Genomic DNA, 67,089 nt, shown 5'->3' on the forward strand with positions numbered 1-67,089 from the left:
TTTTTAGTGGTACGCGGGCCTCTAACTCTTGTGGCCTCTCCCGTTGCGGAGCACAGGCTCCGGATGCTCAGGCTCAGTGGCCATGGCTCACGGGCCCAGCCGCTCTGCGGCATGTGGGATCTTCCCAAACCGGGGCACGAACCCGTGTCCCCTGCATCGGCAGGTGGACTCTCAACCACTGCGCCACCAGGGAAGCCCTATATGCATTTTTAAATGAAAACTGCTGTTACTCATAAAATTTGCTTCATATCAAATATATGCCCAGAGCTTGCTACCTAAAAAATCTGAAGAATCTCTAACAAGATGCTGAATTAAAGTCAGAATCAGTGCATGAAGTGAAAGAAAAAGGAATGAGATACTTTATGGATAAGAGTGAGAACGTTTATCCTCAAGTAATCATTAAGATGATTTAAAGTAATTAAAAGATAATTTTAGGTTTTTCTCAAAGAGTACTGCTTCATAGATTCTGCATACTCTTCAGGGCACTAGCATAAGGTAAAATAAGCCATGGAATTAAAATGATTTAACAACCATCCATGGTACTAGAGCGGGAAAATAAGGTGGTAGATAGATGGGGATCAGCAAAGACAGCTCTGAGTTGGCCAACCATGGCTCGTTGGGTAGAGAGAGAAACAAACCACTGTAGTGTGGGGAGACGCGGCCGGATTCTGCTTTTTTCAGGAAATGCTCTTTATAGTGATTAGTCAACTCCCCAAAGAGCTGATGAATAATGGTATGGCCCAGTATACTACTGCCAGAAGTAGCTAGTGCAGTATGTAAGCATTTTATGATTTCATATTACGAGATGAGGGCTTTATATAAATTTGAAATGTTTTCAAAAGTTCGTTTTCCACGTTAATTATTAAGCTGATTGCTTCCTCCAAAAAGAGAAGTTAGAGATCACCAGTCATTTTCAGATGCCGTAGACCTTCATCTAAAGCAGTTTTGAGAAGGTTGAACATCAGATCTTTAGCTTAAGAAGAGAGACAGATGAAACCCAGCGAGGGCAGTGACTCGCCTGGGGTCACAGTGGATCCCAAACCTCTGGTACTTTGCTTCCTACAGCAGCCCCTGTTCTGTGACACCGTGAGGCCTCTGCTCATCCTGTGGCGGGTGATGTTGATACACTTTCTAGAAGCCAGGTGGAAAGAAAGGGGAAGAAGTCACATACTACTCACTACATTGCTGTTGAACGTAATGTAATTTTAATAATGGAGCCTTACTGAAAGCCCTTCCGTTATTTTTGCTTTTTTTTTTCAGTGAACGTCATGCCGTAAGTCAAATATTTGCCATCCCTTACGTAAAACTTTTTTAAGTTAAGGACGTTAAGAAGCAAATGCCTGTTTTCAAAGCAATTAGCTTATTGTGACTGTGGTTTTATTCTGTTATGGTGGGGTTTTTTCCCCTTTAATGGGTATGGGAAAATAATACTCATTAAGCTGCATTCTACCCCTTAGAGTCTCCCTCTCACCCTTCCTGTCCTTCCTAGTGTCCTGAAGCTTTGTCTTAACAAGCGCAACATTAAATTTTCTTTGTTAAAGCCTTTTTGAAACTGTATTCAGTGATTCTTCCAACAAGTTTATCTGCTCTGCACTATTTCACTAATAAACCCTGGCTACCACGTAGCCCCTGACCTCCAAGTAGTTTACCTATGCAAGACCTGTGACATCCTGAATTCACTTTTCTTTATTTCAGAAAGCACCCCTAAATGGAACTTAATCAAAGATAAACCTTGTCTCCACCCAGTTTTATTTTGGCCATTTCCTATTCAAAATGTCAGCTATTTTCCCCCAAGATTTTTCACCAAAACAGTGATCATAAGTGCTGGAATATATACTATTTTGCAGGAATAAAATAACCCAGAAATGCTCTTATATTTCTTTGGTGGATTTTGGTTGGTAACTGTTACCAGCAGGAGGTGTAATGTATAATGAGGAGTTGATTCCTTGCCTAGAATCATTTCTTCCCTCTAAGATTCATAGGATTCACCTTTTATTTTTACAAAGCATACATGTAACTTCCACGTATAGTCAGGGACCTGAGGTGTAACTTGCTAAGTGAACCCCAAGGTTATTTTATCTTGCAAAAGAAACCTAAACCAAACTAAGGGCCTTACATTTATGGTTTAGACTGAATCAAAAGCTGTAACCTCAGTTTTTCCGAAAACAGCTTCTGACTGCAAAGCAAGTCATGCAGTTGTTAGGTGTGAAATAGCACTGATCAGGAAATGCACATGCGTCTGGGCAGACTGCATTTCCTTCCGAAAAGACTTTTCTACTTTTAATATAAATTAAGCCATAACAGTTTCATGCTGTGGAAAGAGGGTGAAAAGGTTCATTTTAATGAGATTATATGATATGAACTTTCACATTTACTGTGAAATGTCGAACTTTGCCAGTGCTTCAGCAGGTTGGTTTGATTTTGGGGGGGTGGGGGGAGGGTAAAGGGTGGTGACAGGGAGGGGTAGTATTGGTTTTAGGGGGTTTAAATCTGTGAAATTTGAAAAGGGACAGTTGTTGGCTATGGTATTTACTAGTTTTGTAGTAATGTTTTGCTAGCCTGACTGACTTTCCTGAGCTGATTTTCATGCCCATGGTCCCAGGTGACTGTTAGCCTTTCTCGTTCGGGGTGTCTGCAGAGTAGTGTCTTGTTGTGTGGATAGGCGGTCAGTGTGTGTGCACATGTGTGTCCTTTGAATAGAGAAGCACACTGTGTGACGACAGAGTGAAGTGTGGCTGGGAAGTGGGATGCTGAAGCTTTAAGAGCATTTTTTTTCGATTCATAACAGTATTTCCCATCTTTTGCCTGCAGGCAGGGAAAGTGTACAGTATTTATTTTGTTTCTGTTTTAAATTTGTAAGTTTTTAAGTAGCTTACATTGGTTATTATAGGGGAGGACAAGTGACTTGTTTAAAGTTGTATTTGATATTCCTACTTTCCAATTTCTGTACTTTAAAATATTGAAATTAAAATTGGTATTAATTCTGTTCTGATTTTTTTTTAGCACTCGGTGTATTTTTTGCTTATTTTGTTTGAAAGCATAAATGTTGAAAGTTATATAAAATGTGTCTTTGAAAGAAAAAAATCTGAATTCTATATCCATCTCTGACTTTCTGTTCCCTTTTTCTGCTTATTGAGTCTTGGGAGAATTATTTAAGAATGTGAAAAACTGTGTCAAACTTATGCTCCTTACGAGTTCTGAAGCTTTCAACGTAAAAAGTAATGTGTCTTATTGCTTTATGGGATGCGCTGCTGGGGAAGCAGTTGCTGAAACAGAGGAACACAGAGGGGTGACTGGGGAGAAAAGGCTGCTCTGTGGCCACGGGTGCGGGTGCTTCCCGACGGTCACTTAAGAGCCCTCGTTGTCCCCAGCCTGGGCCCCCTCCCCCGCAGACGTTTCCTGAGCACCTGCAGAGTCCCAGGCCCAGCTCTAGTGCCAGAGCTACAGGGTGAACAAACAGCCCCAGTTCTCAGGGAGCTTCTGTGGCTGTGAAAGACGAGGGAGAGCGAGGCGCCCTGGGCCTGGCTGCCTCGTGCAGGTGAGGGCGGAAGTGCAAGTTTACCGAGGAGGACCAGGGGCCTTCTGGACACGGTGCTCTGGGGGCTCCCAGCTCCAGGCCTGGGGGGATCTGAGTGTGCCGGTACAGAAGACCCAGGAAGCAGGACCAGTGGGGGCGGTGCTTCAGGGTGGAAGAGGGGCCTGGGAAGGGAGCGGGGAGGAGCAGCTCGAGCGGCGCTGGTTTCTGGAAGGCAAGGCAACCTGAGGCCTCAGCTCTTTCACTGCCCAATACCTGCAAGAGCGTAGGAGGTGCAGAGGGCACACACCTCAACAGCCTCACAGGAGTGCTACCCAGGGCACGTTTACACCTCCCCTTTCTACTTCCTGGCCTGCTTTCGTCCAGCTGATGGAAACCCGGATCTGAACACATCTGTTCTTTGGTAAAAATCCGCATATTGTCTGTAAGCCTTTGGGGGTGTTGACCCTTCATTAAGCTCGTCTGTTAGAATTGACGATCAGGACGTGCTGTCCTTAGACTTTAGCCGGATTTCCGTGTTTCTGCCAAGCAGTGAGACGGTGCGATACACCAGTAGGGATGCGGGGCGTCGGAGAGTGCGGGAGGGGTGGCGTCTTAAGTCCTATGCAGGCAGGCAGGGTTTGGAAGAGGAGCCCTCGGTATCTTTGCTTGAGTACTCACCGTGGACCACGCATATTTTCCTTTCTTCCTCACAGCAGCCCAACGAGCCAGGTGCTGTCCTTCCCATCCTGCAGATGGAACCGAGGCCAGAGGGTAAATGACGTGTCCGGGTTCACACTGCTAATGGGTAGGACTGAGACTGTAATCAAAGCCCAGCTCTAAAGGCCATGTTATTTCTCTGATTATTTTAAATTATTGTATACTTTCAATTATTGAAAAGGAATAGATGGTCTTTAGGAATGGTTTTGTTCAAAAGTTGTCTTTGTAGGCACCCATTCTGAATCAAAAATGTATTTTCCTACAGACGTTTCCTGTCACTCAACTAAAGTTTTGAGTCTGTACTTCCCCAGGAGCTGGGCACACATGAAAGAGTGCGGTTTCTCTTCTAGGACCTCACCTTCTAATGACGTTCGGGCTGTACACAAGGGACACGTGACACATGAACCGAGCATGAATTCCCACGGTTGCGGTCCCCAGGGTCTGCACACAGGCCGTGCCTGTGCACCCTCCGCGGGCCTGCGCAGCCCCTGCGGGATGCGGGGATGTGCTGATGCCTCCCGCGCTGCCCCTCGGCCCTGGTGAGTGGCTCGGCCCAGGTGAGGAAGGAGAAAGAGAAAAACGGTTCTGGATTCTGCTGGCGCGAACGCCTTCGGGACCCTGGCTCCTCTCTCACCCCCACTCCCATCCACGTCTGTCTCTTCATCTTCATTCGCTTTCGGGCTCCCCCACCTCCCCTTCCTTGCCGGGCTCTTCCCACCCTCGGTCCCAGAAATACTCTTTAGGCTTTTTGAAGGGCTAGTTCTGAAGTTTCGTAGATTCCCATTCCTTCCATGACAGAGCTGGAGAACAATAAAGGGCCTAAAAATAGACAGTAATACGTGTAAATTTCCTAAGTTTTTCTAAGGCAAATATAACCTGGGACAAAAGATTCACAAGAATAGTAAGAAATAGTATTTGACCTTCCCCTACGCATTTATTTTAGAAGCTTCCATACCTAGGGAACTTCAGATACATTTCAGGTTCTGGAATAACGCACAGCAAGTTAGTGGTGGCTGGTGACCTCTGGGGACTGGGAATAGGGGTGGGGAGATCACTGAGGCTGGGAACTTGCACACACTTTGGTTTAATGATTTTTGTTTTCTAATTCAAATAAAGTATCAAATCTGTAATTTAAAAAGACAAATGTGTTCTACCACAGGGTATGGATTAGCTGCCCTAAGGAGGCTAATTGTACCATGGTACACATTCACACCATCAGAAGTCAGGCCCTGCTGCTCCCTGGGGTTCTGCACTGGTGACCTAGCAGGGCTGGGCTGGGTCAGGATGCTGCACGGGACCCAGCAGGTCACCAGGGGGGAAACCCTCCCTCCTCCCCAGCTCTCAGCCTTGTCCGTGCTCCCATCGCTGTGCTTCTCACTCAGCAGTGTCCCTTGTCTTGTCTGAACAACCAGCCTGCGTTTAGGCCTAGGACTACATGTATTACTCTCCTGTCATCAGCACCTCCCCAGAGTTTGGCACAAATCTCACTAAAAATACACTGAATAAACACATGAACAAACACAGATAGTCCTCATTTTCATGATTCCCTCCCCCAATCCCTCCCTCCCTTAGAACCTGAAACAAAACTTTATGGTAATGCTTTGCAAACTTTACTGTATATAGGTGTGACTTGATTTGAAAATACAGATTATACTAACGGTTATTGTGTAAAACTACAAAACAGATTAATTAGGTTAAGAAAGGATTTTTTTTTTTTTTTTCCCTACCAAAAGGAAAGGAAAACGTGCTTCCTGAAGGAGTCACTGGATTCCACGGAGCAGTATTTTCAGAGCTTTGAGGCAGGACCCTTCATGGGTGCTGCTTGCTCTGCTTTAACTCCTGGGCAGGGTGATGATCAGGGAAGGGATTGCTGTGTACTCCCCTCCTACCCAGAGACCGGCTCTGTGTAAGGCAGGGTATTGGGAGGGCAGTGTTGTCAAGCCACACAACAACAAAGTCCTGTTATACGGTTGCTCAATGAGACTCCCACTTCCCCATGATACACACTAAAGAGGGGTCACGCAGTGACTGTTCCCAGAACAACTGAGGTTTGCCCACAGTGACTGCTACTTCCCACAAACAGTAGAAGGACCTTTCAAAACAGGCTCAGTCCCTATAAAAGGATTTAATTGCCTCATAAGCAAGTCTCTACTATGTTTCAAGTCACCACTCACCATCTTCTATCCTCCCAACTCTTTTACCTTCTGTGTCTTCACTGTCATTTGTATAATTTGTATTATTGTCTTTATTTATTTATTGTCTTTATCACGTGTCATGTATTCCCCCAGGTTTTCATTCCTGCAATGGTTTTTTTGGTCTAACTTGGATGTCCAACCCCTGATCTTTCCCACTATCTCTTACACTCCCTTCACCTTCGCTCTCCTTCCAACCCAGATTGGTTTCCATGATCTATTAAGACAATTTCCCCTTTGCAAAGGCCCTCTACAACTTGTCCTGATCTCCCTCCAAGTTGTTCTCAAAAGGTAAAACCCCAATCCAAGTTGAACCCAACTTCCCTGCAACTCAGAAGCAACTAATCTCTGCTGGAAAAAAAACCAATCGCATAACCAGGTTGACTGGTTTAAGTTTAAATTTATGATCCTCAGACTTACACGGGACTTAATATTGTCTAGCACGCCTGTGTTTTTGTGGGAAACTTGCTCTTCCATTCTCTGAAACAAGCTACGATCCCGGAGTTACATCTTCTCCCTCCCTGGTCTCCACTCTAGCCCCACTTGCAGCTGATAATCCTTCTTCACATCTCACTGGGAAAATAGAAGCCTGAATTAGTTTCCCGGGCTGCAATAATGAATTACCACAAACTGGGCTTAACACAACAGAAATCTATTCTCTCACAGTTCTGGAGGCTAGAATCCGAAATCAAGATGTCGGCTGGGCTGTGCTTCCTCTGAAGGCTCCAAAGAATCCTTCCTTGCCTCTTCCTAGCTTCTAGTGACTGATGGCAGTCCTTAGCCTTCCTGGCTTTGTAGGCATCATTACAGTCTATGCCTCCATTGCTATATTGTAAGCAGATAAGGTCGGGGATCCCTGGAGAAAGAAAACCAGGCATGGCTTTCTTTTTTTTTTTTTTGGCCACACCGTGTGGCATACGGGATCTTAGTTCCCCGAACAGGGATTGAACCCATGCCTGCTGCACTGGGACTGTGGAGTCTTAACCACTGGACTGCAAGGGAAGTCCCATGGCATGGCTTTCTTGACACGAGAGAAACCATTTTAGGCCTAAGCCATTTTGAGATCTAGGCCTGGACACAATGCTTGCCCTTGAACAGGTCTCAGTAATTATGGTCAAAAGAACAAACTGTCATTAGGCAAGAGAAGTAACAACAGCAAAGATAACAAATCAGTTGTAAAGACTCCCAGTTCTGTTTCAATGGTAAAGACTAGTCTGAAGCACTTACTTGAGCTGTTTTGCAGAATTTAAACCCCCCTCAGGTGCTCAACCACCAGATAAACTGGAACCTAAGGGATGATACTGTTGACTTTTCTGAACCTCATGACTTCAATTTACTAAAGCTTGGGCTCTGTCAACTTTGCCCCAATTCTATGCTGACTTCTGCTCAAGCCCTTTCATGAATATGCACTTACCCTTAGCTTAAAACTTCCCCAATTTTGCTGTTTGGGGAGACAGTGCTTTGTGAAAGCTCTCCCGTGTTCTCCTTACTTGCTGCAGGTAATAAATCCTTCCTTCTCCCAGTCGATCATTGGCTTGGTTGTATCTTTTGGCTCAACACCCAACCAAGAAACGAGCCCAGTTTTCGGATAATAGCATCATCCTTCCTTTCTTTTTTAAAACATGTTATTTTTATTACAAAACAATACTAAAACCACAATTAAAATTTAAAAGTTAAGGGAATTCCCTGGCGGTCCAATGGTTAGGACTCAGTGCTTTCATGGAGGGTGGGGCCCAGGTTCAATCCCTGTTCCAGGAACTAAGATCCCACAGGCCTCGTGGTGTGGCCAAAAATAAATAAATAAAATTTAAAAGTTAAATTAAAAATAAAATTTTATTAATAATTTTTTACACAATTAAAATTTACCCAGCAATCCCACCACTGGGTATATACCCAGAGATAAACATAATTCAAAAAGACACATGCACCCCAGTGTTCATTGCAGCACTATTTACAATAGCCAGGACATGGAAGCAACCTAAGTGTCCATCAACAGATGAATGGATAAAGAAGATGTGGCACATATATACAGTGGAATATTACTCAGCCATAAAAAGGAACGAAAGTGGGTCATTTATAGAGACGTGGATGAACCTAGAGACTGTCATACAGAGTGAAGTAAGTCAGAAAGAGAAAAATATTGTATATTAACGTATATATGTGGAATCTAGAAAAATGGTACAGATGAACCGGTTTGCAAGGCAGAAACAGAGACAGATGGAGAGAACAAACGTACTGACACCAAGGCGGGGGGAGGGGGGGAATGAACTGAACTGGGAGATAGGGATTGACATGTACACACTAATACGTATAAAATAGATAACTAATAAAAACCTGCTGTATAAAAATAATATTTTTTAAAGAATTAAAAAAACAATTAAAATGCAAGAGAAAAATTGTCCCTCATCCCATCCCCTAATTAATTCATTTTTATTTGTCTGTGTTACTATCTACTCTTGATCCATACACTTAATAGATTTTTGCACTTTCTGAGTAATACTATAAATAGAATTTTATGTTCATTTTAAGTTAATGTAATACTATATCTTTCCCCCACAATTCTTCCGCCCCTCAACTTTCCTTTCCCACTTTCCCTGTACCTCCTACTGCGTACTCTCTACAACCAGTGTCAGTGCCAACAACACTGGGTCCTTCCTCAGCTGTCTCGATGCCCATTCAAAAATATCCCGCCACATTCACACACAAATGGGATTCTCTTCTTGCTATCGATTTAAACTTTTTTTTTTTTTTTGCGGTACGCAGGCCTCTCACCGCCGTGGCCTCCCCCGCCGCTAAGCACAGGCTCCGGACGCGCAGGCCCAGCGGCCATGGCTCACGGGCCCAGCCGCTCCGCGGCACGTGGGATCCTCCCAGAGCGAGGCACGAACCCGCGTCCCCCCGATCAGCAGGCGGACTCCCCAACTCATTGCGCCACCAGGGAAGCCCGCCACCGCCAGGAAAGCCCTAAACATTTTTATACAGCTTTCTTTTTTCACTTAACAACACATCGTGTATGTCTCTCTAGATCAATAGGCAGAGATTCAATGAACGCTGGTTCGAGCTGTGTTAACAGTCTGGACAACGATCAACCGCGTTGCTCCCAGAACCCTTCCCCCTCCACACAAACGCTTTTATACATAACTTCTTTACCGTTCCTTTGACTTCTAGAAGATTCTCAGAAGAAAGATTGCTGGGTCAAAAGTGACGCACATTAAACATGTTATTTAATTAATTAATTAATTTATTTTTGCGGTACGCGGGCCTCTCACTGCTGTGGCCTCTCCCATTGCGGAGCACAGGCTCCGAACGCGCAGGCTCAGCGGCCATGGCTCACGGGCCCAGCCGCTCCGCGCGCGGCATGTGGGATTTTCCCGGGCCGGGGCACGAACCCGTGTCCCCTGCATTGGCAGGCGGACTCTCAACCACTGCGCCACCAGGGAAGCCCCATTAAACATTTTAATAACTATTCCGGGATTACTTTCCCAAAGGGCTCTAACACTTCACATTTCCATCAGCGACGCTTGTGAGGGTCCCCGTGCCCCCAATGGCCTTTAATATTCCATCTTCACTCAGCAGGGGGGGGAGAAACGGCTTTTATTTTTAAAAGGATATACTCTTTCATGTTTAAAATAAGGGATTCACTGCCTGCACTGAAAAGAAGGCTAACACTTAAGGCCGTTTTCCAATTCAGCGTGATTGCTTTCCCCTGGCGAAGCCCCTGTTCCTCTTCCCAGTTTCCCTGAGCGTCGTCTTGAGTTCAGCTTCCGCGACGCCGCCCGGCCGTTGGCAGGTGGGCGTTCCCTGTTGCTCCGCCTAGCGCCGGGGGCAAAGGTGCGGGGTCAGCTAGCCGCGCTACTTCCCGAGGCCCGGACTCTGAGGGGGCGGCGCGCGCTCCCGGGCGGCCCCACCCCCCTCGTCCAGGCGAAGGCGCTTCGAGAACGCCGAGCGCGGCCCCCAAGGCTGTGGTGACTCTTATTCTTTCACCACTTTGAGGGACCCGGCGACGAATCCCCGGGACGCCAAAGAAGCGGCTGCGGACTTCCGACGGGGAGGGCGTGAGGCCTAGAGCCGCTGGGGGCGCTGGGGCCGGAAGGCGCCGAGCCCCGCTCAGCTGCGGGCCGGGGGCGTGGCGAGGCCGGATTCTGTTTCCCCCCAGGCCCTGAGGAGCTTTCGGTTTCATTTCCGGCCGGCGTCTCCACCTCGCGGGAACCGCCCACGCCCCTCCAGTCCCTGGCTCGACGGCCATGGCTCCGGACTCCCTCCTCCGTGAGGTGACCCAGGCGCTGTGCGCGGCCGGGGGCGCTTTGGAGCTGGAGGAGCTGCGGCGCCGCTTGCGGGCGAGCGTCGGCGGGGACGTGCTGGAACGGCTGTTGCGGGAGCGCGGGCGCTTGGCGGTGGCGCGGCGGGCGGCCGGGGACGGCGCGGCGGCCGTCGAGCGTCTGGTGCTGGCCGTATCGCCGCTGCGCGTGTGCAGCGCGTACCAGGGCTCGAAGCCGAGCTGCGTGGGGCTCTGCGCTCAGCTGCACCTCTGCAAGTTCGTGTTCTACGGCAAGTGCAAGATCCTGAGGGACAGGTAAGGCGCCGCGCCCCGGAGCCCGACGAGGGGAGAGGGCCTCTTCGCTCCCAGCCCGGTCTTGGCCCTTCGTAAATTCGGGGGCGACAGTGAGGTGGCTGTTCCCTGGCCTCTCCCCGGAATCCCCTTCAGCGAACATTTATCGAGCATTTACTGAATACCCGGAACTGTGCGCCGGACTCCGCGTCGAGCGGTGTCCTCTGGGCCCCTGCGCTCTCGGAGAGCGACTTAGAGCCCAGCAGGGGGTGGGACACCCTGGGAGGGGCAGTACCGGGGTGGGGCTGGAGAGCGTTGGCCGAGGGAAGAGGGAGGGCGCTCCAGAAGGAAAGGGGCTGCGGCTGACTTCTGCTCGGAGCTCCAGAGCGCCCCGGGCTCCAGAGCTGGCCGTGAGGGCCCACGCAGAGGCGGGCTCTGTGCCCAGCAGCCGAAGGACTCTTCTGAAACCTTTCTCACTTGCTTACAAGCCGGCAGTGGCTTCTGCTGCATTTAGAATAAAATGCAAGCTCCTTACCGTCGCCCCCCGTGTCCCTCAGGGAACTGGTCCCTGCCGGCCCTCCATCCTGGTCCCCTCCGTTGAAGCCCTTCTGGTCCGGGAACACTCCCAGTCTATCTCGTGACCTCTGCTCTCCTGGACCGCCTTTCCTGGTTTGCCTGCTGTATCGTTCAGGACTCAGGCATCAGTTTTCTTCCTCTCCATCACATTGTTCTGTTTACTTTTCTCGTAGCGCCCGTCATGGCCGCGCATTCCTTCAGTAGAACTGAAAACTCGGAGAGCAGAGGCCCCTCTGTCTTGGCCCTGGCTGGCCTTTTCCGGCCCTCAGCTCTGTGCTCTGCGCCTGGCAGGTGCTCAGTGAGATTTGTGGAGTGGATTAATGAGGTTAATGCTAAAGAATTTGGACCTCACCCTGAAGGTGATGGGGCCCGTCAAATGGCAGGCGAGTAGCCATCAGCTGTGCGTTTGAGGAAGAGATCTTAGTGGTGCGGGTGCTTATTTAGAGGAGGATGTGATGCAGACCTGTTTGGAAGCTAGCCCCGTTATTTAGAAGAATTAGTTTCTTTTCTTTTTTCTGCCGTAACATGGTGGGCATTATTTGTTGCTCACATCAGGTCTAAGAGTAAGGTTTAATCGTCAGCATGGGTTAGGGACCTGGATGCACGCAGTCATTTAGGGACCCAGGCTGGCGGACCTAGACTCTCCCCTCCTCAACCCATGGCTCCTAAGGCCATCTGGGTATCAGGTTCCAAGGAGCAGGTGGAGGAGATGGGAAGTAGAGAGCTGGTGAGAGGTTTTTGTGGGCCAGGTCTGGAATGGTAGCTATCTGTCTGTCCATGGCACCTGCACCACAGGATGTCTCATGACTCTGCCTGGGTGCAGGGGGAGCTGGGAGATGTGATCCCTGGGAAGCAGCTGCCCAGAAATACCCTGAAGAGGAAGGGACGTATGTGTGAGGAATTTGGGAGAGTTGGTGAGAGGGTGGTGACAGGATCCAAGAGGCGATGACTCATTTTTCTTTATTAGTGTTGACACAGAGCTGACTTCCCTTTCTTACTGTTGACAGAGAGCGGGAGAGGGTTTTGTTTCAAAGTGTGCCCAGCGGGTAGCTATCCAGCTCTGAAGCTTGGGAGGATCACCAGGGCCCTGAGATGCTAGTTTTGGGACTTGCTGGGCAGTGTATGCCATGGCTGCAGCACCAGGAATGGGTTTGATCCAGGTGGAGGCTGAGAGTGGAGGGAGCCCTGGGGCAGTCTGGCCTGCAGGGGGGCTGGTGGAGAGGCAGCACCTCCGGGCTGGAAGGCCGGGCACACCTGGAGAGGAAGGCAGACACAATAAATGGCGGATGGAGGGACCTAATGACGGGGACCACTGGTGGGCCTTATTAATGTCCGTAGTGGGTAAAGTAAAGATGGCAGCCCTATTAGGCTAATTCCCAAAATTTGGGGTCAGATTTTATTTGTCTTGGAAATCTGGTATTTACTGGCCTGGATGATCCGGAGTTTTCTTCTTTTTTCCCTCTTCCTTGTGGTTTACACAGGACAGTTTGTTGAACCTTCCTTCTCTGGCTGTTTCTGGGTTGCATAAGGGAGAGTGGGTGTAGTCAGCTGCACATTCTATACTTTCCCTGCGAAGTTACTTGTCTTCCTCAACCACAGGGTCAGCTGTCTCAGAAGTAGATCATCACTGCTGCTTTTGTTCATTGGCGACAGTTGGGGAGGGTCCCAGGTCCCCAATTCCATCCTGTGCTTAGGGGGCAGTGAGCACAGTGGTTCAGAGCCCAGCTCCAAGGCAAGCCTGCCTTGTCTCTACCCTGGCTCTGCTCCTTGCCCGCTGAGTGATCTTGGGCAAATTAGTTTTTATCTGAGCCTCAGTTCCCTCATCTGCAAAATGGGATAGTATTACCCACCTTATAGGCTTGTTGAGGACAGTACGAGTTAACTCACGAAACATTTAGGCAAACCCTGGTTTGTGGTAAATGCCCAATGAGTTTTAGTAGCCATCATCATCATCGTAATTACCAAGCCCCTCTGCCTAGAATGTTCTTCCCTGCTCTCCGTGCCTGGTTCCTCAACCCTAAGTATTTGGCTCAGGTTTTATACCTTCCAGGCACCATCCCTTGATTGCTTCCCCCACTTCTCTCAGGCTCAGGTGCCCCCTCTCTGCGCTGATGCATCCTGATCATAGCTGACCTTGCATTTCCCACAGCATTTTAGAGTCATCTCAATGTCTGTGTCTCCACTAGAGAGAGGAGAGGAGTTGGATGATTCCAGGGTTTTCAGCCTGTGCAGTGGAAGAGGGAAGTTGCCCTTTACTAAGATGGGGGAGCCCATGGGAGGTGCAGGTTTGGGGGAGTAGATCCAGGGGTTCAATTTTCTTTTGAGGTGCTTATCATAGGTATGGCAGTGTCTTGAGTCAAGCAAATGCTATTTACCTGACTCTTCTGGGTCCTGTTGACTCAGGTGATCATTTGAAGGCTTATCTTTGGATCATTGGGGCATGGTGCCAGTGCCTGGCTCACAGAGAGTGTTCAGGAGGGGCTTGTTGATCAAAAGAATGCAGGAGGGGAGCAGAAAAAAGGGCTGGGCCTCAGTAGTGGGGTGTGTGTGTGTGGTGTGTGTGTGTGTGTGTGTGTACACGCCTGTATCCACACTCATTTATTCAGCCAATGTTAAATGCCAGTAAGTGCCCAGAGACTGGCATGCTGTGACTCTGGGGGAATGGCTCCATCATTGTTATCAAAAACCTGCTGAGAGGTGCTTGCAAGGCACCATCTCTTCCTTTGTAAATAAGCACTATGATTTTTCATGGCATAGACATGCTGGTTTTCTCTGGTGCCTCTAAATAATGTCAGGAACTATTCCTGAAAAATTTTCTTAAAGATTGATTTTACCAGCTGTATTAGTTTGCTTGGGTTGCCTTAACAAGGTACCACAGACTGGGTGGCTTAAACAACAGAAACTTATTTTCTCACAGTTCTCAAGGCTAGGAAGTCAGAGTTCAAGGTGTCAGCAGGTTGGTGTCTCCCGACACCAACCTTGGCTTGCAGATGCCTTCTTCTCCCTGTGTCTTTACATGGTCTTCCTTCTGTGTCCTGATCCCCTTTTCTTATAAGGACACCGATCAGATTGGATTAGGCCCCCCAGTGAACTCATTTTAACTTAATCACCTTTTTGAAAGACTCCAAATACAGTCACTTCTGAGGTACCGGGAGTTAGGACTTCAACGTAAGGGTTTTGGGGAGACGTTTCAACTGTGACCCTAGCCCTGCTTCTTTGCAGGAAGGACTGTAGGAACGGTCACAACTTGACGTCCGAACACAACACGCGCGTGCTGAAAACTCAGGGCGTGGACCACCTCAGCTTCAGTGAGCTCTGCGTGCTCTTGTTACAGAACGACCCCTTGCTCTTGCCGGAGGTGAGTGCCAGGAGAGGGTGGGCCTGAGTGTAAGTGATGAGGGAGGGACCAGGAGGTGGGGAGACAGGAAGACATGGCGGAAGAGAGGCCAAGGGCCCCACTGTGATCGCTGGGGTCTGCCTGGAGGGAGACCTGGACTGAGCTCCTGGCTCTGCTGAGTTTTAGCCCTGAGATCTTGTGCCAACCTTGCTCCCTCTTGAAGCCTCCTTTCCCTCCATGTCACTTGGGCTGGTACCTCCTTTGCAGGGCTTCTGTGAGGTTGGGGGAGCCCGTTTGGCCAGTGGCTGCAGCCAGTTGTTACACAGAGCGAAGGGAGTGAGAGATTCTAGCTGGCCCGTCCCTGTCTAGCAGGACTTAGAAAAATGCAGGTGCCACAAGACCCCGGAGGTCTGTGGGGAAGTTTTCTAACTTGGGTTGATGTGAATTCTCATACTGCACTTCAGACCGTAACCACCCACTTGTTTTGAAGCTCACTGCAATGGTCATGGACTAGCTTGAGTCCTAAGAGAAGTGGACACCAAGGTGGGATTGGAAGTGTGAGAGATTTATTGGGGAGGGAGCAGAAGAAGGTGGGGAAGGCTTCAGCTGGTGTTGGTGCTCTGACATCTGTGGCAGGAGAAGGGGAAGGAAAGGGACCCGGTAGGAAGAGACCCTGACTGCAGTGCAGTTCTCAGGAAGCTTCTACCCAGACAGCGAAAAGTTCTGAGCTAAAGTCCCTGTTGGTTGGCATCCTGTGTCTCCCCAGAACAACCTGCCCGGTCATTGGCTGAGAGCAGCGCTTGGGAGCGCCCTCTGTGTAAAGAGGGCGGCTGCAAAGCGCAGCGGCTGGGCCGAGAGTTGCCTGTGCTCTGTGGCAGACCTGAGTGGTGGTTCTGTGGCCAGCACAGGTTCTGTGGGATGCTCTGGCACTGCTTCTTGGATGAGGCAACAGGGATTAGATGGATATATTTTAATGACAGTGCTTCCTTATTACTCAGTTGAAACCTCCCATTTGAGAAGGACGCTACATAGCAAATGACTGGCACATAACAGGTATTAAGTGTTTTCCTTTGCCTTTTGAAAACTAGTATAGATTTAATTCACCTAACCTTTATTGACAGTCCGTTACAGACAAGGCACTGGTGGTAAGGAGGTGAAAGACCCTTTCTGCTCTTCCGGGGGGCACAGCTACTGGGTGGGACAGTAGCGGATGATATCATCGGCGGATGATAGCAAGGTGCTGTTGTAGGTGCTTTAGCGGGAGTCAGTGCTCTGGTCTCGGGGGCACAGTTTGGGCACCGGGGAAGGTGCCCTGGAGTAGATGGTGCCTGCTCTGGGTGCTGGAGGGTGAGTGAAGGATGAAGGTGTGGGAAGAGGGGGGCAGAGAACAGGGAGCCTACCTGGTCAGGGCACAGTGTGTAAGTCGGCACGACCTGGACTTAGGGCGAGGGGAGAGAGAAATGCGAAGGTGGAGGCTCAGCCATACAGCCTCCTGTGTCACAGGCAGGATTTGGGACGAGGTTGTGTTGGGAGGGTAGGCATTAACTTTTTGGAGTGATCACCTTGTTAGTGGTATGAGAACTGAATCAGCAGGTGACCGGCCTGGAATGCGCAGCCTCTGTCTCCTGGGGTGTGTGGGGTGCTTCAGGACACAGTTGCCAACACATGGAGGCTGTGACCAAAAGCTCAGATCCAGGGCAGCTTTCCTGCCAGGTCCGCTACTCTCAGGCTAGCCCCCTTATCAGTTGACCACTTGGGGGCAGCCACCATGAGTTGAGCACCCACTGTGTTCCAGGCATTGTATTAGTCACTTGGTATATTTCTTATTTAATTCTCACAATAGCCCAGCAATGTAGGTGGCATTATTCCCATTTGGGGGATTAAAAAATGGAATCTCAGAGCTGGTGAGTGGCCTGCCCAAGGTCAGACAGCTTGTAAGTGGCAGGATCAAGGTTAGGGCCCAGCTCCCTCTGATCTTTTCCCTCGGGGCTTCCATTTCCAGAAGGGACCCCCTGCTGATCTGGGCCTGGGTTCTGTAGCCCTCTGTTCAGTGTAATGCCTGTGAGTTGAGTGAGTGGGCCCTTGGTGGTCTCTGGTTTAGTTCCCATCTCCAAGAACGTGGAATGTAGAGGAAAAGGAACAGTTGATTCAAGTTCAAGCCCCACCTTACCAACAACCCAGTCCAGCAGGTACTGTATGTGCCAGGTGTGTTAGACAGCTGTGTGACCCAGGGCAAGCCTGTTAGCTTCTCTGAGTCTCATTTTGCACTTGGGAAATGAAAGGGCTGTATTTGGCTTTCTTGAAGATACTTTAAACCCTCAGAGCCTGTTTGACCTAGAATTGGAGAAAAAAAGTGTTGGGAGAAACTGGGCCCTGAGTTAGACAGAGTTGGTGAATCAGTGGGGGCAGGGGTAGGTAGCGTGTAAGGTTTGTTAGTAGTGTAAGGTTTGTTGTGTGAGTTACATTAAAATGTTGTTTCATGTGAAGGGAGCAGCTCTGATCAGCTGAATGTACTTTGGATTTTCCCGGTGGAGGGGCTTGTTCTGAGCAGTCCGCTGTCCTCCCCGGGTCCCATTTACCAAGGGCATGTGCTAGCGGCGTCCATCTAGAGTGAGGGGTGTTCTCAGAGCTGTGCGACCAGTGTCGCGATGGGATCGCAGCCTTGGCTAGGTCTCTGGAGGAACCTCTTTCTCTAGTAGGAAGTAGTAGTAGGCTCAGTAAGGAGGTGGTGTTGTGTGAGGCCTTTCTAAGCTGCTGTCTTTTTTCCTTTTCTGTTAACAGATCTGCCTTCATTACAACAAAGGACATGGACCCTATGGCTCTTGTTCCTTTAAAAAGCAATGTGTCAAACTCCACATCTGCCAGTATTTTTCACAGGGTGAATGCAAGTTTGGCACTGGCTGTAAGAGATCCCATGATTTCTCTAATGCTGAGAACCTGGAAAAACTGGAGAAGTTGGGCATGAGGTCAGAGCTGGTGAGCAGGCTGCCTTCCATTTACAGAAATGCTCATGACATCAAGAATAAGAGCTCTCCCTCCATCAGAGTGCAGCCTTCTCCCTATGTGTCACAGGGGACTTCTGGTAAGGCTCTGGGCTGGGGCTCCTGGATGCCAGCTGACCGCTAAATGGCATGTGTGACTTTGGGCAAGTCTGTGCTGCTTCTAGTAAAATGCAGTTGGCCATCCCCTCCTGGCCAGTGGGGCCTGTGAAGATGAGTTGAAGTCAGAGCTGTGAACGAGCAAGACATTCTAAACAAATGCCGACTGGTGTCGGAGGGTGGGTGAATTCTCTCCGGGCCTCGTCTGCACAGAGATGGGAGATGCTGCTTCTCCCTATCCAGTCTTCCCTCTGCCCCCCTGGAGAGCTTGTTTTCCAGTGAGGGACCCCAGAGTTAATGCCATGCTGTACAACTCTGGGGCCATCCTTTGCATTGCATTCTGTTTATATATATATTTTTTAATGAGTGAGTGAAGCATATTTTATTTACTATTTTTGAATGAAGCATATTTTAATTTCAGCTCTCTTCTTGACATGAATGGATCTTTTTCGTCACTGCAGATTGACTTTGTTCACCGCTCATCTCTAGACAGTGCCGACCACAGTAGGCACTGAGACATTTGTTGAATGGATGAATCTGTCAGGACACTTTTTAAAAAAATTTTTTTGAGAAATATCAAGCTTAGTGACAGGCAAATGGGGGGATTTTGAACAGAGATTGTTTATTTAATAAGCATTTCTTGAGTACCTGTTGGTTGGGACGTGAATACCATGGTCCCTCAGGGAGGCTGTGATGCCTTGGTGTCCTTTGGATTTTCACAGTATGTGCTGTAGGCTGGCCATTCTGATGATCCATTTTCTCATTCAACAAATTTGAGTCCTGGCCATGTGCTGGCCACTGTCCTGGGCCTTGTTTATACCTTAGTGACTGAGAGCCGTGGCTCCCCCCTAACTTGTTAGCTGTAGTGATAATCTAGGATTTTTAATAGAATACTTCCTAAAATACCAGTGCCAGGATGACCAGCAAACAAACATCACTCTAATCTTACCTGATTTTTATATTTGAAAGTTGTCCTTGTCATATGTTTTTTCTTTACATTTTCTTCAATTATTTTTGGTTAGTTTCTTTCAACAGTAAGAAGCCTAGAAGCAAACAGGTTTTGCTTTAAGTAGTTTGTTAAAAGTGTCAATTGGATTATGGCCTTGTTAGAAAGGGAGGGGAGGATACCTGCGCCTGGGGGGAGAGGGAGGCCAGCTCTAAGGCTCCACAGGTGTGGGTTTTAAGGTGCAGCCTGTGGCTGTCTGAGGGGCCTATAAAACAACAAGGGAAGATGAATAACAAAATAGGGAGGGTTTGCTAATGAGTTTTATATGCTTATATGGTTGGCAGTTGGGGCCCACTGAAGTGTAATTATTAGGTAATGGCTCATTGAAGCACTTCTAGTAAAGGTAAACTTTGAGAGCACTTGCACGCTCTTGTTATATTACAATATTTGAAAAAAATTATTTATTTTTATTTATTTTTGGCTGCATTGGGTCTTCATTGCTGTGTGTGAGCTCATTACGGTGACTTCTTTTTTTTTTTTTTTTGCGGTATGCGGGCCTCTCACTGTTGTGGCCTCTCCCCTTGCGGAGCACAGGCTCCGGACGCGCAGGCTCAGCGGCCATGGCTCACGGGCCCAGCCGCTCCACCGCATGTGGGATCTTCCCAGACCGGGGCACGAACCCGTGTCCCCTGCATCGGCAGGTGGACTCTCAACCACTGCGCCACCAGGGAAGTCCCTACAATTTTTATAATTAACCTAAATTAGGTTTCATTGTGAATTGTGGGCTTTCTGTTTATTGTTTTTTTTTTCTTGGTATTGGCACCCGATTCTAATAGTTCATTGACAAGTATTTGCTTTTGCAATCAAATCTAGTTTATAAAATGCAGCCTTCACTTGCTCTCTGGGCTCATCACATCAGTAGATACAGAAGGAAAATGTGTTGGTTAGTGGTTCCCCCCTATTAAAAAAGTGTCCCAGGTTCCACGGTTGAAGGCTTCTGATTGAGTCAATCTGAGGTAGAGCCGGGCACTTCTATTTTTAAACAGGTCTCCTAGTGAATTGGGTGCACAGCCAGAGTTGAGAAAAGACTCACCCCCAGCCCCCAACAATGACATCCTGGATTTGGCAAGCAGCCCTGTGACCTTGGGCTCCCTGATTCCTCCCTAAAAAGCAGAGGGCCCACCTTATGTCTGAGGGTCCTTTCATCCAGAACTTTAAGATTTTGTGAGGTTGCCTTGCCCACTTTTGCCTCGTGCAGAGGGAATGAATGAATCCTTTTTTCTCTCCTTTGTACCTTGAACTACCCCAACCCCGTGTCAGAAGCATCTGTGATACATCTTTGCAGTGTTTCTTTGTAGAAAGAAGAGATGCAGGTTCTGTGTCCCCAAACACTGCCAGCCAAGAGGAGAGTGATCAGATTTGCTTGTTCCATATCTGGAAACGTTGTACCTTTCAAGGTGAGTCAGGGGAAACCCCTTCATCCACTTGTGGGCGGGATAACTGCTTCTGGTTCCCAGAGCTCTGCTCTGACACCACCCCTCGAGGTCCTCTCCCCCCCGTCCAGAGAGGGTCAGGCCATCTTAATTGTGAGCTGGTGGCACTTCAGTGATTTTGTTGAGGAGTTGAGGGTGGTAGGAACTACTTGAGTTTCTAAAGATCAAACTGTAGATGGGGAGCATGACTGTTTGGTTCATGCAGCAAATGAGTGTCAAGTGTTGCCCCTTGGTCAACGTAGCGTGAGGTCAGAGACCTGCAAAGGCACTTGGATGCCCAGTCTAGTGTCCTTTATGGAGGGAGGTTGTAGTCTCAGAGATACCTTAGAACCTAGGAATGCCCTCCCTCAGGAGGAGACACCTGTGTTCACTCTTGGGGGATGAGTATTTATTTAAGTTTGGGGTTTCTCTCCACATTCTCTCTTTTATCAGAAGTAGCAAATCTTGTTTTTTGTGTGGGTGTGGGTGTGAGACTGTATTTTCACTAAACCTTTGTTCTTGCTGCTGTCCTGGGCTTTGATTGAAGAAAGATTCCTTCTCAAATTTGGTGACTCTGCTTAAAAAAAAAAAAACAAACACCAAAACTTCCTGTTTTGTTTTCAGTCTTTAAAAACTACCCAAGCAATTCATGAATACTTTCACTTTGTAAAAGAGTGAAATGATACAGAGTAAAGTCTGAAGTCTTCCTTCAGCCTTCTCTGAAGGTAAACATGTGACGTGTGGTCATATTTGTTTCACATATTTTTCAACAGATGGGAACATGCACATATTTAATCTGCTTCTTTTACTTAATGGTGTGTCCTTGAGATTTTTTCTACATTAGTATGTATGTGTATGTCTACTGGGATTTTAAAAACAACTTTGTAGTATTTGATGAGAGTGATTTTTTTCCCTTGAGCATCTGAGTACACATGTGTATTTCCATAGATAGATTCCTGGAAATGGAATACTAGGTCAAGGAATATGTGCTGTATATATACATATATGTGTGTGTGTGTGTGTGTGTGTGTGTATATATATATAGTCTTAAAAATCAACATTATTAGTTATAATTTACATACAATAAAATGCACCCATTTTAAGTATACCCTTTGAGTTTTGGTAAGTATGTTTGCCCCTGTAACTATCACTATAATCTAGATACGGAACAGTTCTCTCATTCCAAAAATTCCCCTTATGCCCCTATACAGTCGATCCTCACCCCCCAGTTTCCCGACCCAAGGCAATCCTGATCTACTTTCTGTTGATGTAGAGTAGATGTGTGTTTTCCAGAATTTTATATAAATGTAATCATACAGCATGTATTCTCCCGTTGCATGGATTAACTACAAGTTGTTTATCCATTTATATGTTGATGAACATTTGGGTTTCCAGTTTTGGGCTTTTATAAATAAAGCCTCTATTAGTATTCATGTACAAGTTTTCATGTGGATGTATATCTTCCTCTCTTGGGTAAAGACCTAGAAGTGGAATGTCTGATCATATGATAAATGTGTGTTTAACATTACGAGATACAGCCAGACTGTCTTCCAAAGTGGATATATTTCGCCTTCTCACCAGCAGTGTGTGAGTGTTTTGGTTGCTCTACATCCTTGCCAACACTTGGTATTGTCAGTCCTATAAATTTTAGCCGTCCTAGCAAATGAGTAATATCTCGTTGTGGCTTTCATTTGCATTTCCCTGATGAGTAATGATATTTAACATTTATTTTCATGTGCCTGTTGGCCATTTGTATGTCTTCTGTGAAGTATCTGTTTAAATCTTTTGCCTATTTTACAGGCAGATAACAATTTTGTTAAGATATTAAGTATATTTCATATAGTATACAATTCACCCATTTAATGGTTTTTAATATAGTCAGAGTTGTGCAACCATCATCACAGTCAATATTAGAACATTTTCATCACCTCCAAAGAAATCCATAACCATTAGCAGTCACTACCCATTCTTTCCTCCCCCCAGCTCCTGGCATTTACATTATGTCTCTGGGTTTGCCTGGATATTTCATATAAATGGAATCATACAACGTATGGTCTTTTGTGACTGTTTGGCCCATTTTTTTATTGGGTTGTTTGATCTCTCATTATTGACTTCTGGTAGTTTTGAATATTCTTTATTCATGTCTTTGTCAGATATCGGTATTGAAAATATATTCTCCCAGTCTGTCTTTCATGTTCATTTTTTTTTTTACAGTATCTTTGGAAGAATATGTTTTATGTTGATGTCCATTTTAATATATTTTTTAATGGTTTGTGTTTTTTGTGCCCTAAAAATCTTTGTCTCTTCCAGGCCCAGGAAAATGTCTCTCCTATGGGTTTTTTTTTTTCCCAGAAGTTTATAGGCTTAGCTTTTATGTTTAGGTCTGGTGGTTTCTCTTGATCTGTTTTCTCCAAAAATTATTTCCTTAGGGGTTGATTCTTTGTGAGTTAGCTGCCTGTCTGTGTTATTTTTCCTCGTGTGTTGGGTGGCTCTTGGTTGTGTGCCCATGCTGGTACTCAAATCCCTGTGCCTACTGGTGGAGGCCGATTCTGATTCCAGGCTTAATGGGGAAGAGGCGGTAAGTCTTGCTTGGTTGCAGGGGCTGCTAGCGTATGTTCGAAGGTCAGGGCGGGGGCTTTGATGGCTTTCTCGCATGCTTCTCTCTCCAGCCCCTATATCCACACCCACGTGTTCCATGGGACAAAGAACAAGGTTGCTGGGCACAAGCAAGGCACTGATGGGGCACTTGCTCCACTGGGTCCTGATTCCTCTCAGTGCTCTTGTCCGGGTGTCTTTCTTGCTCCTTGTTACGTCTGACTCTGAGTTTGTGAAGCCCCCATCTCCTTCCTACTTCTGGGGTGGCTCTCTTCTGCATATTCTGCATGTATTTTTCTCTCTTTGTTGGTTTGGTTCTTACTGCTTCATATTTTTAGGAATTCTTTAGTAATTCTGGTCTTTTGATGGTACTTCCGTTTTCCAGTGCTTTTGGATTTCTTCTTCTCTGTGATCTGTCATTTTAAGGGAAGTAGGGAGACAGGGGATGTGGATGTGGGTACTTTGCCAATTTGATTTGGTTTCTGTGACTAACCTTCTAGAAAACCTAGGCTTGGGAGTGCAACAGTGAGGTGGGGAACATTGGAAGAAGGGAGGGAAACTGAGAGAGGGGACAGAAGGACCAGGAAAGTTGTAGCAGAGAAGGGGCTTTACACCCCCAGCGCTGAGCTAGGACTCTGCTCTTGCTATCTTCATGGCTGCAGTGGCCTGCGTGGCATCCTCCTCCTCAGGGCACCTGCCAGCTTGTGAGCAGCTTGGGCTCCATGCTCAGGTTGGATTAAGAGCTAGAAGCCTCAGACCTCACAGTGCCTTCCCCTGGCCCCTATGTCCTTCCCAAGGAAGTGTCAGCTTGGAGAGGGGTGGGTGGTGCTCCTACCCTGACAGGTGCCTTCTTAAGAGGAGACCTTTTCTTCAGGTTGTCCAGGACTCACCTGTGCTGGGCTGTATAGATGAGCGACTGAACACTCATTCCTCATCATTTCACTTAGTGCCCCTTAGGAGGAAACAGGGAATCTTATTTGGTCGTGACCTCTGGACCACAGCTGTGGCCTTATCTCTTCAGCTCAAGCCCCTGGTTATCACTTTATTGTCCACACCCCTGGTCAGGAGTCTAAGAGGGCTCCATTTGGCCTGGTGTGAGCCATCCCTGCCCTAACTCTGGACAGGTCAGGACATCCTGACTCCCCAGTGGGGCTGTTTCTAGCCTGGTTGAACTTGGCAGAGATTTCCTTGGTTGGGGTCCCTCCTCCTGTTCTCTAAGCCCTGTCAGCCTGGCCCCAGGCCTGGTCTTTGACAAGCCCAGGCCGTCTCCCCACTTCCTCCCCGGTCCCTGCCACCCCATTGCTCCCTGGCAGGGTCTCTGGGAAAGAAGTGGCATTAAGACTTGCCTGAAAGACTGCGTACGATGTTAGAAAATTTTAATTTTTTTCAGGTGTCAAGTTAGCCATGCTTCATTGTTATTATTTTGAAAGATGAATTAAAAATGTACAAAAAACAGTAAGAAATGTCTTCGCCACAACCCTTTTCCCCAGCACCCAGATTCCCTTCAGAAACAGTCATTATTACTAGTTCCTTGAATATTTTTCCATCAAGATTTTATACAAGCACAAGTGTGTATGTTTAGTCTTTCTCTTTACACAGGTGCACTCTATGAACGCTCTTTTGTATCTTTTTTCACTTAACTAGATGTTTAATTTTTTGGACTATATATTTTTGTGGTTCAAAATTCAAAACAAATCTCTCCTCATAACTTTGTGCTGCGCCACCCAGTCCTCCCATCTCCCCCCCCACCCCAGCAAGGAATAATGTGTGCATATATGTGTATTTAGTCCGAGTCTGGCTAATCTTGTTTTTTCTATTCTTTTACCCAAATAGAGGCATTCCACACCTATGTATCTTTCTACCTAATAGTATAAATCCTGCAGGTGTCAGTGTGAAGAGTCCCATTGCTCTTCTTTTGTGTCTCTCTTTCCTCTCACAACATTCCTCTGTCAGGATGTACCAGAACCTTACAGTCTGTTGAAAGGTAGAGGGAGGGTGTGGTCAGCATTCCAGGTAAGCGGCTGGCATGAGCCAAGGCAAGGTGGGCAGGAGGTGCTAGGAGGTACAGGCCCCGGGAGCACACGGAAGGCATGGGGGAGTAGTTGGATGGAAACCGTAGACCCGGGCTGTGTGTACGATGCCTTCGGGAGGTGGGGTGTATTGAGGAGGGGTGAGTAACTTAGCAGCCAGAAAGATCAAGGTGGGCTGAAACCACACTGCTGACCCACCTGCTGTAGGACCTGCTGGGGTTGGGATGGTTCTGGTAGAGACGAACCTGCTCCCATTTCTGGTGTGACTACGTCCCATCCAAGTGTCACGTGTATAGCAGTAATGCATGGACAGACTGCCCCTGCAGACATGGAGCCTTCGACCATCTATCTCATGATCAGCTTCTTTACTCTCATGACATGAAATTCATACATAATGTAACCCACCAACACACAGTTTTTTAAAAATCAGTTTAATGTGTTTAATGTCCTATTAACAAGGGAGACATAAAAGGTAAGTGTATATCCTAAAATGCATAGTATTTGGTATCTAAATGCTCAGGTATGACTGCATTAAAAAAGGCTCCCTCATAGATTTCCAGAATGTTCCCAGGTCAGCAGGCAGCACAATACCGAACCGTGGGACTGGGCCAGGCTGTGTATTGCCAGTGTGCTCACTTCTTTATATTTTTATTTCAGATAGGTGCAGTAGAGTTCATTTCCATTTGCCATATCGATGGCAAGTCTTAGATGGAGGCACGTGGAAGGATTTGCATAAAATGTACCTTATTGAGGAGGCCTATAGCAATCCTGCGAAAAACGGGTATGAAATATGTCACTTGTGTCTGCTTTGTGCCTGGACTTTTGTGTGTGGTACGGGAAGTTTAGATACAGAAGGGTTTAGTTTTGATGGGCTTCATACACAGACGCACACACACAGAGTAAGGAGGCTGGAAGCTCCGTGCATGAAATTGGAAGTTGATGGTCATGCTGGTGGTTAGTGCCCTTGTTGCCCCATCTTTCTCTTTTTTCACGGAGGAGCTATGGGGAGAGAAGGGGTGGGTACCAAGTAAGTTCTGAATTATTTGATGCTGGGATTGATCATGTAAATATATCCTCATTGATGAGTCCAGAAAAGCAAGAGGCAATCATTTGTGAAATTTATAGCCCTTGCCTGTAAAGTCATACAGCTGAACTACTGTTTATTGTTCAGCCTTTTTTATTTTCCTAAGTATGTCCTAGTATTTTCACTTAGTCAGTTGAGAGTAAATGGGGAAGTCCTGGGTGGCCTTATTTTCAAATCTTGGATTAAACTTGCTAAAATGTGTTGCCAAGAAGAGAATTTGAGCCCTTTTTTGAGTGGATAAAATAAATTTGTGCTTAGGGTGCAATTATGTGCAAATTGCTACTGGTAAAGCATGTGAAACAAATTATCCCCCTTCAGAAGATTAAGTGGCTCACATAACCAGCTCTTACCTACGTTCCCCCTTCTCTTTCTCTTCCTTTTTTTTTTTTTTTGAGGCTTTTTAAGTTAAAATTTATACTGGGTGACATGCCACAGATATTAAGTATATAGTTCAGTGAGTTTTGAGGAAGGTACGTACGTTTGCAGTAGCCAACGCTCTGCTCCAGCTGTAGATCATTTTCATCACCTAGAAGGTCCCCTCCTGCCCCCTTCCAGTCAGTGCCCACCCTGTAAACCACCGCTGTTCCAAAGTCTGTCAGCACAGATACTTTCTCCTGTCCTTGAACCTCATCTGAATGGAGCTACTCTGGACTGTTGCCTGGAGGCTTCTCTCAGGGCTCTGTTCTTGACGCTCCTCCCGGGCCATGTGTGCGCAGGCTTCCTTGGGATAGGTGTTCAGGGGTGCGCCTGCTGGGAGGTAGGCTGGTCCCTCCTCAGTTCTGCCAGGGGATGCCAGATTCTTTTCCACAGTGGTTGTACTGCACATTTGGTGTAGTCTGACGTCTGCGCTTTTCTAGTCTTCGGTGTAAAATAAGGTCTCCATTTTCATATCCCTGAGTCCTGGTGAGGGAAAGTGTCTCTTCACATGTTCAGTGGCCATTTATGCTTCTTCTGCTGTGAAATGTCTGTGCTTGTAGTTTGTTTTATTGAGGGGGAAGGTTGTGTTCTTCATTAGTTAGTTTTGGAACTCTTCAAGTTTCTGAGTATTAAATGTGTTGAAAATAAATGAACTCCTGTCAGCTTATGAAATGAAGAGAAGTATTTATCCATTCTTTCCTTTATAGTTTTATACTTTTTTTCTTTTCTTTTTTTTTTGGAGGTTCTATACCTTTTGTGTCGTAAGAAATCCTTCCTTATCCTGAGACCATAAAATACTTGTCCTGAATTTTCTTTAAAAATTTTTAACATTTTGAGAACTGTATTAACCACTCCTTGCGTGTGGTGAAGTGTAGGTCCAGTTTCATTCTTATGCAGATGAATTACCAGTTTTTCCAAAGACCACTTTTTAAAAATATATTTAAAACATTTAGAGTTTGGGATTGACATGTATACACTGTTATATTTAAGATAGATTACCAACAAGGACCTATTGTATAGCACAGGGAACTCTGCTCAATTTTCTATAATAACCTAAAGGGGAAAAGAATTTGAAAAAGAATAGATACATGTATATGTATAATTGAATCACTTTGCTGTACACCTGAAACTAAGACAACGTTGTTAATCAACTATACTCCAATATAAAATAAAAAATTTTAAAGAAAGAAGCCATTAAAAAAATAAATAAAATGTTAGGATAAAAAAAGTAAAAAAAAAAAGAAGTATTCAAAAAGTAAATAAAAAAAAACAAAACAAAAATCAAAATGAGACAAATGAACCAAAATATATATGGGATAAAGGATAAACCACATAGAGAAGAAATATTCCAAGTGATTTGTTTAATATGTTGTAATTCGACTCTACATCTTTAGAAAGATGTTCTTACGGACGAAAGAAGAGCAAAAAAAAAAAGTCTTAAACTCTACTCAGCAAAAAAATAAAATTTAAAAATTGTGATAAAATAGACATAACATAAAATTTACCATCTTAACCATTTTTAAGTGTAAGGTTCAGTGGCATTAAACACATTCACATTGTAGTGCAGCCATCTCTACCATTCATTTCCAGAAGTCAGTCGATTTTTAAACCCGCCAAAACTGAGCCAGATTTGGCAAAATGTGAATACATTTTATAGCTTAATTTCAGACTTAGATGCTAAGTACTACTTTTGTAAGTAGGCCATCTTTTTTACACCTGTTTTCAATGCTGTCTGTGTCAGGTGTTGAGTTAGCAAATACACACCCATCTGTTTCTGGCCTCTTCTGTATCATTGGTCTGTGTGTCTCTGTGTCAGCATCACACTGTCTCATGTAGAAGAGCTTTACAGTACGTTTAAGCATGTGATAAGGCAAATCCCCACCTTATTTTTCCTCAAATTGTGTTGCCTCTTGGTCTTTTGCTCCTCTTTAGAAATTTTAAAATCTGCCCGTTGGTTTTCACAAAAAACACTGTCGTGATTTTTTTTAACTTGAAATTGCATTGTCTATTATCAGTTTGGGGAGAACTGACATCATAATGATGCCAAGGCTTTCTCTTCATATACGTGATAGCATCTCATTTAAACGTTCTTTAATATTTTTCAGTAGTTCTCTAATTTTCTCCATTAAGGTCTTGTATATCTTTTGTTAGATTTTTTTTTTCTTTAGGGATTTATTAGCTTCTTCATTTCCTTTTTCAAAAAAAATTTCTCCAGTTTTTTTGAGAGATAATTGACATACAACACTGTAGAAGTTTAAGGTGTAGAGCACGATGACTTGACACAAGTATATATTGCCAAGTGATTACTGCAGTAGGTTTAGTTAACATCCAGCACCTCATATAGTTACCCCACCCATTTTTTTTCTTGTGAGAATTTTTAATATTTATTTTCTTAGCAACGTTCAAATTACCATACAGCATCATTAACTATAGTTAATCATGTTGTGCATTACATCCCTAGTTACATTTTTTTGTTGCTGTATTTTCTCCCTGCTGATGTGTAGAAATGCAGTTGACTTTTCTATCTTATATCCTGCAGCTTTACTAAAATACCTTAACTCAGAATCTACTGATAATTTATTTGAATTATCTGTATAGTTATCTATATGTTCTCAATATCTGTATAGAAATTAATATCTGTGAATAGCAGTTTGTTTTTCCTTTTCAATTCTTACACATTTTATTTCTTTTTATTGTCTTCTTATAGTGGCTAAGATCTCCTGTACCGTGCTGAATAGACGTGGTGATAGCTGGAAGATTTTTCTTTTCTTCTTTTTTTCCTAATTGTAAAAGGAGTAATTTAAAAATGTTTTTCCTTAAGCATGTGTGAATGTTTGGATCCTTTGGCATTGCTAATCAATTCTAGTTTTATTCCTAGTATGCCAGGAGTTTTTTTTTTTTTAGTTGTGTATGGAAATTGAAGTTTATTGAGTGCTATTTCTATGTTAATTAAGAGCCAATGTTTTGTTCTCCTTTACTTGTTAACGCAGTGATTTGCATTAATTTTCTAATGTTAAGTCCATTGCATTCCCAGACTGAAGTCATACTAGCCTGTGTACACATGCACATATGCACATGATGGTGAGCTTTGTATTGCCAGTATTTGGTCTAAGATTTTTGTATTTACGTTTGAATAAGATTGGTCTATAATTGTTTCATATTGTCTTTGCCTGTTTTTTTAAATTGAAGTATAGTTGATGTACAATATTATATGTTACAGGTGTACAGTATAAATGATGCCTGGTTTTTATATTATGAAATTCCTAGCCTCATAAAAATGAGATTGGGATGGATTCTTTTCCTTTCCTGAAAAAATCCTGTGAAATTAGAATTATTTTTTTCCTGAATGATCATGTTTCTAAAAATTTCTGGGCCTGATGTTTAATTCCTGAGAAGATTTTAAATTACTGACCCAATTTCTTATAATTGTTTTAGGACCAGTCAGGTTTTCTGTTTTTCCTTGAGTCAACTTGGTAAGTTGATATTTTTTCTAGGAGTTTGTTCATTTTATTTATTTTCAAACTTACTGTCATAAAGTTACTTGTAATATCCCTTTTAGTGTATATGCCATCTTTAATTTTGTCCCCTTTTATAGTTCTAATCTTTTTTCTTTCCCTGTCTTTTTTCTTGATCAATCTTACAGAGATTTATTAATTTTACTAATATTTTTCTTTTTTAGAGGAACAAACTTTTCTCCTTTTTTGATCTCATAGATTAGATGACCCATGATTTATTTCTAAGTGTATTTTAAAATTAGTTTTTAAATTTAAATTCAAATGGATCGCATTGTGGTCAGGCTATATAATAGATTCTTCGAATTTTGTTGAGGCTTGCTTTATGGGTGTAGTACATGGTTAGTTTTGGTAAAATTCTGTGTATGCAGAGTCTTTTGGATGTGGTGTTAGATGAAGTGTGTTAATTGTGTGGTTCTAATCTTCTTTATCCTTACTGATTTCTTTGTCTGCTTCTTGTGTCAGTTACTCAAAGGTATGTTAACATTCACTATGAATTTGTCGGTTCTCCTTGTAATTCCATCAATTTTTATTTTATATATTTAAAAACTATTATGAAGTATATAGAAGTTTAAAACTTTTATCTTCCTGTTAAATTGAGCCTGTTAGTAATAGAAAGTGGATGCTTTTTATTTCCAGTAATGCTTTTGTGCCTTAAGTCTGTTTCGTTTGATATTAATATATATAACTAAGCCAGCTTTTTTTTTTAGCTACTGTTCACTATTTTACTTTCAAGCTCTTTTGTTTACATTTTAGTTATATTTCCTGTAAACACTGTAGAACTGGTTATTTTTTCAGTATGACAATCTTTCTCTTTTAATCAAAAGTTAAATATTGTGGTTTATCCATTTGTTGTGATTACCTATACATTTGAATTTATTTATTCTACTGTCTGTTTTGGTTTTTGCTATTTGACCTGCTTTTTTTATTTTTCTTTTCCCTTTTTGATCTTCTCTTAGATGTTTCCACATTTGATTTTTTGTTTTCCCCCTCATCTACTAATTTGGAAGTTACATAGTGAATTTCTGTTCTTTTAGTGATTACCCTGGAAAACAGACCCTGTAACTTAATATACCTTAGTTTAACAACTTAAGCTAATCTATACCTTTTATCATTCTCCTGAACAGTAAAAGAATCTTGAACACTTGAATTCTGACTAGTTCCATTCAAACTTATATACTACTTGTGTGAATTTGGGAAAAGTACTTAGCCGTCCTGTGCCTCAGTTTCTGCATATGTCAAGTAGATAAAAATAATAGTTCCTATATCAAAGTGTTATTTTGAGAATTAAAAGAATTAATGTGTGTAAAACACTCAGAACAATGCCAGGCATGTAAGATGTGCTGTGTAAATATTGCTTCTATTATTTTCTTAATCCCAGAAGTTAGAAATTAGCCTTGTTTTATACAGTCAATATTTGTTTAAATTTAAATGTTTACCATTTTGGTTGTTTTAATGTTTTCTTTTAATCAATATTTATTTCATATTGAAGTATAGGTTTTTTTTTTTTCTTTTTTTGGCCTCGCCACACAGCTTGTGGGATCTCAGTTCCCTGACCAGGGATTAAACATGGGCCACAGCAGTGAAAGCCCGGAATCCTAACCACTAGGCCACCAGGGAACTCCCCGAAGTATAGTTGATTTACAGTGTTGTGCTAATGTCTGCTGTACAGCATAGTGATTCAGTTATATATGTATATACATGTTTTTAGATATTCTTTTCCATTATGGTTTATCATGGGATATTGAATATAGTTTTCTGTGCTATACAGTAGGACTTTGTTGTTTATCCATTCTATTTATAAAAGCTTACATCTGCCATGGTATTTGTCTTTCTCTTTCTGACTTTACTTAGTATGATCATTCTAGTTGCATCCACATTGCTGCAAATGACATTATTTTGTTCTTTTTTTATGGCTGAGTAATATTCCATTGTATATATGTACCACATCTTTATCCATTCATCTGTGGATGGACGTTTAGATTTACCATTTTGTTTTTGCGCACAATTCCTTTGTTCATATGTTTCCGTGAGGATCATTTTCCTTTGAGTTCATCTTCTAGAAGTTAGTTTAGTGAGAGTCTAGGGGCAGATGTATTTTTTGTTTGTCTGAAAGTGTTTTTATTTCATCTTCATTCTTGAAAGATAGTTTTATTGGGTATTTTCTCTCAGTTCTTCAAAGATTATTCCATTGTTTTCTGCTTCCATTGCTTCTATTTAGAAGTTAGCTGTCAGTATAAATGTGTTAGTTTTGGGGGGCTACCATAACAGATTGCCACAAACTTGGTGACTTAAGACAACAAGAATTTATTGTCATAGTTCTGGAGGCTGGAAGTCCAAAGTCAGGGTGTCAGCAGGGCCATGCTCTGTCTGAAGACTCCAGGGGAAGATCCTTCCTTGCTTCTTCCTAGCTCCTGGTGGTTGTTAGCAGTCCTTGGTGTTCCTTGGCATTCCCAGGTTTATAGCTGCATTGCTGTAATCTCTACCTTTGTTGTCTCATGGCTTTCTCCCATGTGTCTCTGTGTCCAAATTTCCTTCTTATAAGGACACCAGTCATTGAGTTAGGGCTCAAGCTAATTGAGTATGACCTCATCATAACTTGATTGCATCTGTGAAGACCATATTTCCAAATTTACAGGTACCAAGAGTTAGGACTCGAATATATCTTTGTAAGGACACAGTTCAACCCATCATGATAGGTAATCTCTTTTTTCTCTCTGACTACTTTAAATATCTCGTCATTCTTTGGTGCTACAGTTTCACTAAGATCTGTCTATGTGTGGATTTATATTTATTTAATCTACTTATAATTTGTTGTGCTTTCTGAGTGGGAGGCTTTATGTTTAATCAATTCTGGAAGCTCCTCAGGCATGATCTCTTCAAGTATTGCTTCTCTGAACTTCTGGTTGCACATATGTTAAGATCTTCTTACTTTATCTTTTATGTCTTTTAACTTCTCTCATTCTCTCTGCTGTATGCAGGGGAATTGCTTCACTTGTTCACCCAGTTCACTAGTTCAGCCTTGTCTGAGTTGCACTGTGTCCTATCTATTGCGGTTTAAAATTTTTAATTATTATATTAATTCTAAAGGTTCTGTTTTTTCCTTCAAAGTTATCTGGTTAATTCTTTTTTTAATATAAATTTATTTATTTATTTGTTTGTTTTTATTTTTGGCTGTGTTGGGTCGTCCTTGCTGTGTGTAGGCTTTCTCTAGTTGTGGCGAGCGGGGGCTACTCTTTGTTGCGGTGCACAGGCTTCTCATTTTCGTGGCTTCTCTTGTTGCGGAGCATGGGCTCTAGGTGCACGGGCTTCAGTAGTTGTGGCACGTGGCTCAGTAGTTGTGGCTTGTGGGCTCTTGAGCGCAGGTTCAGTAGTTGTGGCACACGGGCTTAGTTGCTCCATGGCATGTGGGATCTCCCGGGGCCAGGGCTCAAACCTGTGTCCCTTGCATTGGCAGACAGATTCCCAACCACTGTGCCACCAGGGAAGCCCTACCTGGTTCATTGTTATAGTTTATTTTATTTTATTTATTTTAATAACATCTTTATTGGATAATTGCTTTACAATGGTGTGTTAGTTTCTGCTTTATAACAAAGTGAATCAGTTATACATATACATATCTCCCCATATCCCCTCCCTCTTGCGTCTCCCTCCCACCCTCCCTATCCCACCCCTCTAGGTGGTCACACAGCACCGAGCTGATCTCCCTGTGCTATGCGGCTGCTTCCCACTATCTATTTATTTTACATTTGGTAGTATATATAAGTCCATGCCACTCTCTTAATTCATCCCAGCTTACCCTTCTCCCTCCCCATGTCCTCAAGTCCATTCTCTACATCTGCGTCTTTATTCCTGTCCTGCTCCTAGGTTCTTTAGAACCATTTAAAAAAATTTTTTTTTTTTTAGATTCCATATATATGTGTTAGCCTACAGTATTTGTTTTTCTCTTTCTGACTTACTTCACTCTGTATGACAGACTCTAGGTCCATCCACCTCACTACAAGTAACTCAATTTCGTTTCTTTTTATGGCTGAGTAATATTCCATTGTATATATGTGCCACATCTTCTTTATCCATTCATCTGTCAATGGACAGTTAGGTTGCTTCCATGTCCTGGCTATCGTACATAGAGCTGCAGTGAACATTGTGGTACATGACTCTGAATTATGGTTTTCTCAGGGTATATGCCCAGTAGTGGGATTGCTGGGTCATATAGTAGTTCTATTTTTAGTTTTTTAAGGTACTTCCATACTCTTCTCCATAGTGGCTGTATCAATTTATATTCCCACCAACAGTGCAAGAAGGGTTCCCTTTTCTCTACACCCTCTCCAGCATTTATTGTTTGTAGATTTTTTGATGATGACCGTTCTGACTGGTGTGAGGTGATACCTCATTGTAGTTTTGATTTGCATTTCTCTAATGATTAGTGATGTTGAGAAATGTCTAAGTCTTCTGCCCATTTTTGGATTGGGTTTTTTGTTGTTTTGATATTGAGCTGCATGAGCTGTTTATTTATTTTGGAGATTAATCCTTTGTTGATTCGTTTGCAGATATTTTCTCCCATTCTGAGGGTTGTCTTTTTGATGTTTTCCTCTGCTGTGCAAAAGCTTTTAAGTTCCATTAGGTCCCATTTGTTTATTTTTATTTTTATTTCCATTTCTCTAGCAGGTGGGTCAAAAAGGATCTTGCTGTGATTTATGTCATAGAGTGTTCTGCCTATGTTTTCCTCTGAGAGTTTTATAGTGTCTGGCCTTACATTTAGGTCTTTAATACATTTTGAGTTTATTTTTGTGTACGGTGTTAGGGAGTGTTCTAATTTCATACTTTTACATGTGGCTGTCCAGTTTCTTATAGTTTCTTTATCCTTACTCATACTTGTGATACTCAATTTAACTTTCAAAAACACTTCATACATATTGCATATTTATATCCAAGAACTCTAATGTTTGTTGTCTTTGGTGGACTGATTGTTTTTGCTGGGTTTTGCTCATGGTGTCTTGTTCCTGATTTATTTGATTGTAAGCCCGTGTTTGCTGAAACTTTACCTGTGGAAATTCTTTTGAGGCCTGAGTTGAAGGTGAATTCCTTCCAGAGGGGATTTGTGTTTGCTTCTCTGGAAACTGCCACGGTGAGTCTTTCAAGTTAATTCTCACACATGAAGTGTGAATTAACTTTTGTGAGGCCTGAGTGGTTTATGAGTTCTCAGTGGAAATTTTTTCCTTTCCATCCAAAGCTAACACTGACACAGGCAAATTTCCTTGCTGACTTTCTTTGCAAAGCAGATTCCTTTCCTGGCCTCCCTTCACTAAGGATATATGTAGTCTTTTAGGATCATGATTTTATGCAGAAGTGTCTCTTCGGAGATTTGACCCCTGACCATATTCAGATCCTACATTTGTTTTCTGTTTCCTCATTGCTGCTAAAAATAGGGCGTTTTGTCGTTACTCACTGACACTGCCCTTGGACAGCCACTGGCTTTAGTCCTCATTCACCTGTCTGGTTCCAGACCTTCCCTTTGCTCTTGGGGCACTTCAGCATTTGGAAAGGGAATAGATCCTGGTGGCTCAGAGTACAGGCTGTTCTGCCAAACTGCTTGACTTAAACCCCAGCTCTGCCATCTATTAGCTGTTCGACCTTGGACAGGTTTCTGAACCTTCCTGGGCTTCTGTTTTCATATCTGTGAAATGGGGATAAGTTGCAACTTCAGTGTTACGAAGACTTAATCCCTTAATATGTACAAAGCACTTCGTACAGGGGCTGGCCCACCCCACATGCATTCAATGTATGTTAAACTATTTTTGGCTTCTGAGGATTTCTGTTTCTTGCCATCTCAGCAATGCATTTTAAAAAATATTTTAACCAGCGTTTTCTGTGTAGTGAAAGGAATGTCATGATAACAGGTTTTCCATATTACTGTGATTTTATTATTTTCACACAGCAAAATGGATCTTAAAAAGCAGGTCCCGCATCCCACCCCAACACATTTTTGTAAATGTTCAGGTCACATGTATGTTCACATCTTCTAGCAGAGTATCTAGAAGACCATGGGGGAGCTGAGTATCTGAGTCCATGTGGCTGGTGGGTTTTCAGTTTACTTCTCATGTTCTTTTGTAGGATCATGTGCACCAGTAGCTTTCTCACTGGTTTTCTGAACTTTAACTCCATGACGTTTGGTACCACCTTGGCTCGCCGCCTCTCCACGGCCTCCTCGCTCACCAAACCTCCACACTTTGTCCTCACCACTGAGTGGGTTTGGTACTGGAACGATGAATTTGGCTTTTGGCAGGAGTATGGAAGACAAGTAAGTGTCACGGAAAGAGGGTGAGTGTTCCTTCCTGAGGGTCCATGATGGGGGAGCCTTTCCAAACATGGGCACAAGGATTGCTCTGGGGAGCCCTTGACAGAGCCAAAGATCCCCAGGTCCCCTTATGACACACTTGCTTTGCAGGAATTATGGCAAAATGGGATAATTTAGAGTTCATTTGTATGAGGTTCCATCTTTGAACAATTAGCTATCTGTTTGTTCATCAGGACTGAATGACTAGTTGTAGTGAGATCACATTCGTTAAATGGGGTAGAAAGATGCCTCTCTTACTGTTGAGCAGGTAACTCCAGAGCAAGTGCCTGTGTGTGCTGGAGTGTTTGTGTAGCTGTGGAATAAAGTTGAAGGCTTTTCAAAGCTAGCTTTCTGCCTTATCTGTAGCAGCAACTTTACAGAAGGTGGGCAAGTATACGAAAATTGACTGATTTCAGCTGTTGATTTGGTATCTGTGTCGAATAATTGCTGCTGTCAATTATTCAAAGATGTTTGTGGATGAATCAGATTAAAGGGAGCCCCCTGGTTACCTGTAGAGGTATAAGTATAGGGAGGTCACCATTTCTATAGTGACACCTTCTCCCGAATGAAAATTAGGATATGTGGTCTAATAGACATTTGTATTCTTCCGGGTTGTAAGATGCTATAGTAGTAAGGCTTTAGTTTCTACTGCACTTGGGATATCTTTTTCTCTGGGACTCGGTAATGTGAGCTTCATGGGAGCTTTTGCCACTGGTGTGCCCCCCTGCTGAGGGTGGTGCCTGCACCTGGCAGGTCCTCAGGAGTTAGACCGGCCAGTTGAAGGACAGAGGTGTTGCTGCCTGTGCCCGCTGGCCAGTTGGACACAGTCACTTTCAGGAGATGGCTTGTGCCCTCATTCTTCCCCTCCACTTCTTCCAGTGCCGGCCTTCCCGCTTCACTGCTCTTTCCGTCCTCTTCCCAACCCGTCTCCCTCTCTGAGCGTCCTGGGGGTTCCTTCTGTCTTCCCTGGATTTGTCCAGGGAGGCTCTCCAGCATTGCTCTGGGTTTGGTCAGGAGTGGGGTGCAGAGGCCAAGCCTGGCATTGAGCGGGAGAGATGACGATGAGTGGAGCTCACCTGGAGGCGTCATGGAGGAACACACAGCAGGCAAGAAGCAACTGGCAAATGTGACAGCCGCTCACGTTTTGTTTGGTGATTCGTCCCCCTTCTGGGAGCTGAGTGGGATGATACGGGACCCTGGGTGACTTCAGAAACTGCGTTGTCACAACTTTGGGGACAGGGGTCTTTCTCCTCCAAACGACCGAACTCAGGGTTTTCCCTTTTTCTTTTCTAGGCTGCTACTCCTTTATTGTGGTATAGCCGGAGTGCATAGTTTAGAACATTGAGTATTTAGAATAGCGAGAATCCCTGGGAATAACCTTTCTGTGGGTTTTACCAACATACCACACGCTGGTGCATTCAGATGTGCACGTGCGGACTCGGTGACTTTCGGCTGTATGGTCTCATTTTGTACCAATGGCTGGGCCCCTCATAGGGTGACCTGTCCATTCTAGCTCTTCCTTTTCCACACACTTCTGATGTCACCCTATAATTGGATTTCTTTCTTAGTTTTCTGCTAATTGCCAGTTCAAGACAGTTTTCTCTTGATTATCAGAAAAGCTGGGTTCTTTTCTGCCTGAGCTCAGGATATACGCCCAAATTTCAGGTCCAGGTTGCCTCCACCCTGTATTAATTTCCTAGGTCATCATAGCAAAGTACCACAAACTAGGTGGCTTAGAACAGCAGGGGTTTGTTGTCTCACAGCTCTGGAGGCTGGAAACTGAAATCCAGGTGGCAGCAGGGCCATGTTTTCTCTGAAACCTGTAGGGAATTCTTGCTTGTCTTTTCCTCAGTTCTGGTGGTTTGCTGGTGATCTTTGGCGTTCCTCAGTTGTATTTGCATCACTCTCATCTCTACCTGCTCATCAGCAGCATTCTTCATGTGGCCATCCTCTTATAAGGACATTGGTCATGTTGGTTAAGGGCCCACCTACTCCAGTATGATCTCATCTTAACTAATTACATCTGCAATGACCCTATTTCCAAATAAGGTCACGTTCCGAGGTACTGGGGGTTAAGACTTCAACATGTCTTTTTGGGGGTTACAGTTTAATCCATAACCTAATCTTGTGTATAAATGTGTTACTCTTTTTTGGCCCACTGAGTTTTCCCACGTTGAGCCTGCCGTCCCTGAGATGGTGAGCTCCACGACGCATTACCCCAGCCTGTATCCGGGCTGGATTATTCTCAGCAGTCTTCTTGTGTCGATTTACCTTTTGCCTTTTCCCCCCTCCTATGATCTCCTTTGGTTTGATCTAAAAGCTCTACAGTTGCCCTCACCCTTTTGTACCCAAACAACCCATCTATCTCTGCTTGAAAGGGAAGACTTCCATTTATTCCTCCTCTTGCCAGAATCTGACTTCTGTTCATCTGGTCACCATTCATGGAACGCCTGCAGGAGGTGGGACCTGGTTCAGCACAGCCGTCACCAGCCATAGCTGCTGGCAGAGGGCCCAGGTGCCAAGTCCTGTGGCATTGCCAGTCTCCACCCAGCTTGTTGCCCACTCCCTCCTTCCTTTTCTTTCTTTCTTTAATTAGATTAAATTAATTATTCAGTTACTTATTGTTTTCTAATATTACATGAGTTTCACGTGTGCAGCGATGTATCTTGACTGCTACATACACTGCAGCGTGCTCACCACCAAAGGTTTATTTTCCATCTGTCACCGGTTGGCCTCCTTTACCCATTTCACCCTCTCCTCACCTCCCCTTTGTTTCCCCTTTGGTAAGACCAGTCTGTCCTCTGTATCTGTGTGCTTGCTTTTGTTTTGTTTGATTTGTTTATTTAAAATTTTAAAAGTTCTTATTTGTTTTATTGAAAAAATGTTTCATATGTCACATTTGAGCCTCACTCTCCTTTTTTGCTCCTCCTCTGTCTCCTTCATGGGCTTCTTTTTTCTACTTTCCTTTGTGAATGTTGGCGTTTCCCGGGGTCTAGCCTGAACCCCCGCTCTTCTGACATTGGTGGCCACCTTGAGTGATGTCTGCATCTCTGTCTCTAGACCAGATTCCTCTCCAGACTTCAGACTTGTATGCCCAGGTCTGCCTCTATTTCTGCGGCACCTTTGCTTTTTGTTCCAGGCACTGTGCTGAGGGCTCTCTGTGCCTTATTTTAATCATTTTTCCAGGTCTTTGAGGATGGGATGGTCCTATTGTATAATGACATGAGTATGATTTAAATTCTGTTGTTATTCCTGTCATAGAGTTGAGATCATTGAGGTTCAGAGAGGTTCCAATAACGTGCTGAGGTTATAGAGGAAACAGATTCGAGAGCCAGAATTCAAACTCAAGTCCATTCCAAAATCTTCGATATCATGTAGGTAATGGGAAAGAGGATGAGGGATCAAAATGGATAATTGAAAAAATAGAGCTCTCCAAGAGACCAGAAAAAGACAACAACAAGGAGAACTGAACTCTGATTAAAGGGTGGTGGGAACAAGGGACAGAGGAGGTAGCGTCGCTCAGGCCCTCAGTGAAGCAGCATTTGAGAATTCACCATTGATGTTTCACCTTCCTTTGAAGGGTTGTATCATCCGTCATGAGTAATTGAATGCCCTCTCTCTCATCGCTCCCATGCATTGTCCGGGTTAGCGGGGTCCTCGTGTATGGGCTTCTGTTCCTGAGCAGCTTTCAGGAGGCAGTTGCGTCGGCTCCTTTCCTGTGCCTCCCTCTCCTGCCACCGCACCGTGCCCAGCTCCTCTCCTCCGCCTCCCCCAGGACACAAACAACCACTGTGGGTACATCTGTGGGTGGTGCGGACGGCCCCCAGCGTCTGTCTTCTTCTTGCCTTCACCTCGTATCTGGCTTTGCCTTCACAGGGCGTGGAGCACCCCGTGACCAGCGTCAGCAACAGCGACGTGGAGAAGGCCTACCTGGCGTACTGTGCCGCAGGGTCTGACCCCCAGGCTGCCGCTCTGAAGTTCCAGGCAGGAAAGCACACATACGAATTAGACTTCAAAGGTACTTCCTGGAGTTCCCTGGTGGCCTAGTGGTTAGGATTCCGGGCTTTCACTGCCGTGGCCTGGGTTCAATCCCTGGTTGGGGGACTGAGATCCCGCAAGCTGCTTGATCTGGCCAAAAGAGAGAAGATACTTCCTGACCCTCTGCACTCACCCAGCAGGGCCTGGTCATCTGCTGGCTTTGCCTTTTCCATTTTAACCCTGGAGAAAGTCCGCACACACATTGAGAGCCAGGAAAGAGAAGGATGGGGTGGTCCCTGCTACTGAAGCGCTGCCAGACTGGGAGGGGGCATAGAGGCCCGCCAGCGGGATGGGTGGGGAGCTGCCTGGGGGGTGATAGGAGGGGACAGGAGCCCTCCTTGTGGAGGACAGGCAGCATCAGCCTGTGGGCAGTGGCGGTTGTCCTGTAGGCCATGGGCGTCCCTGTGTCCAGGTCGCTGACACATGTCATAGTGGTTCTGCTGTGCAGCTCTGCTTTCTGTAGACACCTTCAGCACAGATGGCCGGCCGGCTAAACACGTGGTAGGCACACACTTCAACTAAAAATTGTTGGGAAGCAGATTTTCAGATGCTCTGCTCATGGTATCCTGAGTCTGGGCCTTGGCTTGTTCTGGTTGCCTTGACAGACAGGCAGATAGACAGAAACAGACCAAACACCCTTTGGTCAGGCCTTCCAGTGGCTTATTTGTGACTTTTTTTTTTTTTTTTTTAAGTTTCAGGTTTTTTGTGGCTTCTCTCAAGCCATTTTCACAGAGATTTATCAGTCCATCCCTGTTCAGTTCAGTTTTGCCTTTAAATTCACATTTAAAACTCTGAATCCCTCTGAGTTTTCATTTTTCAAGAAAATTAAGTGGGCCTCCCTTGAAGCATAGTTTATTCTTTATTTTTGTGGACCTTCTGTTTGGAGGGCAGCAAAGTGTTTTTGGTGAATTATCCTGAATCCACTCTATCTGCTTGCTTTTAGCCTGTTGGTTTTGCTTGTGGTTTGTAGCACTTGTGGTTTTACTTAAAGTAGAATTGCTGCCCTCTCGTTGTGCCTGTACAGAGAGCCTAAAAGTTTCTTCTACTCTACAGCGAGAACTGCTTACAGTCTGCAGTGTCAGCTGGGGAACACAAGTCATATGTGAGGTGGTTTGCAATCCACAGTCTGATAAACACAAGTGCATTAAAGGGGATGGTGAGAAATATATGAAATAATAAGTCAGGACAGGCCTGAAGAACAAGTCTATACACCTAGCACCCATGTGACTGCTGCTGACCATAGTTTGAAGTATTTCTTTAAAGTATCTGGACTGTATCAAAACAGATCAACCAGAAATGTCAAATGTAGCCTTTATCATTCTCAACATAGGCAGCAGCCCCAGGGGACAGAACAGTTAAGATGAGGGTGGGGAAGAGCACACACACTGAGTTCCCTGCAGACTGCAAGAAAAAGCATGTTTGCTGCAGACCCACTCAAGCTCACTTGGGTGGGCACAGTTCTTTTGTTTGCTGTTTGGTACATAACAGTAGCCACAGAAGTACTTTGAGGTGAGTTAACTTCTCCCTTCCTAACCTGACTACTAGGTAGAGTGAAAGCAAGTCTCAGACTGCAACCTGCCACTCACATTTATTAACTAAATATTTATGAGGAAGCAGGGACGTTTAAGAAACACGCACAACTGACTCGTTCTATAGGATCAGGGAAGACTTGGCTCTGCCTTTTAGACTCCTGTCGTGAAACGGTCGCTCAAGGCAAATGCCAAGACTCCAGAGGCAGAATTCTGATGTCTGTTAGCTGGTATCAGTTGGGCAGAATCCCCAAGATCAGGGCTTGTTTAGGGACTTCGCCTGGTGTATCCTCTTTAAGGGCAAATTAGGGAGAAGGCCTCATGTTTACCCTGTCTAGGGGACGGTGGGGAATGGGTCTCGCATATATTTATACAGTTCACTTATCTTGAATACCTTTTCATTTCACCAGTAAAAGCTCATTTGGGGTTCATTGCAGTGTTAGTCAACAGACCAATAAAAAGCCCGTTTAAGCTAATTAGCAGAGTATTGGTGGGAGGTTGAGTGATGGGTAACTGAAGGGGTTGTGGTAGCCATCTCTGGATTATATGGGCTCCCGATTAGAATGTGGGGACCCCCCAGGAGTGCCCATCGTGATGACCATGTGGGCTGTGGCATGAGGGACACAGTGTCGCCTAGGTGATCACTGGGTGTATGCTGAAATGAAGTAGGGTGAGTTCGTTTTTCAAGTGAAAGAAAATTGTTTGTACTCTACTGCAGAAAATAAGACTTGACAGAGTTCTCCTGGTGGGTCGGGACATGTAGTCTAACTTAGAGGTATTGTGATTTTTCAACATGAAGGATAGTTCCCCTGTCCCCCCACTGCTGCCCTCAGGAGGAATCTGAGAATCTTGGGCATGGGGCAAGGATTTCATTTATTAAAGACAGTCCAGTTTTTAAAAAGTTGAGAATATTTCTGTAGGGTAAGTTTAGTCAAAGTAAGAAAAAAAACTCATAAGAGTAAAATTATTATATTAACTCTAAATTCCACTGGCTCAAGATGTGGTAAATCGGTCTCAGGCTGGACTGAAGCTTTTTTATATCCAAGCTGGGAAAAATTGCTGAGCAAAATAATAGTTTAAACAAGATTGGAAGGAACAGTTTTAAAGCACTCATGTATAATTGATATGTCAATTACTAATCATTCATCTAGTCATTAAACCCAGTCTCCTACAGATACCTGCTTTCTTTTTGAATATTTGAAATGTGTAAAATTGCCTTATTTTTTTAACAGACGATTGTGAGCTTTACATTTGGATTAGCTTTCCAACCCATTTAATTTGTGTTTATAAAACATTGCTATCCCATATGTGTATATGTGTGTGTTTGTTTGTTTTTCCCAGCCTTCGTTCAGAAAAACCTGGTCTATGGCACAGTTAGAAACGTTTGCCGGAGACCCAAATTCGTATCTCCCCAGGATGTGAAGCTGAAGCAGACCTGGTAGGTGGCATTTGGGGAACTTGTGTGTGTATCAGTTGTTGTGTGCTCTGCTGCAGGTACAGAACCTACTCAGACTAGCTACAGCATTAAGAGGGTTAGCTGGCTTGCAGACTTATGCCCTGGCACTCTCTGTCTCTGTTTCCTGTACCTGACCCTCCTCTGAGTGTATTTGTACTTTCCTTCACTTAATACCAAAGTGCTGCTGTTCATTTGAGTGATCTGTGAGAAGGTTGAGGTTTCATGAAACAGAAAAATCAGTGTATATTTACCACATTCAAATGAAAACATAGTAGCATATATATAAAGCTATAAATACAACCTAAATTTATGAAAGGTGAATGTTTGGTTATAGTCATTTAGTGGTGATGCAGATGCAGTTAACAAAGCATTAAATGATAAGCCAGACACAGCATAAAATAAAGGAGAAAGACACCAGGAAAATCACTTAATTAGATGTTTTATCTTTAAGTTTGCCAGTGATGTTACTGAGACATCAGGTGTTCTTGTGCAGATCTTTCCAGAAGCCAAAAAGTTCTTTCTTAGTTTAGACTAACTTAGAGAATGGTGAGGAAATAGGAATAATCTAACTCCTGATATTTTCTGTTTCCATCTTCAAGTGATTATATCTTTTGTTTTATAACTTGCAGGAAATCTTTTTAAACAGCCCTTGGGGTTTTTCTGTTCATTTGTGTGTATGTTTGTTAGTCAGGTTTTTTCCACTGGTAGCAAACTGTGGTTTTTGTTTCTAACAAAGGATTTTAAGTTCCTCTTTTTCCTCCAGTTGTGTCATGTATGAATGGCAATTCCAGTGTAGAGTCACCTGTAACAGTTTGACTACTGACATACATATTCCACTAGTTGGAAAGGCTTTGAAACAGAAAGAATTATCCTTGTGGGTAGAGGCTTTGTGATATGTAACTATAGGGCTGCTTGTTGTGATCTGCTAGCCACTCTAGACTTGAAGCCAGCTCATCAGCTTGTCTTTTCAAGTGAATAATTGAGTCACAGACCTGAATTTTTGTAAATGTTGAAATACACCAAAAATTACACCAATAAAACCCCATTATTTTAGTACTTGGATATCATGGAATACCAAAAACAGGTGCTGCAGGCACTAATGGGCCAACTTCATCCCCAGGGTGGGATCCCTTGTGTCACAGGCTGCCAGAAGCCACAAGGGTGGGTAGTGCCTGGCCTTCTATGCATTTAGGAGCAGGCAGGGCCCTCCTGCAGCTGATGGGCAAATCTGTGAACTTTGCAAACTGATCAGACCCCTCTGAATCAGTAGTTTTAGGCTTGAGGCAAGTGTGCTAGGATTGGAGCTGGGGGAGGGGTCAGTTCTCTCCAATCCCCACGGCCACTTACTGGGGGAGGGTGGCCTGGATGGTGAGAGGTACCGTGGTGCCCATTAGTCTGGGTGTTTGACAGCAAGCCGGGACTGTAGCCAGAGCTGTAGCCAGCGCTGCTGTTAGCGGACTGCACCTTCCATCAGCCGGAGAAATCTGGCCCGTTTCTGTTTCACAGAGAACTTACAGTGTTTCTGTTTCTTCTTTTAAGATTTCACAGATGGACTTCAGTGGTTGTGTTTGTGGAGCATGGCAGGGTCATTTAAAGAAGCTAGAGGGAAAAGGTATTATCAATCCAAGCAAATAGAGTACCTGTGAGTCTAACAAAGTAACCTCCTGGGGTTTCCGCTCCCTGTTTCCTTCGAAGCCAAGTGTGCCTTCCTTCCTCCCTTTCTTATTAAAATTTATTTTTGGCTATGTGTAAAACATGATTTAAAAGTCAAAACTATATGAAAAGATACACTCAGCAGTCAATATTCTCACTGTTATCTCCACACTGTTCCTATGATGGGCAAACATTTTCATCAGTTTCTGGTTTATCTTTCTGTGTTTATTTTTGCAAAAATGAGCAAATGCATATACATAAAAGTATCTTATTTTCTTTTTCTTGCATAAAAGGTAACATTCTATATATACTATTCTGTACCTTTTGTTTTTCACTTAAAAATAGATCATTACTAGATTTGTTGTGATCATTTCACAGTATATATAAATACTGAAAAAAAAAATTACTCCCTTTCAGTTCATTGAAGTCTTCTAAATTCTGTTTCTGTCTTCACAGTTCTCCATCATTTGCATGTACCATAGTTTAATCTGTCCCTTTTCGAGGGATGTTTTGCCCTTTTTCAGTCTTTTGCTGTTACAAGTATGATACCACAAAGGATGTCTGGTGTATATGCTATTTCATATTTGTGGGGGTGGGTCCTCAGGTTAGAGTCCTAGAAGGTAAATGCAAGTTCCTCTTTGTGGGGTGGAACCGTTAATGCGCTCACCCCAGAATGTGTGAGGTGCCTGCTTCCCTCCCCCTTGCCAACAGAGGGAGTCATCAAGCTCTTGGATTTTCTCTGTTCTCATAGGTGGGAAAGGGTGTTTCAGTGTATTTAATGTACTTTCTCTTATAAATGAGGTTTAATATTTTTTCCTACATGTATGGGCCATTTGCCTTTCTTTTTCAGTGGACTGTTTGTCTTTTTTCCATTCTTCTCTCAACATTTTGGTATTTTTCTTAAACATTAAGAGTCTTCTATCTAATGGGGAGATCAGCCCTCGGTTTGTTATATAAATTGCAATGTGTTTTCTTCATTTGTTGTTTGCCTTTTGGCTTTGTCTATGAAGTATTTTACCATGCAGAAATATTTATTATTTAGTTAGTTAAATGTTTTAGTCTCTCCTGTGAATTGCTTCTGGATTTAGTTTTGGTTAACTATGAGTCATCCTACTTCTGGACGTCATGTTTTAGTCTCTCCCTATCCAGAGCCTACCCTAGATGCAGTTTAGAAACACTTATCTGTCTCCTTTCTGAGACTGGACCTCTTTTGTTGTCACTCTGCTTAGTTGTCAGGGGATCATGGCAGACACCACATGTCAGAAATAAGAGTGGTTATTTTGGTTAAATTCAGAGTAAGATACGAGGGATTCAGGATCTCCCTGCTATGTCACACACATTGGTGCAGTGAAGTGCGTCGTGCTTCCCTTTAACTTGTGTGACGGTAGCTGGTGGTCATGACTCCAGCAAGCAAGTCTGCTTGGGCCTCTGTGGCCACCTGGGACTCTCGTGTGGGTCACTTTTAGAAACAAATCGTCTATTTACATAATTAATGGGGTCACAGAATATGATCTCCATATTCAGAAGTTTAAGGATTGAAATGGCATTTATACATCAGGTATCTGGTTTATTAGTTCATTACTGTCCTTTCATCCTCCATGAAGTTTTTTTCATATGATTGTCTTATTTTTTTCTTACCTTCTTTTTGATATATTTTGTCATTTAATTTATTCCTCTCTACTAGTTTGGAAGTTATACACTCTATTACTGTTTTTTTTTTTTAAGGCCACTCTAGAGATTACAACATGAGTTTTTCACATAGGTATAAGTCAGTCAATATCTTTGCTGTCCTACCAGCTGACACAAGATCCTTCATATACTTTATTCCATTTACCTTCCTCTGGACTTGCTATTTTTTAACTTCATGAGACACTGCTTTTTTACATTATGACTGTTTCATTAAATTTACTCCCACTTATACCATTTTCTCTGTCTTTTCAAATTTCCTTAGATGAAGATCTGTTGGGAAAAAAAATCTGCTTTTCTTTGCCTGAATACATCTTTATTTTGCCCTCAATCTTAGGGATATTTTCACTGGGTGTAGACATTTTACTTGTAGTTATTTTCTCTTGAAACATTGAAGATATCACTCCGCTGTGCTTTGGTTTCCATTGCTGCTTTTGAGAAATCAGCTGTTAGTCTAACTGATGCTTTCTTCCAGAATCACTTTTTTTCCCCTTCTGGCTGCTTTTAAGATTTTCTGTTTGTCTTTGTATTATGCACTCTCACTATGGTGTGTCTGGGTGTGTGTTTTTATTTGTCCTGTTTGAGATCCTTTCTGCTTCTTAAGTCTGTAGGTTGGTTTGTCTCATTAGTTCTATTTGAAAATTGCCTCCATGCTGTTCTAGCTACTCTCTTTTTGGAGATTCAGTTTGGCTCTGACCAGGTTCAGGCCTTTTCACTCTGCTCTCCGTGTCTTGGCTTCTTCCCTGCCTTGTTTTGTCTCCTTCCTGCTCTGCGCCACATTCTTAATAATTTCACTGCCCCTACCTTTCAGCTCGCTCACCCTCTCTTTAGGTCATCTCATCTGCTAGTAAGCCTGTCCGTTGAACTTCTTCTTCAGGGATTGTATTTTCATTTCTACAAGTTCTGTTTGTTTTTTTTTCTTTTCAGACCCTCCAGGTCTTTTTAACAGTTTTCTGTTCCTTGCATATGATTTATTTTAATAGATATTTATTGGAATATAATTGCTTCACAATACTGTGTTAGTTTCTGTTGTACAATGAAGTGAGTCAGTCATAATGCATACACATGTCCCCATAGCCCCTCCCTATTGAGGCTCCCTCCCACCCTCCCTATCCCATGTCTCTAGGTCATCGCAAAGCACCGAGCTGATCTCCCTGTGCTGTGCTGCTGCTTCCCACTAGCTAATATTTTACATTCGGTAGTATACGTATATTGATGCTACTTTCACTTCACCCCAGTTTCCCCCTCCTCCTCCATGTCCTCAAGTCCATTCTCTCTGTCTACGTCTTTATTCCTGCCCTGCCACTAGATTCATCAGTACCATTCTTTTCTGACTTACTTCACCTTGCATATGTTTTAAAGTTTGTCTTTTATTTCTTTAAACATAGAAAGAATAGTTGTTTTATAATCTGCCTGGTAATTCAGCATCTTCAGTCTTCATGGGTCTGTTTCTGTTTGATTCTTGCTTGTGGGACCTTTTCTTTAGTTATTTTTAAACTGTGCCATTTTCCTAGGAAAGTTATTTGTGGGAGTTCTTTGAGGCTTAGGATGAAGGTACACGTCTCATGCCAGCAGAAACAGAAGGTAGATCTGTTGTAGGAAGAACAGCATTCTGAAACTGAATAGGAATGATTTGGAGTTAGAGTTTCACAGTCCTTATTTCTAAATCCTTTGGGCCATCTGTTTTTTAGAAATGGGTTTTTATTTCATTTTTAGAAAGAGCATGTGCTGCTTTGTATTATGTGACATATGCAATTAAACATGCTAATATTTTTTGCAGTAAAAAATGCATAGTCACTTTAAGAAGGAAATATATATAGACCACAAGTAGCTTCTTAGCAGTTCAAGTCAAATTTCTACTGCCAAATGAATTTTGACATAATTTTATGTTTTAAAAACTGTTTTATTTGCCAATTATACGTCATTGAGGCTGTTTTTATTTTTTAATTAATTTTTTTTTTATTGGAGTATAGTTAATTTACAAGGTTGTGTTAGTTTCATTGAGGCTGTTGGGTTTTTTAAATTTTTTTATTGTGTTCTGAATTCACAGCATTTTAAATTTATTTTTTATTTTATTTATTTTTGGCTGCATTGGGTCTTTGCTGTGCGCGGGCTTTCTCTAGTTGCGGCAAGCAGGACTACTCTTTGTTGAGGTGCACAGGCTTCTCATTGTTCTGGCTTCTCTTGTCGTGGAGCACGGGCTCTAGGCACACAGGCTTCAGTAGTTGTGGCGTGCGGGCTCAGTAGTTGTGGTGCGCGGGCTTCAGTAGTTGTGGCTCGCGGGCTCTAGAACGCAGGCTCAGTAGTTGTGGCGCATGGGCTTAGTTGCTCCGCGGCATGTGCCATCTTTCCGGACCAGGGCTCGAACCCGTGTCCCCTGCATTGGCAGGCGGATTCTTAACCACTGTGTCACCAGGGAAGTCCCATTGAGGCTGTTTTTAATGAAAGTTTCAGGGCTCTTTGAATTTCAGAATCATGGATGAGGGTTTGGGTGTGCTGCTTTAGTCATATGCTCAGTCCCTTATGTGTTGGAGTTGGGATGCAGGTGAGAAATGGATCCCTCGTGCCTGATTGGTTTTGGGTTTGGTTTTGGTTTTGACCACATCGGCAAAGATGGAAGTGCTGTTACGTGGTGGAGAGTGTGGTTATGTGCTTCCTCGCCTCCTCCCTGCTTTTACAGAACCATATGCTGACGCTCAAGACTGATGGCCTCGGCTGCTGGAGGCACCTCTGGGAAACCTACTTATGTCTCAGAACAAACTAAGTGTTTCTCTTTACATTTTGTAACAGCGTCAATTCCCAAGGCCTAAAGAACATCCCTGAGCATTGGGACCACTTGGCCCTGTCGGACACTGGCTTTAAGGTATGAGACTGGCACTGCCCCAGGCTGGGGAGGAGGTGTCCTTAGACACAGGTGAGTGTGAGTGGACCACGCTGTGTCCTCCACCGCTGAGAGGTACATGCGAGGTTTGGTTTCTTTCAGATCTTGGGGATTTTACGGCTAGATGACTACCCAGGAGGTGGCCATGGCTCGAGGGGAGAGGATGTATGGTGGAGGGAGGATGACGAACTGGAAATTTTCTAGGAAGGGCATAAATAAGGAGCTTAAGAGCTGCTTAGCTAATAAAAGTTTTACTAAGCAAGAAAAGGGAAAGAAGCCAGCAGAAGGTTTGGTGTGATGAGGACCATCTAGAAGGGGAGTTGCTGTTGGGAGGTGCTAGGAACTTACTAGAAGATGAGAGAAGGAACAGTCTATTCAGCAAGTTGCAGTGGGCGCCATGCTGAGTTGAGTAGAGAGCTCAGGCCGGTGTCCGATGACGCCCCATGTACATGGAGCACCCTGACTGGCCTCTGACCTGGCAAGCACTGTGCAGACTGGTTTTTCCAACATGTGCCTGGGAGTCGCACAAACACACCCAGACACCAGCAGCCCTGGCAGGACGTGTGGAGGGCTGGGCAACTTTCAGACAGTGCTCGGCCATCAGGGGACCAGGCGACTGTATTTCAGGGATCAAGGAAGGTGTCACCAGGTCCACACCTAATGATGGCTGGCGCTTACACAGGCAGAGGGTGGGGAAGGACACGCCAGTTGATGGGAACTGGCTGGGAAAGGAACCCAAGTCAGGACATGGAGTGTCTCGGGTGGAGGGCGTGCATAGGCGGGGGCTGGGGGACAGGAGATGGAGGTCAGGGCCGAGCTGTGGAGTGTCCTGGTCAGGGGGCCGAGCTGCAGGCCATGATAGGTGCGGGAGTCCTTGCCAGGCTCCAGGCTGGGAGGGCAGGGCTTGAGGGAGAGGGTTTGGTGGCATCTAGTGAGATGGGAGCAAGGAAACCAAAGTCAGATTTTGGGTTGCAGAGACCCATGGATGTTTACACAGAGTCCTGATCATTTAGGGTCTTTGCGGGGTGAGGTGGTTATTATACGGCTGCACTCGGTGGGTGAGGACGGTGATCCCAGGTCAGGCTGTCACTGGGCTAAGCCCCGTGGAGCCAGGAACAGGGAGGCTGCTTGGGGTCCAGGCTGCAAGGGCAGGGACTTGTGGCTTGTCACTCTGTGAGACAGTTGGGGGCTGTGAGTCAGGGGCCCCTCTGGGCTCATCAGGAGTGTTGCTTCCCAGAGCCAGACGCTAAGGGAAGGGCGGGCTCAGCTGGGAGGGAGGGGCGCCCGCGGGTCTTGCTGAGCTCCTGGGCTGCTGTGTGCTGTCTGCTGGCCTGGCCTCTCGCTCAGTGCTCGCCGTGTGTGGGGCTCGCACAGCATTGCTGCCTGTGGCAGGGTTTGCCCCCTCTCTGCCAGATGTGTGTGTTCCACATCTGTTGGCACCAGCTCCGTGGTCTTGTCGACTCTGTAGTCGGCCCTGTGTGGGGTCAGAAGAAGAGCAGGGGTGTGCTGGGGGCAGCCAGGGTGGTACTCACATAGCATTGCCTGCCTGTCCTTTAGGCTGGCTTCACAGTGGAGAGGAGAGAAGTGACCACAAATAGCATGCATCCGGAGCCTGCAGAGACTGCCCCTTGAAGTAAAGGGGAGCATGGTAGACGCCGTCTGGGTTTGCCTGTGGTTCTGGCATTTCATGAGCAGCCTTGGGAAGAGATGTATATTCTACACTTTGATGATAAGAGAGTAAAAATATTTGCCCCTTACAGAGGATCGCCCTCCCTTCGTCCTCAGAGGAGTTTCGAAAGATCTGGAAACTCTTCACCCATACAATGCCTCTCTACCACGTTCAGAAGATTGAGCGGGTCCAGAACGTGGCCCTCTGGGAAGTCTACCAGTGGTGCGTTGGGGGCTCGCTCTTGGTGGGCTGGTGCCTCTGTCCCCTCAGCCAGCTGCTTACCAGACATGCCCTGGGCTGCAGGGACAATCCGAGAAAGCAGCTTCTGTTTGTCCAGTGCTGCTGGGGTCAGGAGCTGTTTCCCTCTCCTGTCCACCTCCTCATCCGTACAAGCTCAGTGCTGGCATGTTCCTCCAGGAAGATGGGAGGCTGTGGCTTCCCTAGAGACAGAGCTGGCTCCTGCACTAGTGCCTTTGGCCTCCCTGAAGACCAACAGGGGACGGGTCTGAATAAGCCACCCACACCCTGGGGAGTGTAAAGCTGCTGTCCTGGCAGCCAGAGAGCAGGGGCCTCCTTCTTGTGCCTGAGGACTGGCATGTTCTCAGGCACTTGTTTGTGTGGGGAGGAGCCCACATCAGGTCACTGCAGTGAGCCTGGGCTCCTGCTGACCTTCCCCACAAGAGGTTGGAGCAGTGTAATCTGAACTCTGGTTCCAGTGATGAGATCAAGGTAACTTACAGGAGAGGGAGAAGGAGGCCCCCCCTCCCACCCCCAGCCAGCATCTTCCAGCTCCCCTGGCTAAGCTCCAGGCGGAAGCAGGGTGGTGGGAAGAAGCACACTTGCCTTCCAAGGACTGGTCTGTCTGCTTTGGGGGTTCATGGAGCAATGCAGGCCTGGAGGGAAGGCTTCCCTCTGCTCTCACCCAGGCCCTGCTCTCGCCTTTTCTGGCCCCTGGCCCATGGCTGGAGTCTCATGGACCTGTGGCTCCTGGTCTCACGACACATCTAATAAAACGTGTTTCTTGGGCCGGGTGGCCTGTGTTTGGTGGCCGGCATTCTCTGCCGCCGGCACACGTTCACTCCCGTGATTCTAGGCAGAAGGAGCAGATGCAGAAGAGAAACGGCGGGAAGACGGTGGATGAGAGGCAGCTGTTCCACGGCACCAGCACCGGTTTCGTTGACGCCATCTGCCAGCAGAACTTTGACTGGCGGGTCAGTGGTCTTCATGGTACTTCCTACGGCAAGGGTAAGTGCGAGGCGGCCTCTGCTGGCAGAACCCTCTTTGCCTTGCTGTCCAGGGCTCGGAAACCACTTTAGAGCAAATTGATGGAGGGCATGGGGGGAACCAGCATGAGCTGCATCAGCGGTTCAGACTCAGCACTGGCCAGGATGTGGGGTGCCCAGGACCTTACTCTCATTCCCCTGTGTGCAGCCCTAGGCCTGGCCCAGGGTTTGAGCAGCGGTGGCCCTGCTTAGGCTGTGGTTTGGCTTCACTGGGAAATGGGTCTGCATCCCTGTGGGACCCTTCCCAGCCCTGAGCCAGGTCCCCACATGCCTGTGCTGTTTCCTTAGAGTAGAAATCTGAATGCTCAGATACGCTCATGTAAATATGTCATTCTTACTATAATGTGAGTTCCCCGTTTTCCTGTCTTAGTTATTTTTAAACTTTGTTTGAAAATAATTTCAAACTCACAGGAAAGGTGCAAGAATAATATTAAAAAAAAGAAACCTCCCATGTAAATTTTACCTAGTTCATCAGCTTTAACACTTTTCACATTGGCTTTACCACCCCTTCCCTTATTTCTGAACCATTTGGGAGTAGGCGGCATACATCATACCCCTTCACCCCGTAACACCTCCTAAGAACAAGAACATTCTCTTCTGTAACCACGACACGGTTACTAGATGGAGAGAGTCTCGTAGTGGTGTGATCTGCAGTCAGCATCCCCTCTGCCGAGTCCATCCGTTAGCTTCCGTCCTGCATGCTGACGGCTGCGGGGTCGAGGTGCACAAGAGCCAGTGGTGGGCTGTGAACCTGAATATGTAGGCGCAGCTTCCAGCTCAGGCCCCCATTCGACAGGGCTCATGAATCTGTACATTGGGCTGCCAGTGTCTGCGCCGTGCTCCTTGTATGGGGTCTTAGCCACGTTCCACACCAGCCCTGGGAGGACGGGCCCGACAGCCCCGTTTTATGGCTCAGGAAACGGAGGTTCTGGGCGGGGGATGGGGGCTCAGTAATGAGGTGTCCAGAGACCTTTAAGATTTGAGTGACAGGTCTTAACTTGAAAGTAGTTTTCTGTCTCAGAGTTTGGTGACCCCTCTGATGCTCCTTACAAGGGAAAAGCTGGAAAGATGGGAGCTGAGGGAGGGCAGAGGCCACTGGCCTCACCCGGGTTGCAGGACACTGGCGTGCCTCTTCCGGCCGCAGGCTGTCCCCCGGTGCCCAGCCCAGCCCTGGTGTCCTTGCAGGGAGCTACTTTGCCCGGGACGCCGCGTATTCCCACCACTACAGCAAAACTGACACCAAGTCCCACACGATGTTCCTGGCTCGGGTGCTAGTGGGCGAATTCGTCCGAGGCAACGCCAGCTTCGTCCGTCCCCCGGCGAAGGAGGGCCAGGGCGACGTCTTGTACGACAGCTGCGTGAACCGCGTGTCTGACCCCTCCATCTTCGTGGTCTTTGAGAAGCACCAGGCCTACCCGGAGTACGTCATCCAGTACACCGACTCCCCCGGGCCCACTGCCGCCACCACCACCGGCCTGTTCACCTTTGCGTCCTTCTTCGGTGTTCGGCAGTGAGCACCCCGATGGTTTTATGCCTTTCTGGCTGATCTTACTTGAAATAGCTATTAGGGAAAGTTGTTTTTTTTTAAACAAAAAATTTTTAATGAGCTGTTCGTTTAACATTGACTTCATGATGAAGTTACGTTCTTAATCTCTGGCTGATAATATTTTCACTTTTAAGTCACTTTTGGACTAGCCAGTAGTGATTGTAGGTGAACCCATTATTGCTTTTTACTCAGGTGTTAAAGTTTTGTTTTTTACTCTTTGTTGACTTTGCTGCAGATTGGCCCCAGGCACAGAGTTTCCAGACACTGTTTTATCGATTGGTTTTAATTTTCAAGAGTTTCTGTCTCTTCAGTGGTTTGGTTTTTCAGGGTCTTGGTGGCACCTGGTTTTGTTTTTGTCCGAATGACACAGCAGCCGTTGGTGCAGGAAATCCTGGGCTGTGGGCCTGGTGAGGCACAGTCATTGTGTCCATTGCTGTGTCTCTAATCTAGGCGGCTCTTCTGCTGCTTCTCCTGGGCTTCCAGCCTTGAAATTGGCCCATATATCATGTTGTTAGGACCATGGCTACTGTGTGATGTCACTGAGTCCTTGTCGGTCTCCCTTAGTCCTAGCAGCAGTCACCATCACCCAGGAAGTGCACTCACCCTGGCAGGTGCCTCTGCACCGAGCACCCTGTGAATAAGGGTTTTATGTCCCCATGAGATCTGAATACCTGTGCTGCAGCGTCACAGCAGAGTCCGGGAATAAAAGAATATTTATCTGACGTGGGTGATGGCTGCAGCTCATTCTTCAGTGTCTGTTTATTGAGCGCCTGCTGTGTACAGGCACTTTTCTGGGGGTCGGGATACAACAGCCCCCATTACTGGCCTTGAGGAGGCTGTGTGTGGATGTATCATGCAGCCAATGAAGCTGAAGGTTCATGGCCCCTCATTTGCTGGGATCCTTTCCACAGCCTGAGGAGGGACCCCTGCTGTATGGCTGCGTGATCATACATTTTGGTTAAATTTGCAAGTTACATATTTGTTTTTTTTCTTTCCCTGAACTCAGCTTTCAAGCCCCACAAACCCCAGATCCACTATTGTGCCCTGTGTTGTGGACACGGAGCAGGTGGTGTGTTCTTGTGTCCTCCACACACAGTGGTTGGTAGGGGTCTCTGCTGGGCGGTGGTGGGGCCGGCAGGATGGCTCCACCTCATAAGGCCATCTGCCTCCTCCTGGATGGCTGGTCCCATTGGCCTCAGGTTCAGTCCTCAGCAAGGTGTCCTCTCCTCACCTGCACCCTTCCTTCCCATTCCCTAGCCTCCTGATACAGTGTGTCCAGTCTCCACATGGTGCCTCTGCCTGGAGTTCTCAGATCCAAGGCTGCTGGGAGCTGGGTAGTGGGAAGCAGCAAGAGTGGTCCGTCTGGGAGTGTGGGCGAGGAGAGTGGCAAGGGGAAACCTGGGGCGGGAGATGATGAAACGCTCCAGGGAAGTCGGGTGCACTGTGAAGACTGCCGAGGGCTCTGCACTTGCTGACCTTTGAGAAAGCACATTGGCAAATACCTGGACTGGACATTTGAGAAAGGGATGGGGTACATGTAGCTCAGTTGTGGGTGGGAGCATGGGGCAGCTGTTCCTGTGGGCACTGGAGGGGGTGGGCATTGTGATGGGAAGAAGTCAAAAAGACCTCTCAGAATTTTCATGCAAAGAGGTAGTAGGATCCAGAGCAAACGTGTGTGTGTGTGTGTGTGTGTGTGTGTGTGTGTCTGTGTGAGATTGACAACAGAGTCATGAGGCTGGCCTCTTTTACATTCTGAGAGGGGAGTATCCAGGGGAGCGCTCTGGGGAAGCATGGCATGCTGGACGCAGGGAGGGCAAACAGCAGAAGCAGCTGCTCGCAGCCGTGGGTACGGGAGACCTCTTCTCCCAGCTCTTCTGCAACAGCCTGCACTTCGTAAAGGTGGCTCAGCCTGGGTAGCCCAGCCTTGCTTGCGGGTCCCTGCTCTGTTATTTATACAACATCAGCCCCTTTGCACTGTTCGGATGTTAAGTAGAGGAGGGCGCTGTGACCTGGGTCAGCAGCCTTGTTTTACAGGTGAGGAAACGGGCACAGAGGTGGCAAGAGCAGCAGCCATGATCACAGGCTGCTGGTGGCAGATCCGGGATTCAGTTTGCAAGTTCTTTGTTGCATTTGAGCTTCTCAGCAACACAATAATTACTTTTACTAAAATTCACCTCTGTATTTTGATTATTTGATCAAAATTAAGATAGGATGTTCTTTAAAAGAAAAAGTACACTTCAGCCTCTATCACTTTTCTGCACATTAAACATAAAGTTAGTAGTAGCCTACCTAGGAAAATCGAGGCATGATAAAGCATTTGAACCACGTTTGAAGTTGAGCTTCTGACGAATGTTATTCTCTAAGTTAAATGAACCAGACGCTGAAAAGGCCCCCGAGCTGGGGCCGTCAGGACCACTCACCTGAGCATCCATGTGTCCCCTGCCCTATCGATTCCTTCCATCCTGAGGCCAGAACTTCTTTAAAAACCCCAAGTACTCAATCATTTTGTCAAAACTACGTTTTCACTCATTTATCAGCAATCCCTGATTGAGAGAGGTGGATCCGTTGCTCAAACACTATTGGCAAAGTCAAAACTAAGTGCAACACACATTTATTAAGCATTTAGGAAATGTTACGTAAATGGCCTCTTTTATACTCATATGCCAGGCACGCTTTCAGTTGCTTCGGTGATGTCTTTCCAAAAATCTGAATTTCCACATGAGGGTTTTCTTTGAGTTAGGGGCTGGTCATGACTTTGTCAGCGGGAGGCAATCCTGATGTAGACGCCATTTTTTGGACCTAGGGCAGATTTGGATTCTAGCTGCAGCGGTACCTAAAATAGAGGAAATTAAGATATTTGTCATAGTTAATCCTATCGACAGGAAAACTTCCTCAGAACGGGCCGTGAAGCAGGTTCGTGGGAATTCGGCTGAGGGCTGAGGGCCGGCAGGCTGGGAGTGAGCAAAGCAGCTTCCCCAGGGGGACCGTGAGAAGCAGCAGAGCTGTGTCTTGGGCCGGGTGTTGGACGGCAGCTCACCACCTTTCCCGTGTTAATAAAATACCACAGGGGAGGGGTCCCACATTTATCCTTCTAATAAGCCTGCCTAAGGTGGGAGCAGCTCACTTTGCAAATGAAGAAATGGAGGTTCAGAGAGGCCAAGCGACCTGCCCAAGGGCACATGACTGGAAAGTGGTGAGCAAAGCCTCAGACCTTCCTCATCTCCCCTCGTCTCTCACCCTGGGGCCCAGCCAGTAACTGAGTAGACCACTCCCCAGGGGCTTGGGGAGAGCTCCCTGCTGAAGGCCCGCTGCCATTCAGAAGGCTTTCCTTATGTCCAGCTTAGGCAGACCAATGGAGGACTTGGAAGAAAAGCCACAGAATTAAGAAGCAGGGCGTCCTCTTGAGCTGCGTGTAAAAGGACTGTTCAGTGGCTACCATGAAACCTTTAAAGGAAAGAAGGGTCACGAGGCCCTAGTGCTGGGGCCGGGTGGGCTTTCAGATGACTTTGAGAGTTCAGATGGGAGACCAGTTACATGCTCAAGAAACAAGACGATCTAGACCTGCCCTATCTCGTACGGTAGCCACTAGTACATGTGGCTGCTGGATGCTTGAAGTGGGGTTAATGCAAATGGGGCAGAATTTTTTATTTGATTTATTATTAACATATAAATAGCCACACGTGGCTAGTGGCTACAGTATCAGACAGTTATAGGCACACTTGAAACACCATTGGACTTCAAAAAGAAAGCAGAGGTCTGTTGTGGCTGGCAAAGTCAGGGAGGGCTTCCTGGAGGAACTGGTGCCTGGGGTGGGGCTGGGAATAGGAGATGCCCTGTGAGCAGAGCTTCTCAGGGACCACTTCGGGACTTGAGGGAACACCAAAGGACTTGGAGGATGGGATTAGACTAGGGGTGGGGAAGGGGGAGGGATGGCATTCCAGAAGGAGCAACAGACTGAGCAGGCAGGGAGGAGTGGGTGGGAGGCTCTTGGAGTGGGAAGTTGGGGTGGGGAAGGCAAAGTGAGCTCAGAGTTCTCCCTGGACCCAGCAGGCTTGGGACTCAGGGCTGGATCTTGAGCTGGGGGAGTGCCAGGCATAAGCAGTGTTCTGGGACATTGGTCTGGCTGCTGTATTGTATGTCAAGATCAAGGGTAAATGAGACAAACACCCAGAGAAAGTCTTGTACCCATGGAATGCCTAAGGCAGGCAGGGGCCTGCTCTCCTCTGCTCCTTCATCTTGATTTGGCTCTCTGCTCCCAATTTGCCCCTCCCTCCCTCCAGCCTTAACCATCAGACCTTTATGGACATCATCACATACAGTTCCTCAGCCTTTTGTATTTCAACCCAGCTCATTATTCCTCCCCAGCCAGCAGCTCACCCCAGTCTCCCTGTTTGTCAGAGGCAATGCCACTCTCTGAATCTAGATGTTGTTACCATCTGTCATCGTGTCCTTATTATCTGTCCCCTTACTCCCTCCTGTCCAGGTCTGCAGCCGTGCTGAGGGGTAGTGAATAGGCACAGAGGAGAGCACTGTTCGGGTTGTGTGGGGAGCACCTGATACTGTGCAGAGAGGCTGCTACATGTAGAGGAAAGAGGGAGGGCTTGAGAGTGAGTGAGATCTGGTTTGAACCTCAATTTCTTTACTCTCCGGCGATTCATTCCTTTGTTCATCAGTGTTCGTTGAATGACTGAGTGGGCACCTGCCACATGCCTGGCCTGAAGCTGGGTGCTGGAGCCTCCAACAATGAATAGGACAGTCTTTTGGTCCCTGATCTCAAGGAGTGTGCAGTCCAACTGTGTGACGTCAGGCAAGTTATTAACCTCTCTGAGCTTTATTTTAGCTCCTCATCTGAAGAATGGGAATCATATAATTTACTCTGCTGGGTTACTGGGTTCTCTTTGCTGAAGAGGGGAGAGCTACAGCATGGTGAGGCCCAGCCTTGCTGTACAGAGGACAAGAATGATAATCGATAACACAGACTCAGGTTATGTGCCAGGAGCTTATCTGAGCACTTACGATTGATTCAATCCTCACCCCACTCGAAGAGGGAGGAGGTGTGCTGCTTCTGCTACTGCTACTTCCTTTTACAGATCAAGGAACTGAGACCCAGAGAGCTTAAGGAACTTGCCCCAGCTCACGCAGAGCAGGGAAGCCACCGCAGGCATCAGGGAACTGGGATGGGCACCCCTTGCGCCCGGAGCAGCAGGGCTCACCTGAGTCTCGGGACAGGCTTCGAACCGGAACTTGCGCAGGACATGGAGCAGCGTCAGCTTGACCTCCAAGAGCCCCAGTCTCACCCCGAGGCAGCTCCGGGGACCTGCCCCGAACGGCAGGTACGTGAAGGGCCGCTGGTACTGCCGGGCCTCGGCTGTGAACCTATGGGGCAGCACGGTCAGCGTTGGCCTGGGTCACCACCTCCCTTCCTGGGGCTTCAGCCACTGGCTCTGGCTGAGGGACCCCATCATCTGAGGCCACGCTCCCACCACATGAGGCCTAAACCCCACCTTGGTCTACAGGATCCTGTTTTTTCCTGGACCGGTCAGTCCCTAAGGCTTTGGAGCTGGTGGCCACTCATCCATGTGCTCCAGTCCGGCTCCCCTCCTCCTGTCCTGCAAAGCCCCAAAGGCACCGCTGAATTAGTAGAATCACCTGGATCGTCAGCATTGCCCTCTCTGCCTCTCCTGATGAATTCACTGTGGTGTTAATGAGCTTTGCAGGCTCACTAGAATCCAGGATGAAAGTCTCAAAGAAACCACAGCTCTCGCTTCACCCATGGCTCCAACTTTCCCAGTGGCCAGAGGGTGACACTGGCTGGCCGGCATCCCCTTCCTAAGCAGAGTCCCTGGGCACCAGACCCCTCTGGAGGCCATGTCCTGCCAGTTTGTCTCTTGATGCCATGCCGGGCAGCTGTCTCCCTGCCCACACTCACCTTTCTGGTTTAAACACTGAAACTTGAACCACTGGGGGTGGCAGTATTTGACCCGCTGGAAGCTCTTCTTCAGAATGAATTGCCGTATCTGCTCCCAGATGACAGCATTTGCCACATGTGTTCTGTGACAGTAACGCTACGTGACAACCACAGCTCCCTTCTTACTATCTCTGGACTTCATGGGCCCAAGAAGCCCTTGACCCGCCTTTTCAACATCATATTAATGCACTTTTTGTTTTCAAAGGTGATGCTGCAAGCCTTGCAGCTGCTGTTTATGTTTCTTGATATTGACCGTAATTCCAGGAGCTGCTGGGCAGCAGAATGTTATTTATCTGGGTCCCACTGCCCATGGTTTCCCAGGGACCAGGTTGTAGAGTTGGGGCCGCATTAACAGGAAGCTGGAGCCACTAACAGTGGGAACAGAGCTGCAGGCTGGCTAGCCCCCCCATTTGCCAGGAAGCGATATCCATCGACTCTGATGAGGAGGGGGTGTAGATGCCTGCTCAGACACTTTAAATTGGGAGTCTAGAAATGAAATCTAGACAATGGACCAAATCCATGCAGGGGACAGGAGAGAGGATCCAGGTCTACCATGTTAGGGTAGCTGGTTCTCATGAATTCCTGGAGAAATTGTTGATGCTCTTGTATTGGAACAGGCATTAAGTTTTAAAAAAGGAAACAACATTCTGCTACTTCTTAATGCATTCCTGAAATGTGTCCTTGTTTCTTGGAACAAATAGTGGACACCCATTTGAAATTGCCTTGTTGGGCTTCCCCGGTGGTACCGTGGTTAAGAATCCGCCTGCCAATGCAGGGGACATGGGTTCGAGTCCTGGTCCGGGAAGATCCCACATGCCGCAGAGCAACAAAGCCCGTGCGCCACAACTACTGAGCCTGCGCTCTAGAGCCCGCGAGCCACAACTACTGAACCCGTGTGCCACAACTACTGAAGCCCGCGCGCCTAGAGCCTGTGCTCCGCAACAAGAGAAGCCACCGCAATGAGAGAAGCGTTTCCACCGCACCGAAGAGTAGCCCCCGCTCACCACACCTAGAGAAAGCCCGTGCGCAGCAACGAAGACCCAATGCAGCCAAAAATAAATATAAATAAATTTATTTTAAAAAATTGTCTTGTTACCTGTATGCAGTGCTGTGAAAATGCTAAATCTCTGGATTATGTTTTGGGCTTTGAAAAATGGTACAATTATTTCCTTTAGAAATTATGCCTAAAAAATGTCTCACTGCCATGACTTTTGACTTTTGGGGGCCTTTACTAAATCTGTGTCTCCTGGCAGGTGCCTCCAATCCCCCCACACTCACATCCCCCAGGGCCTGTTTGAAGGGGACAGTACTCACCTCTCAGGGTCGAAGGTCTCCGGGCGCGGCCAGTGCTCGGGGTCATGGTGCAGGGCGCCCACGGCCATCTCCAGCACGGCGCCTGCGGGGATGTGCTGCCCCAGCACCTCGCAGTCCTGTGCCGCCTCCCGTGTGAACCTGCGGGGACACATGGGTCACCCCCGCCTTGAGGCAGAGCAGAGACGGGGGAGCTCCAGGGTGGCCATGCTGGGGCAAAGGTCTGCAGTGTGGGATGAGGTTGGGGGACAGGAGGGTCCGCCTTCTTCCCGGGGTGGCCGGGATAGTGACCCACCCCCCATCCCATCCCTTCCTGGGCCATTAACCCTATGCTGCTCTGGACCCTGTGGTCTCTAGGTTCCTCCATTCCTTCCTTCAGCCACCCATCAAGACCGAAGAGCCCATTTTATGCCTGGTGTTGCGGTGCAGAGGTGCCTTGGAAGTGGAGGCTTTGTAGGGTTATCCCCCCGGCCACCTCTCCTTCTTCTTCCCATTCCCACTGGGACCTCTTTCCCCGCACACACAGCCTCGCTTTACCTACAGGAGATTTGGGTTTGAAAATCTGTTCCCCTTCATTGTCTGTGTCGCTATGGAGAACTGCTACTAGGGAGGAAAACATCTTGGTCAGATTGTTTATTTTACCAACTGGCAATGTTATAATCCCATTTATGTTTTGTTTTAAAAGGCTAGACTACATATGTTTGCCTATGAACATGAAGTTTATGGAAGAATACGTAAACTTCTACCATCACCTCCTCTAAGGGATGGGGCTGGGGTGGAGGTTGGCAGGGTACCAGGGGTGCCAGTTTTTTCTTTGGATTCTTCTGTATTTCTTAGGTTTTTTTTTTTTTTTTAAGTAGAAGCATATCATTTTGGTAAATATAAATAATTATTTTAAAAACTAAAAACAATCTAGGATGGCTTTTACCTCAGGTTGCAGGACTCGGCTTCCCTAGATATCTCAGAGGAGATACAGTTATTATACTAATTACTGTTATACCCTGTTCCTGCTTATAAAAGAAGTTAAGAGTACCAGCAGCTCCTTGCAGCATTCATCACTCTATTATGAGCCTTTAATATATCAGGAACATGAAAGGCCAGGGCTGTGAGACACCCATTCAGATCCGAAGCTCCTAATGCAATTATTCTGTGCTTGGGGCTAAGTCACAAAACACTCTTACTCAAATCAGAGCGGGCAGGGGGCTCTGACGTGCGCAACCTCAGTCTGAGCAATCAAATAAGGATATACTTTGACTTCCTTCTTTTTCATCTTTACCAGAAATAGCTTGGACCTGGATGCAAGACCCCCTAAAAGCCGGAAAATGGGGGCTTCCCTTCTGTAAGTGGTTGGGCCTCCTATCTGGCTAGACTGCATACAAAGCCAGAAAAATCTGAATTATACTGCCTGGGTTCCTGGATTGACATTAATAACACTTCAGTGAGAATTGTTATGTTTTCCACAAAGGCCATGTTGAGTTTTTTATGGATAAAGGTGTCAGTCAAGTGTGTCAGTGTTTGGGAAAAGCCAAGCATTTTTCTAAGATTAAAATAATAAAGTAGGGACTTCCCTGGTGGCGCAGTGGTTAAGACTCCGTGCTCCCAATGCAGGGGACCCAGGTTCGAACCCTGGTCAGGGAACTAGATCCCACAGGCATGCCACAACTAAGAGTTCGCATGCCACAGCTAAGGAGCCTGCCTGCTGCAACTAAGGAGCCTGCCTGCCGCAACTAAGACCTGGTGCAACCAAATAAATACATATTTTTAAAAATTAATAAAGTAATGGGATTTCCCTGGTGGTCCATGGTTAAGACTTTGCCTTCCAGTGCACGGGGTATGGGTTCAATCCCTGGTCGGGGAGCTAAGGTCACACATGCCTTGTGGCCAAAAAACCAAAACATAAAACGGAAGCAGTATTATAACAAATTCACTAAAGACTTTAAAAATGGTCCACATCAAAAGAAAAATCTTAAAAAAAATAAAATAATAAAGTAAAATAAAATATAAAATAAAATTCTCACTGTCGCTATGTTCACCCCCAAATCCTATGCCCAGGGCCAAAACGAATTGGCCTCTTGTCTGGGTGAGAATGATGATGACTTGCCTCTCTCACTTCTGTTGTTCGATAACAGAAGTCAGCAGAGTGATATGATTTAAAACACCAGTGGAGTAGGTATGGGGAAGGGAGAGTGTGGCTTGCCCGAGACTGGAGCCACATGGGGTCAGGCCGTTCAACTCTAAGCTCTGTGCTTCTTTTTCTTTACTTCATACCTTACACGGCACACTGCCTGCAGGGGTACTGCGTTTCTACATCTACTGTCCCACTGATTCTCCCAACACTTCTGGGGTAGGCAGAGCAGGTGTTGTGTGCCCTCTGAACACACAGGAAACAGAAGCCCGGAACAGTCTGGAACTTACCCAAGATCACACAGTAAACTAAGGGCAGGACCGAGACTGTCTTGACTTTATGTCTAGACTCGCTCTGTCATTATGGAGAACCGGCTCTATATTTTTACTGGGAATTTTAACGAACTCATCCAGATACTCTGGTTTCTGTCCTGTCCTGTCCTGCCCTCCAGATACTCTCAGATATCGAGCATCCTGGTTCCCCAGAGCAATGCCTTCACTGACTTCCTTTTTACACTTCGCTGTTTATAAAGGGTCAGAAGGAGAATTGACTGCAGAATTTTGGTGTTGAAGAGACTGCTGACTTGGTCTCTCAACATGTCATCTATACCAGGTCTCAGGTGATGAATTCTTGATTGAGTTTAGATCCAGGAAATGACGTGTCTTTGATCAATTTATACACTTTCCTCCCACCAGAGAATATGACTGTTCAACTCAGCTGGTTTCCCTCTCTGCCAGGAGTCTCAGCCACCAAGCCTGACCCCAGTTATTGCCATCTCTGGGGTCTTGTAAAGGATTCTTTCCTTTAAACAGTCTTTGTTCTGTTTTATCACTGAATGTCTTATTTTGAATTTCACGTGTATAGCAGCTGCCCGCAGTTCCCTTGGAAGGACCCTGGTATAAATCATTCAAAAACAAAGATTGGATGACAGTTTGCTCTGAGGCTCCTAAAGACGTCGGGGAAGGCCTGTGGAATCAGGTCTTAATGCTGGCGTCAGGAGAGCAATGAGGTGAGCCCTGGCGTTCCTTGCCTGCTCCCAGACCCGGAGACTGAAACCATGTGTGCTTCAGGATGATGTGATCTGACTCAAACCCCAGGAATTCTCTATATTGGCTCTGGGTCTGAACGGTTTGGACAACATCTACAACCACACTCTCTATGATATTTTCGGTTTGGAATATACTTTTGAGATACCTACAAATCATCCACATTTTCTCTTTTTAAAATGGCAAAAGTTATCTCCATATGGTTTATGTGGTACATTACTTCCTAGAGATGCAGAGTGGAATTTATGATATACAGTTAAATGCTTTGTGTCGCTTCTGTTTCTAGAACCTGAAATCTGGCAATGTTTCACTCTCTAAGGGTCTGGGGACCTAAGTGAAGACCCCTGTGCTCCATGGGATGCCTCTGAAACCAAGAGTACTCATCGGTAAGACCCATGAAACTTCCCTTCATTGATCAAGCTCGCTTTAATTGTTGCTACAGAAAAAGCTGCGTGTCCTGCAAGGGTCACGTAGCTTAAACAATAAGATGTTTGCCCAAGTTGTTTTTCAGGAGCTTGGAGTCAGCTGTGTCTAGTTGGAGCTTGAGCCAGTTAAGACTGATTAAGACCACCGACCCTCCAACTGGGCATGCGCGAGTGTTCGCTTGGTGACCTCTTGACGTCAGAGGGCCCAAAACTCCATCCTCGGAACGCGCTAACGCAGACGTTTTCTGAACTTGGGTCCCGTGGAGAAGCCTGTAGCTTAGCTGCACCTGCGCAGAACTACGATTGTCTCACCTTTTTCTCATCTCCAATCATTACCTTTTCCCATGCTCCCAGGGCCCACCACGCCGCAGCTTTATCCCATAAATACCCAGCGCCCCTTGCCATCGGGGAGGCAGATCTGAGATTTGTTCTCCTGTCCCCACGCTTGGCTGCCTTGTGAATGTATCTCTTCTCTGCTGACAACCTCAGCATCTCAGCACTTGGCTTGCTGTGCGTGGGGTGAACCAGCCTGGTTCGGTAACATCTTGTTTTGGGGGAGTTTGAAAGAAGCAGAAGACCTGATTCCTGCTCTCAAGGCACTTACAGGTTGGTGTGACTGGATGACTGCACACTGGTGAAATGTTGCAGAGCAGCTGAGAATTATCCAAAAATATAATATGAAGTAGAGTTAGCATGCAAAGTGCTGGGGGAGGAGAGGCAGGGAACGGGTGAGGTCTGGCCAGGTTTCCTGGAGTGGTGAGTCTTGGATCGGAGCTCTGAGGATGGGACGGGTGTGGAGTGCTGGAGAATAAGAAGGAGCGTCCCAGGCCTTGGAAGTTGCCCCTGGAACATCAACTCCAAGGGCTGGCATTTTATCTGTTTTGGCTGATTTTCCAGTGCGGGGCACAGAGCAGATGCTCAATAAATAGCTGGTGAATGAATGAATGAAGTGACCAGGGGAACAGCAAAAGCCATCTAAGGGCTAGGAGGTCAAAGAGTTCGGCTTGGGTTGGGGAGGAAGGTCATGTTAAGAAAAGACCAATGACGCTTTGAAAACATGGTTAACATATAGGAATATAGGCCAGACATTTATTGCTATGGTGACCCTATGTCAGGCATGGCGTCCAGTGCCCCAGGGGATTAAAAAACCCACGTTTCAGACCTCGACCTCCAGGAGCTTGGGTCCAGCATTCTTCATAACCCAGGTGGTGACAGACTGAGGACTAACAAGCACTCCAAACAGTGATGCTGAAGGGGCCCTGGGGTGCAGGGGCCCTGGGGTATAGGCTTACCTGAAAGCCGGTGGGTACATCCTCAAGGTCTCTGCAATCACCATGTCCAGGTAGGGCAGGCCTTCCTGGAGGTGGCGGTACTCAGGGGCCGGCTGATGGAGGGGTGGTGACAAAGAATGTTGAGTTAGACCGAGTCACACGGTGTTCTGTCTTTTCCGCTAACTGTAGAGTCCCAGCTCCAATGTTTGCACAGACTTAAATGGAAACCCACAAGATGAAAAGTGATACTACGCGAATTGCGTTAGATTAGCACTCTATCAGAATATTCCGCACATTCTGTTGTGCTTGTTTCACGGTGCTGTCCGTCACTGAAGATGGACAGGCCAGGCCTGGGACTGCGGGGCCTTTGAGTGTCAGAGAAGTTTGTAATAAAGCAATGGTAGCAGCTGCACTGCTAGCGTTTATTGAGAGCTGAAGATCTGGCAGGCTACATACTGTACACACTCCCTTATGGGGAAAGAAATTTTTACATATTGAGATATAGGAAAGCCAATCTGGCTTATACGTGAGTTAACTTGAATTTTATGCTAACTAAAATAGCCTGTTTGTGGCTTACCAAACATACATTGTACATCTGCTTTAATTATTAAAGGAAAGGGCACACTGACCAGCAGTAAAGAATGTCCATGTTAAAAATAGAGATTAAATGCCTCTCTTCCTGGGACGCCAATGCTTGTACTTTTTCAATGATAAGTCTCCCTTCCCAGGTGCCAAGGCCATGTTGATTTGCTGTGTACGTGCTAGTCTGTGTTTTGGGTTTTTCTTTTTTTTTTTTTTTTTTTTTGTTTTTTTTTTTTTTTTT

General features: G+C 45.8%; 2 protein-coding genes across 3 annotated transcripts in view; one reads left to right on the plus strand and one right to left on the minus strand.

Moving 5' to 3' along the window:
• The first annotated feature begins 10,215 nt into the window (after positions 1–10,215).
• PARP12 (poly(ADP-ribose) polymerase family member 12) lies at positions 10,216–54,842 on the plus strand. The gene is made up of 12 exons (XM_024742511.1): positions 10,216–10,999; positions 14,774–14,909; positions 17,670–17,970; positions 20,291–20,389; positions 25,687–25,810; positions 36,157–36,343; positions 40,256–40,397; positions 43,288–43,384; positions 49,532–49,604; positions 51,383–51,513; positions 52,385–52,536; positions 53,760–54,842. The coding sequence occupies exons 1-12, from the start codon at positions 10,671–10,673 to the stop codon at positions 54,086–54,088; spliced, it is 2,100 nt and encodes a 699-aa protein (XP_024598279.1). The 5' UTR covers positions 10,216–10,670; the 3' UTR covers positions 54,089–54,842.
• Positions 54,843–56,715: 1,873 nt separating this feature from the next.
• The window catches only part of TBXAS1 (thromboxane A synthase 1), a 150,452-nt gene continuing 140,078 nt past the window's right edge, over positions 56,716–67,089 (minus strand). For both annotated transcript variants that reach the window (XM_024742512.1, XM_024742513.1), the window contains 4 exons: positions 66,288–66,379; positions 61,403–61,540; positions 59,334–59,496; positions 56,716–56,953 (listed from right to left, as the gene is read on the minus strand). In XM_024742512.1, the coding sequence (XP_024598280.1) occupies positions 56,879–56,953; positions 59,334–59,496; positions 61,403–61,540; positions 66,288–66,379 (468 nt within the window). In that variant the 3' untranslated portion in view covers positions 56,716–56,878. The remainder of the gene's footprint in view (positions 56,954–59,333; positions 59,497–61,402; positions 61,541–66,287; positions 66,380–67,089) is intronic.

This window comes from Neophocaena asiaeorientalis, unplaced genomic scaffold, assembly GCF_003031525.2.
Source record: "Neophocaena asiaeorientalis asiaeorientalis breed wild unplaced genomic scaffold, Neophocaena_asiaeorientalis_V1.1 scaffold598, whole genome shotgun sequence".
NCBI lineage: Eukaryota > Metazoa > Chordata > Mammalia > Artiodactyla > Phocoenidae > Neophocaena > Neophocaena asiaeorientalis.

Bases quoted from the DNA above. Each gene is read 5' to 3' on its own strand.
- PARP12 (XM_024742511.1), top strand. From the start codon at position 10,671: ATGGCTCCGGACTCCCTCCTCCGTGAGGTGACCCAGGCGCTGTGCGCG. The intron at 43,385-49,531 runs GTAGGTGGCATT...ATTTTGTAACAG, and splicing joins GTGAAGCTGAAGCAGACCTG to CGTCAATTCCCAAGGCCTAA. The intron at 49,605-51,382 runs GTATGAGACTGG...TGCCCCTTACAG, and splicing joins TGTCGGACACTGGCTTTAAG to AGGATCGCCCTCCCTTCGTC.